Source organism: Thamnophis sirtalis, unplaced genomic scaffold (assembly GCF_051295495.1).
Source record: "Thamnophis sirtalis isolate CommonGarterSnake01/CBP01778 unplaced genomic scaffold, rThaSir2_p1.2 scaffold_4, whole genome shotgun sequence".
Taxonomy (NCBI): Eukaryota; Metazoa; Chordata; class Lepidosauria; order Squamata; family Natricidae; genus Thamnophis; species Thamnophis sirtalis.
The window spans coordinates 138,563,729-138,623,613 of record NW_028261384.1 but is presented as its reverse complement, the minus strand read 5'-3'; the positions used below and the strand labels follow the sequence as shown (position 1 = coordinate 138,623,613).

Genomic DNA, 59,885 nt, shown 5'->3' with positions numbered 1-59,885 from the left:
AAACTCTTAGGCACCTTGGACATCGATCACAACCAGTACAAATTTGGACACACCAAGGTGAGGCGAACAAATCCCTTTTCTGGCAAGGAGGCCGGGAAAGGGATTTTGGAATACAGATAGACCTCGAGTTACAACAGGAAGGGAGGGAGGAGAAGGAGGGGGAGAATGGGATGAAGCAGGAAAGAAGGAAGGATTGAAGGAAGGAAGGAAGGAAGGAAGGAAGGAAGGAAGGAAGGAAGGAAGGAAGGAAGAGAGAGAGGAAGGGAGAAGAAGGAGAGAATGTGAGGGAGGGAGGGGGAGAAAAAGGGGGAGAATGGGATGAAGCAGGAAGGAAGGAAGGAAGGAAGGAAGGATGGAAGGAAGGAAGGAAGGAAGGAAGGAAGGAAGGGAGAGGCAGGGAGAAGAGGAGAGAGAATGTGAGGGAGGGAGGGGGAGAAAAAGGGGAAGAATGGGATGAATAAGGAAGGAAGGAGAAGCAGGGAGAAGAGGGGAGAGAATGGGAGAGAGAGAGGAAGGAAGAGAAGGGAGGGAGTAGAAGGGGATGAAGGAAGGAAGACGAGGCAGGGAGAAAAGAGGAGAGAATGTGAGGGAGGGAGGGGGAGAAAAAGGGGGAGAATGGGAGAGGGAGAGAGGAGAAAGGAGGGGGAGGAGAAGGGGAAGAGTGGGATGAATAAGGAAGGAAGGAGAAGCAGGGAGAAGAGGGGAGAGAATGGGAGAGAGAGAGGAAGGAAGGAGAAGGGAGGGAGTAGAAGGGGATGAAGGAAGGAAGACGAGGCAGGGAGAAAAGAGGAGAGAATGTGAGGGAGGGAGGGGGAGAAAAAGGGGGAGAATGGGAGAGGGAGAGAGGAGAAAGGAGGGGGAGGAGAAGGGGAAGAGTGGGATGAAGAAGGAAAAAACGAGAGGCAGGGAGAAGAGGGGAGAGAATGGGAGAGAGAGAGGAAGGAAGGAGAAGGGAGGGAGTAGAAGGGGATGAAGGAAGGAAGACGAGGCAGGGAGAACAGAGGAGAGAATGGGAGGGAGAGAGGAGAAAGGAGGGGGAGGAGAAGGGGAAGAGTGGGATGAAGAAGGAAAAAATGAGAGGCAGGGAGAAGAGGGGAGAGAATGGGAGGAAGGGAGGGAGGAAGGGAAGGGAGGGAGGAGAAGGGGAAGAATGGGATGAAGAAGGGGAGAGGGAGGGAGGGGATCTGCAAGTGACTTTAAAGGAGACCTACCTTTTTAAAATCACCACCTGGATTTTAACCTAAAACAGTTTTCTCTCAGTCTAAAGCAGAGTTTCTCCACCTTGGCAACTTGAAGCCAGTGGTGGGGTTCAGCCGGTTCGCACCACTTCAGGAGAACTGGGTTGTTAAGCTTTTGAGCAGTTTGGTGAACTGGTTGTTGGAAGAAATCATTAGGGCCGAGAACCGGTTGTTCAACTATTGGAATCCCGCCACTGACGAGAAACTCTGTGGACTTCGATTCCCAGAATTCTCCGGCCCTCATGAGAATTCTGGGAGTTGAAGTCCACCCCTCTTCGAATTGGCCAAGCTGGAGAAAAAGCTTCAAGGTCTCTGTCGTGACAAACGACAACCGAAACAGAAACCCATTCAACGAGCGGACTTTACAACCACTTGTTTCTTTTCCGTTTCTTTTTTTTTTTTTTAAAGAAAAAATTCGCAGAAATCCAATGAAATCGAAACCATCTTCCCATCCCACAGGTGTTTTTCAAGGCAGGGCTCCTGGGTCATCTCGAAGAGTTGCGAGATGAACGGTTATCCCGGATCATTACCCGTATCCAAGCCAGGGCAAGGGGCCAACTCATGCGCATTGAGTTCCGGAAGATCATGGAGCGCAGGTGAGCCCTGGAGAAGAAGAACCAAAGTTATGGATGGCGACCTCAACAGGAGGGAGAAGGACGAGGGTCAGCAGAGGGGAAAGACCCTCTTCTTAGATGCGGTCGAAATACGGAGGTTGTTTCGTTACTCGGATCAGAGATCAGAGTCCTCCGGGAGTGGGCGGCATACAAGACAAATAAATAAATAAATAAATAAATAAATAAATAAATAAATAAATAAATAAATAAATAAATAAATAAATAAATAAATAAATAAGAAAAGAGATCGCAGAATTTCTAAATTAGTGTCTAGAGCTGGGGTGTCAAACTCAAGGCCCACAGGCCACATCCAGCTCACGGGGTGCTTAGATCTGGCCCATGGCGCCAGCCTGGAACTATCAAAGGACCAACCTGCGATGCCTCTGCGGTCCAAAATGGGACACGACCAGGGGTGGGTTTCTCGCCCCGTTCCAACCAGTTCGGTTGGAACGGGGCCAGCGGCGTCCTCGTGCACGCGCGCGGTGCACGCATGCGTACTAGCATCTGTGTGATGCTCCAGCTGCTCCTGGAGGATCGCGCAGGCGCTTTATGCGTCCTGCGCATGCGTGGAAGCGCAGAACTCGTCAAAACCGGGTAAGGAGCGCGGGCGGGCGGGTGGGCCCTTCGCCGTTCCCGGAAGTTACTTACTTCCCGGTTCACCGACCAACCGGTTCGCGGGGACCGCCGCGAACCAGTTGAAACCCACCCCTGGACACGACCCATTTTCAATCAGCAGAGTACTGCAGGAGGCCGTGGAGGCTGAAAACGGGCCCTAACCCTCGGCCAGCCCACCCACAGCATCTTCTCAGTCTGCAGGGTGCTGCAGGAGGCCGTGGAGTTTCCTCCCCAACCTCCTCATGGTCTGAGTCTGGTGGGCCACAACATCACTGTCGTAATCATGAATGGTCACTGAATGAGTCCGTTGCTTTTAAAAGGGGCAGATTTTTTTTGGCACATTCTTGCTTTGAATTGCAATGATAGCCAAAGGCTTTCGTGACCTGACAAATGCGCGCCCGACAACAGGGCGCCGTCAAAACCGCGGCGATAAAACCGCGACGTCGACAGCGCGCCCACAAAGGCTCGCCGACAAAAGAGCACCGACTGAAGCACGATTAGGGTTAAGGTAAGGGTTAGGGTAAGGGTAAGGGTTAGGGTTAGGGTTAGGGTTAGGGTTAGGGTTAGGGTTAGGGTTAGATTAAGGGTTAGGGTTAGGGTTAGGGTTAGGGTTAGGGTTAAGGTAAGGGTTAGGGTTAGGGTTAGGGTTAGGGTTAGGGTTAGGGTTAGGGTTAGGGTTAGGGTTAGGGTTAGGGTTAGGGTTAGGGTTAGGGTTAGGGTTAGGGTTAAGGTAAGGGTTAGAGTAAGGGTTAGGGTTAGGGTTAGGGTTAGGGTTAGGGTTAAGGTAAGGGTTAGGGTAAGGGTTAGGGTAAGGGTTAGGGTTAGGGTTAGGGTTAGGGTTAGGGTTAGGGTTAGGGTTAGGGTTAGGGTTAGGGTTAGGGTTAGGGTTAGGGTTAGGGTTAGGGTTAGGGTTAAGGTAAGGGTTAGAGTAAGGGTTAGGGTTAGGGTTAGGGTAAGGGTTAGGGTTAGGGTTAGGGTTAGGGTTAAGGTAAGGGTTAGGGTAAGGGTTAGGGTTAGGGTTAGGGTTAGGGTTAGGGTTAGGGTTAGGGTTAAGGTAAGGGTTAGGGTAAGGGTTAGGGTTAGGGTTAGGGTTAGGGTTAGGTTCAGGATTAGGTTCAGGGTTAGGGTTAGGGTTAGGGTTAGGGTTAGGATTAGGTTTAGAGCACGCTTCTGTCGGGGCGCTGTTGTCAGCATGCTTCTGCGCTCATTCATGGGTGCCATTTTGAACCCGCGGTTTTATCGCCGCGCTTTTGTCAGAGCGCTTTTGTCGAGCGTGCATTTGTCGGTGAACCGAATGCTTTGCAATTCCAAGGGATTTTGAGGAGTGAATTCCACGGGACAGAGGGTAGAGAAGGGAGAAAAGGCTTTTCTGAAAAGTTACGGTGCGGTTCTCCTTGATCTCTTTCACCAGGGACGCCTTGCTCATTATCCAGTACAACATCCGGGCTTTCATGGGGGTGAAAAATTGGCCTTGGATGAAGCTTTTCTTCAAGATCAAACCTTTGCTGAAGAGCGCGGAAACCGAGAAAGAAATGCAGGTGAGTGCCTTTATTCGTTCATTTGTTCGTTCATTCATTCATTCATTCATTCATTTATTGAGTGGCATGGTGGCCTAGAGGTAGAGCTCTCGCCTCACAATAAGGAGACCTAGAGTTCAATCCTAGGTAGATTTCTCTCTCTGGGCACATTGAGAATATATATCTGCTTGAATATAACTCCTCATTGGAAATAGGAAAGGCATCTGGCCAGTAAATACTCAGCTCCATTGAGTTGCCCAGATTCCACTCCACAAGAGATTATGGGGTCATTAAAAGAATATGATTCATTCATTCTGTCGGTCAGTCAGTCATTGAGTGGTGTGTTGGCCTAGAGGTGACGCTCTCGCCTCACAATGAGGAGGCTTAGAGTTCAATCCTAGGTAGAGGCAGATATTTATCTCTGGGCACATTGAGAGTATATATTTGCTTGAATATAACTCCTCATTGGCAACAGGAAAGGCATCTGGCCAGTACTCAGCTTCACTCAGCTCCATTCAGTTGCTCAGACTCCACCCCGCGAGGGATTATGAGGCCATTAAAAGAAGATGATGATTCATTCATTCAATTTTTTTAGCTATCTGTGTTAGACCCAACGCAATCAAAACTCTGAGACCCGGAGTTTCCTCAAAGGATGGATTTATTAGGCATGTTGTTTATTGGCACAGCCAGTGAAAAAGCCGACTCTGAGGTTTTCCCCAACCAAATCGAAACCCAAAGTTCTTGCCCTGATCACAGATCCGTAAGGTGATCCAATCAGGTCACAGTCCCAACTCAAGTTGCCTTTAGTCCGTGCCTCCCCAGTAGCTGGTGGGAATGTCCTTGGTTCCCAGGAGAAAGAATGTTATTTTGCGTACATATCCCCAGCTATCTCTATTTCCCCCTTCCCGTTCCTGTAGCTCCAACCAGCCTTGCTGTGGCAGCCCTGAAGATGCACCAATATGGCTTCTCAGTCGACAATTGACTCTGGGCAGCAAACAATGTTCCCATAATTAAAACCGTGAAAGCACAAAAGTGTTACGTCTTATATTTGCATTTACACCGGCAGTCCTCAACTTACAGCCGTAATTGAATCCGGAAAGGTTGTATTTCCATGTGACGACTACAGTAGTAGTATTCAGCCAGTAGACGGCAGGGTTTACAAGTTTGGATCTATGGTATATACCCTCTGCTCTTTCGTTCTAAGTAGAGTGTCCTGTTTCCTGTTACAGTTCAAAACAGTTGAGCAGTAAAGCACATGGTGACTGTGTTCCTTATTTGCTGTGTAGTGCTCTATATAGTAAACAGAATTTCTAACAGGAAATATGATCGTAACTCGTGCTGGTGGTTAAGCGGGTAACCGTGGGACCCTTTTTAATGACTTGGTTTGCAGGTCGCAAAAGGGGATCACATGACCCCAGGCCGCTGCAACCGTTGTAAATATGAACCAGTTGCCAAGCCTCTGAATTTTGATCATGTGGATGCTGCAAAGGTCGTAACTTTGAAAAATGGTCACCAGTCTCTTTTTTTTCAGTGATGTTGTAACTTTGAACAGTCACTAAACGAAGTGTTGTAAGTCGAGGACTGCCTGTAGAATAATAATTAAAGGCCTGCAGACTAAACCGTATGAAAAACGATTGCAGGAACTCGATAGGTCTATAATGAAAAGATAGGAGTACAATCAGTGGTGGGATTCAAAAAATTATACTACCGGTTCTGTGGGCGTGGCTTGATGGGCATGGCATGGCTTGGTGGGTGTGGCTTGTTGAAGGATACTGTAAAATCTGCATACCCACCTGTTGTGGCCCAGCAGGAGCCGTTGGAGCTGCCACCAGACTCTGACAGTGAGGGGCCCTATGAGTCGGCTCTGGAGGATGTGGAGGACCCTGGACAGGGTTCCGACTCCGAGCAGGGCGCAGAGAGGCTGGTTGGCCACCAGGAGGCACCTGAGCCTTGGACCAGTGGGGAGGAGACAAGGGAGAGTGAGCCGGAAGCCAGTAGTGAGTTGTTCCTGGATGCACGCCATCGAAGAGCTAATAGGCGTCAGGAACAATCACGCAATTACAGGAGGTGATTGCGCTCAGCTGGTGGTCATTAGGCTCCTCTCCAGACTATAAAAAGGACTGCTTGTGCCACGACCTTCTTGCAGAAGTCAACACAGAATCGAATGTCGGAGAACTTTGTATGAGCTTGGCAGGCTGGATTGCTGCCAAGCCTTATCTGTGTTTATTGCTGCCCAAGTTTGTCTGTGCCAGTTTGCTGCCAAGGACCTGTTTGTCTGTTAATTAAATGCCGTAATTTATCTCTGGCTCGGAGTGTGCTTTGGTGTGGAACGACGGGGGGTCAGAACAGCTGGGGTGACTTGATAGCAGCGCTCCAATATTTGAGGGGCTGCCCCACAGAAGAGGTGGCCCACCTGTTCTTCAAAGCACCTGAAGGCAGGACAAGGGTGGAAACCCATGGGACTAAGGAGAAACTTCCTAACAGTGAGAACAATTGACCAGTGGAACAGCTTGCCACTAGAAGTTCTGGGCGCTTCATCGCTGGAGTAAGAAGAGACTCAACAGCCATTTGTCTGAAATGGTCTAAGGTCTCCTGCTTGAGCAGGAGGTTGGACTAGAAGACCACCAAGGTCCCTTCCAGCTCTATTCCCATTGATTGATTGATTGATTGATTGATTGATTGATTGATTGATTGATTGAGGTGACTCTTTTGTATCCTTCGCAGACGATGAAAGAGGAATTTGGGAGGCTGAAGGAGGCTCTGGAGAAGTCAGAAACCCGGAGAAAGGAGCTGGAGGAGAAGATGGTCTCCTTACTCCAGGAGAAGAACGACCTCCAGTTGCAAGTCCAAGCTGTGAGTAGTTTAGACTTCCTTTATTCTCTTTTTTTCTTTTTAACTCAGAGGTTTACAGCCTTGCTCCTTGTTCTGAAGTTCTTCCTTTACACGGAGAACTTGGAGATCTCTGAGATGGGGTGCTTTCTCGCAGACCTTGCATGAGCCAACTAGGGAACATCATCAGTGCTAGAAGGGGGGGAGGTTTGAGCAAACGTCTGACATTGATGATGTTCCCTAGTTGGGCCATGAAACGTCCTCAAGAAAACTACACCAAGCTCAGAGAACACCAAGGACCTCACAGCTCTCCTCCCTCTTCTTCTCCTTCTCTTCCTCCTCCTCCCTCTCCCTCTCCTCCTCCTCCTCCTTCTTTTCCCTCTCCTTCTCCTACTCCTCCTCTCTCTCTCTCCTCCTCTCTCCCTCTCCCTCTCCTCCTCCTTCTCCTTCTCCCTCTACTCCCCCTCCTCCTTCTTTCCCTCTCCTTCTCTTCCTCCTCTCTCTCCTCCTCCTCCTCTCTCCCTCTTCTCCTCCTTCTCCTTCTCCTCCTTCTCCCTCCTCCCCTCCTCCTCCTCCTTTTCCCTCTCCTTCTCCTCCTCCTCTCTCTCTCTCTCCTCCTCCTCCTCCTCTCTCCCTCTCCTCCTCCTTCTCCTTTTCCCTCTCCTCCCTCTTCTCCTCCTTCTTTTCCCTCTCCTCCTCCTGCTCCTCTCTCTCCCTCTCCTCCTCCCCTCCTCCTCTCTCCCTCTCCCCCTGCTCCTCCTCTTCCTTCATGCACTGATGATGTTCCCAAGATGGGTCATGAAACATCTGCAAGAAAACCACCAAGCTCAGAGAGCACCAAGGACCCCACAGTCCTCCTCCTCCTCTCTCCGTCTCCTCCTCCTCCTCCTCCTCTCTCCCTTTCCTTCTCCTCCTCCTCCTCTTTCCCTCTCCTCCTCCTCTCTCCCTCTCCTCCTCCTCTCTCCTCTCTCCCCCTCCTCCACCTCTTCCTTCATACACTGATGATGTTCCCAAGATGGGTCATGAAACATCTGCAAGAAAAACACCAAGCTCAGAGAGCACCAAGGACCTCACAGCTCTCCTTCTCATCCTTTCCCCCCTCTTTGCTCCCTTCCTCTTTTTTCTCCCCCTTCTCCTCCTTCCCCTGCTTCTCTTCTCCTTCCTGATCCACTCTGCCAAACCAACTCCCTTCCAGCACTGATGATGTTCCCTAGTTGGGTCACGAAACGCCCGCAAGAAAACCATCAGGCTCAGAGAGCACCAAAGACCCTTCAGTCTTCCTTCTCCTGCTCTTTCTCTTTCTCCTTCTCTTCCTCCTCCTCCTCCTCCTCCTCCTCGCCCTGATGATGTACTCTAGTCGGGTCACGAAACGTTTGCAAGAAAACGAAGCAGCTCAGCGTCACCAACGACTCCACAGTTCAACCCTGAAATATTCTCCTCTCTCGCTTCTTCTTTTTCTCCTCTCCTTCCCTTCTTCCCCCACAACCCAGGAACAAGACAACCTGAATGACGCCGAGGAGCGCTGCGACCAGCTGATCAAGAACAAGATCCAGCTGGAGGCCAAGGTGAAGGAGATGACCGAGAGGATCGAAGATGAAGAGGAGATGAACGCCGAACTCACCGCCAAGAAGCGGAAGCTGGAAGATGAATGTTCGGAGCTGAAGAAAGATATAGATGACCTGGAGTTGACCTTGGCCAAGGTGGAGAAGGAGAAACACGCCACGGAGAACAAGGTACGTCGAAAGCACAGGTGGTCCTCGACTTACGACCCCAAGGGCGCCCCAAATTTTCCGTCGCTGAGCCAGAGAGCGGTTGAGTTTTGCCCCATTTTACGAGGTTTCCTGCCGCGATTTTTTTGAAGTAGGTCACAATCGGTCGTTAAATTGGTTACACGGTTATTAAGTGAATCTGGCTTCCTTGGTCGCAAAAAGGGAGATCCCTTGACCCCGGGACACCGCAAAATCATCGTAAATATGAGTCAAGTTGCCAAGCGTTCGGATTTTGATCACCTGACCGAGGGGCGCTATTACCGTCGTAACACGATCACAATTTCCCTTTTGTTGGTGCCGTCGTAACTTGGGACGGTCGCTAAATGAACTGTTGGGAGTCAAGGTCTACCTGTATGAACCAGTTGCCCCATGTCATAATTATAATCCTGTGACTGAGAGGATGATGCCACCGTCGTAAGTGTGAAACACGGTCACAATTTCACTTTTATCGGCACCGTCGTGGCTCTGAACCGTCATTAAACGAGCTGTTGGGATTTCAGGGTCTATCTACCCGAACCAGTTGCCAGATGCCATAAGTTAAATCACGTGATCGAGAGGATGCTGCTACCGTCGTAAGTGTGAAACACGGCCACAATTTTGCTTTTGTCGGCGCCGTCGGTCATTAAACAAACATTCAACAAACGTTGTAAATGATCCAACCTTGGACGTTCTTAAGAAGAGATGGGATAACCCTTTGTCTGAAATGATATAGGGTTTCCTGCCTGAGCAGGGGGTTGGACTAGAAGACCTCTAAGATCCCTTCCAACTCTGTGATTCTATGAATCATTCTATGAATCTAAAACTGCTCTAAGTCAAGGACCCCCCCTCTATTGAACCAGTTGCCAAATGGTCATAATTTTACTCACACAACCAAGAGAACGGTGCAACTGTGATACTGTAAGTGTGAAACACAATGTTGTGGTCCTCCAGCAGCGTGTGGAGCTGGCAGCAGAGTCAGATAGTGAGGAGGTTGGGGAAGAACATGGTCCTGTCCCAGACTCTGGGGAAGGATCAGGCGAAGGCTCTGCGTCGGAGGCAGAGAGGGGGCCAGAGGCCATCTGGCCCCCTCTGTGTTATGTGTTGCCTCCAGAGTCTCTGGAGTCTGACATAAGCGAGGCAGAAGAACAGTATGAGCCTGTTCCCAGTGTGTGCATGCGCAGAGCTGCAGAAAGACAAGAACAATTACCGTATTTTTCGGAGTATAAGACGCACCGGAGTATAAGACGCACCAAGGTTTTGAAGAAGCAATTTTTTTTAAAAAGTAGGTAGGTAGATAGAGGGAGAGAGGGGGGGAGAAAGAGAGAAATACAGTAGGTAGGTAGGGAGAGAGAGAGAGTAGGTAGGTAGGTAGGTAGGTAGAGGGAGAGAGGGGGGAGAAAGAGAGAAATACAGTAGGTAGGTAGAGAGAGAGAATAGGTAGGTAGGTAGGTAGGTAGGTAGATAGAGGGAGAGAGGGGGGAGAAAGAGAGAAATACAGTAGGTAGGTAGGGATAGAGAGTAGTTAGGTAGGTAGGTAGGTAGGTAGGTAGGTAGGTAGGTAGGTAGGTAGGTAAGTAGGTAGATAGAGGGAGAGGGGGGGAGAAAGAGAGAAATACAGTAGGTAGGAAGGGAAAGAGAGAGAGTAGGTAGGTAGGTAGGTAAGTAGGTAGATAGAGGGAGAGGGGGGGAGAAAGAGAGAAATACAGTAGGTAGGAAGGGAAAGAGAGAGAGTAGGTAGGTAGGTAGGTAGGTAGGTAGGTAGGTAGGTAAGTAGGTAGATAGAGGGAAAGAGGGGGAGAAAGAGAGAAATACAGTAGGTAGGTAGGGATAGAGAGTAGGTAGGTAGGTAGGTAGATAAAGGGCTAGAGAGAGAAATAGAGTGTGTGTGGGTAGGTAGGTATATAGAGGGATAGAGAGAGAAATAGAAAGAAATAGAGAGAAATACAGTAAATAGGTAGGAGAGAGTGGGTAGGTTGGTAGGTAGAGGGATAGAGAGAGAGAAATAGAGAAGAGAGAGAGAATATATATATATATAGCAGATAGGTAGTTATGTAGGTAGGTAGGTAAAGGGAGAAAGAGAGAGAGAAATACAGTAGGTAGGTAGGGAGAGAGAGAGAGAGAGTAGTTAGGTAGGTAGGTAGATAGGTAGGTAGGTAGATAAAGGGATAGAGAGAGAAAAAAATAGAGAGCGAGAGAAATACAGTAGATAGGTAGGAAGAGAGAGAGAGGGTAGGTAGGTAGGTAGGGAGAGGGATAGAGAGAGAGAAATAGAGAGAGAGAGAGAAAATACAGTAGATAGGTAGGGAGAGAGAGAGAGAGTAGGTAGGTAGGTAGATGTTTCCAGGTGTATTTATCCGTGTGTTGGAGAAGGAAATCACCTGACAATCTGCAGCACCTAAGACTTTGTTTCTGCTGCCACAGCACTTGATCAATCTAATTCTCATCAATCACTCTAATTAAACAGCTTTCCGAAAGGGGAAAAACAAAAAAGTTTTTGCACTCTGCAAACCTCCCAAAAACGGGCTATTTTTCACGAAAACGGGCCCGTTTCCCCTCCCCAAAAAAGGCATGAATAGCCTTGGGGGGGCTTGCAGTGCTCTTGGAGGAGGGCAAAAATGAGCAAAAAATGGCCCATTTTTCACGAAAATGGGCCTGTTTTTTGTCAAAAAAAATTGCATGCATAGCCTTATGGAGGCTTATAGAGTGCTGCTGGGGACTGCGGGGAGCAAAAAACGGCCCATTTTTCGCTCATTTCTGCCCTCCCCAGCCCCCAGGAGCTCTCTGAAAGCCTCCATAAGGGTATGCACAGCCATTTTGGTGAAGGGGCAGGGCTTCAGGAAGCAAAAAAGGCTGTATTCGGTGTATAAGACTCACCCAGATTTTCAGCCTCTTTTTTGAGGAAAAAAGATGCGTCTTATACTCTGAAAAATACGGTAAGGAAAAAGGGCAACTCAGGAGTAAGGCTTGGAGATGATTGGCCCCTCTCATAAGACATAAAAGAGGAGCAAACGGATTTGAGCCTTTGCAGGAAGCAATTTGTTCATTCTGGTCGGTTCAAACTCTGAGATCCTCCGTTTGACTCTGTGTTACGTTTGACCTTGCAAAACTAATTGGCAGTTGGGTCTCTGGCAGCGTTTCAAGGGAGATAAAAGACGAGTGCTTATTAACATTGCCTTGAAAGACTTTGGCAATTCGAGCAGACATCTGTCGGGCTCTTCACGGAGTGTTTATGAATCATTACGGGCTGTGAATAACCATAATTCACAGCCGTTTAAATAAAAGAAGGTTTGGGGGGCTAAGAGTGTGATGTATGCTTTCTCGGGAAGCCTAGGTCAGAATTCACGGCCACGATTTCACTTTTGGTCGGCCCCCATCGTCGCTCCGAACCGTCCCTAAAACGAACGGTTGAAAACCAAAGATTCATGGTCCCTTCGGATGTGTTCTCTTTTTAAAAAATTTTCAGGTGAAAAACCTGACGGAAGAAATGGCCGGTCTGGATGAGATCATCACCAAGCTGACCAAGGAGAAGAAATCCCTCCAGGAGGCTCACCAACAAGCCTTGGATGACTTCCAGGTTGAAGAAGACAAAGTCAACAGCCTGAGCAAAGCCAAGATGAAGCTGGAACAACAAGTGGACGATGTGAGTGGACCAAGGCCAGGGGGGGGGGGTGTCCGTCCATCCGTCGGGGGTTCTCGCTCCTCCCGGACTGAGTTTTGATAACCAAAGGTGGCAGCAGTGGTGGGATCCAGCCGGTTAAACAACCGGATCGGTGATCGCATGTTTCGCTGCAGTTTTACCCTTCGCATGTTACTTCTTGGGGAGTAACACAGCTGGGGCGTGGCCATCCACTCTGCTGCGCCAATCAGCTGAGACGATATAGGTAAGCAAAGCACAAGGGCGAGAGGGCGGGCCCAGCTGATCGTTGGAGGGAACTGGTTCGCTTCCCAGCTGATCATCGGAGCGAACTGGTTCGCACAAACCGATATGAACCGGCTGAATCCTACCCCTGGGAATCAGCCTTGTAGACAGATTAGGACTCTTGTGGTCCTCGGCTGGGGTGGGATGTCCATCCGTCCTTACTTGGCCTCATCTAGAGAACATCTTCTAGAGGTTTGGGGTAGGCGTGGCTTCTTCGTTTTAGGCGCCAGTGAGTTAGAGAGAGGAAGTAAAATCTACTGGATGTTTTGATTTTGGTTCGTGCTGGTTGATGATGGATGCTAGGGGTATTAAACGTGGAGTATCCAGAGAGAGTCGGAGGGTGAAGGTGGCATGGTTTGTGGTATAGCCCACCATCCATACTTATAATTTAAAGGGGCATTTGGTGGCATTCAGTTTTGTATTCAAAATCTTCCCTTTTTTCTTCCTTCCTCTCTTTCCCTTCTTTCCTTCCTTCCTCTTTCCTTTCTTTCCCTCCTTCATCTTTCCTTTCTTTTTTCCTTTCCCTTTTTCTATTCTTGTTCCAACTTCTGTTGTTCCTCCCTCCCTTTTTTCTTCCTTGCTTCTCTTCCTTCTCTTCTTCCTTCCCTCCCTTCTTTACTTTTCTTCCTTTCCTTCCTTGCTCTCTCACTTCTTTCCTTTTTTCCTTTATTCCTTCCCTCCTTCCTTTTTTATCTCCTGCCTCCTTCCCTCCTTCCCCCTCTTTCCTTCCCTCCTTCTTTATCTCCCTCATTTCTTCCTTCCTTTCTTCCTTCCCTTCTTTGCTTCTTTCTCCCTCCCTCCTTCCCTTCTTCCTTCCCTATTTCTTTCTTTCCTTCCTTCTTTACCACCCTCCTTTCTTCCTTCCCTTCTTTGCTTCTTTCCTCCTTTCCCCCTCCCTCCCTTCTTTCCCTCCTTCCTTCCCTCCCTCCTTCACTTCTTTCTTCCCTTCTTTGTTCCTTTCCCCCTCCCTTTTTCTTTCTTTCTTTCTTTCTTTCTTTCTTTCCTTCTTTGCTTTCCTTCCTTACCTCCCTCCCTCCTTTCTTCCTTCCCTTCTTTGCTTCTTTCTCCCTCCCTCCTTCCCTTCTTCCTTCCCTATTTCTTTCTTTCCTTCCTTCCCTCCCTCCTTTCTTCCTTCCCTTCTTTGCTTCTTTCCTCCTTTCCCCCTCCCTCCTTTCTTTCCCTCCTTCCTTCCCTCCCTCCTTCCTTTCTTTCTTCCCTTCTTTGCTCCTTTCCCCCTCCCTCCCTCTTTCTTTCTTTCTTTCTTTCTTTCTTTCTTTCTTTCTTTTTTCCTCCTTTGCTTTCCTTCCTTACCTCCCTCCCTCCTTTCTTCCTTCCTTTCTTTGCTTCTTCCCTCCCTCCCTCCTTCCTTCTCTTTCTTTCTTTCCTTCCCTCCTTTCTTCCCTCCTTTCTTCCTTCCCTTCTTTGCTTCTTCCTTCCTCTCTCTCCCCCTCCTCTCTTCTTCCCTTCAACAGTTGGAAGGTTCTCTGGAACAAGAGAGGAAGATCCGGATGGATCTGGAACGGTCGAAAAGGAAACTTGAGGGAGACCTCAAGTTGGCACAAGAGAACATCATGGACTTGGAGAACGACAAACAGCAGATGGAAGAGAAAATTAAAAAGTACGGGAAGTGCCAGCTCTCTGCCTTTGGCTTCTCCAGTCAGGGGTCTCCAGGGGTCTATGACACAAAATTTGCTAAGCGCAAGAGTTTTCATATTTGTCTCCAAAATAAGGACAAAAGCAGCGGTGGGATTCAAATAATTTAACAACCGGTTCTCTGTCCTAATGACCTGCTGGGTGGGCGTGGCCAGGTGGTGACAGGCAGCACTTGGGAGTAAAAAACGGACCACCACCACCCCGTTCCCCGTTTTGGGCCTAGTACACCTCCCTGCAGCCTCCTGGGAGCAAAAATGGGCCACGGGGGGAGTGCCACTCTGCCCCACTCCGCATATTTTGGGCCTAGTAGGCCTCCCTGCACTTACCTGGGAGCCAAAACAGAGTACATGGGGACTCCTGGAAGGAGCAGGAAGGGGCAGGGCCAGCCAGCAATTTAAGAACCGGTTCGTTCGCACCGGCCCAAACCGTCTGAATCCCACCACTGAACGAAAATAAAACGGGTCTCATCCCTCCACCAGCATTTTTGCATTCTGTCATTCGCAACTGGTTGGGAAGGAATTAGATTCCTTCTCCAACTTGGAGAGTGATTCATTGTTCCTGGAATCCAGAAATCCCAGTGTATAGGGCACTGTAAACCCGTTTTAAGGGGGGGGGGATACAGAATACAGGTAGTCCTTGACTTATGACCGTTATTAAGTGATGTGATCCTTAAGTGAGGCATCCCATGACGGTGCCTGATTTCACAACCTTTGCATTGTGGTTAGTACACACACACACACACATTTTATTAGTTTATCGAAATATAAAATAGAAAGAAATTTTAAAAAATAATACAAAACTGGGGGAAAGGAAGGAAGAAAGGAAGGAAGAAAAAGAAAGAGAGAGGAAGAAAGAAAGAGAGAGGGAGGAAGGAAGGTAGGAAGGAAGGAAAGAGAGAGAGACCTGTCATAAGTCACTTTTTCAGTGGCGTCGTAACTCAAAACTATCGCTAAACAAATGGCCGTAAGTCGAGGATTACCTCCATAGCGTTGCCGGGTGGGTTGAGAAGCTGGACGTGATGCTTGAGCTAAAGACCAGGGTTTAAGAAGTTGCAGAGAGATCAGATTGATACAGGACAGTCCTCAAATTATGATCACCATTGAGCCCAAAACGTCTCCCGCCATGCGGGACATTTCTTAAGCGGATTATTTGTCCCGTTTTACAACCTTTCTTGCCACATTGGTTACGGCAATCCCTGCCGCTGTTAAGTAAGTCACCCGGTTGTTAAGTGAACCTGGCTTTGTGCATCAGAAGGTCACAAAAAGGGGACCACCTGACACCTCCCCAGCATGCTATGACCGTCGTAAGTATGAGTCCGCGGCCACGGGACTGAATTTTGATCACAGGTGAGGCCACAGAGATGTTGCAGTGGTCGTAAGTTTGAGAAATGGTCTTAAGCTGTGGTGGGCTTCCAAATCTTTTCCTACCGGTTCTAGGAGACAGCGCTTCACACGCACGCTTGCACCTAACGTGGGCTTGTGCGCGTGCGCAGCACTCAAAGACAGTCCTTGGTGTCGACGCTGGTGCGCTGAACTGTTTTTTAGCTCAGTTGAGGCGCGGAAGAACTCTGCCGCACGAATCAGCTGAGCTAAAAAACAAGGGAATGTAGGACAGAGAACGACGACGGGAGCGGGAGGAAGGCCCCAACCTGAAGTGGTTTTTGCCGGTTGTCTGAACTACCGTATTTTTCGGACTATAAGACACACTGGTGTATAAGACGCACCAAGATTTTGAAGAGGTAACTAAGAAAAAAAAACTGTTGTCCTCCATGGGCCCCAGGAGCACTCTTCAGCAGTGGTGGGTTACGAGCAGTACGCCCCGGTGCGGGCGTACCGGTGCCTGCCGGGAGCACCAGGTAACATTCCGGTATGGTGCTCCGGAGGGCCCATCCACCCGCCTGTGCTCCTTAGTGGTATTTTAGGTTTTTGGGGCTTCCACGCGTGCTCACGGAGCGTACAGCGCCTGTGCGACACTCTGCCAAGCAGCTGGAGCCTTACGGAAGCATCGCGGGCGGTAAATATGCATGCCCGCACGCTGCACCGCGTTTATGTGGTGGACACACGGCCCTGTTGCACTGTAACTGTTGCAATGGGACCCGGAACCCCCACTGCTCTACAGGCTTCAGCAGGGGCGGGGGAAGGCAAAAACGTCTCCGTTTTTGCAAAAAACGGACATTTATGGTTCAGTTTTTTGCAGAAACGGGAGCATTTTTTCCTTCCCCCAGCCCTGCTGAAGCCTGCAGGGTGCTGCTGGGGGTTGGGGAAAGGCAAAAATGCCTCCGTTTTTGCAAAAATACCACCCGTTTTTTGCCAAAATGGGATGCAGGAGCGGGGTTTCGGGAGGCTAAAAATGGCTGTGTTTGATATATAAGGCGTACCAACATTTCCACGCTCTCTTGCGGGGGAAAGTTGCGTCTTATACTCCGAAAAATACGGTATTCAAAATTTCCGCTACTGGTTCGCCCAAACCAGTCCGAAATGGTTGAATACCACCTCTGGTCCTAAGTGTCCCTTTTTTCAATGTAACTTAGTAACTTTGAATGGTCATTAAGCGAACAGTGGCAAGTCGAGGACAATCTGTATTTTATGGACCAGGTTTTTAACTTCCCAGAATTCTCTTTGGCAGGAAAGAGTTTGATATCCACCAGCAGAACAGCAAGATTGAAGACGAGCAAGCCCTGGCTTCCCAGCTGCAGAAGAAACTCAAAGAACTCCAGGTAGAAAAACCTTCCTTGATGCTCAGGTCAGGGTAAGGGAGAAACCCCCAAAATTCTGCACCGTCCGCCTGTTTTGGGCCCTTTCTAATTCATAGGTAGTGAAGCTTATTTATTTATTTATTTAGAATTTTGTATTGCCGCCTATTCGCACGTGGCGACTCAAGGCGGCTTACAGGAATACAAAAACACCATATCATCCTCTTTTAATGAGGCCAGAATCCCTCGCGGGGTGGAATCTGGACAACTGAATGGAGCTGAGTGATTACTGGCCGGATGCCTTTCATGTTGCCAGTGCAGAGTTTTGTTTTCATCTCAATGTAGTCTCAATATAAAAATGTCATCTATCAAAAATAAAACTAATCAAAGAATAAATTAATATAATAACCCCTCCACCCCAGTGATAGTGCATCATAATGGGCTCCATCCTGCTCTGTGTTCCCCAGGCCTGCTACCAGAACCAGGTCTTCAGAACCTTCCGGAAGGGTGTCAGAGTGGGGGCCATTTTAATTTCTGGGGGAATGACTGTGAGTAGGGATTTTCGGTTCAGGAAAGACCAATAACTGGCACACAACCACAGGTTCAGCCCAGTTCGGCTGAGTAGGTAGTAACTCAGCCTGCCATGCCCCCAAACTGGTTCTATTGTTTGGCAGAAGCATTTTTTACTACTGCATATGCACACCAGGGGTGGGTCCCTGCCAGTTCTAACCTCTTCTATAGAAGAGGTTCCACAAATCTACAGTGCCGTTTAGAACCGGTTCCAACTCCCTCCTCCCGCCTGTCCGCACACTATCAAGATGAAGAGCAAGAGAAGGAAATCTGGGAGTTGAAGTCCACAAGTCTTAAAGCTGTCAAGTTTGAACACCCTTGTGGGTTTTTTTTTCCCTAAATGGTTAGGGTGCAAGGGTCTTGTAACTTGACAGCTTTAAGATTTGTGGACTTCAACTCCCAGAATTCCTCCTCCAGTTCATGTTGGCTCAAGAACTCTGGCATTGAAGCACACAAGTCTTAAAGCTGTCAAGTTACAAGACCCTCGCACCCCTAACCCTTTAGGAAAAGAACCCCCAGGGGTGTTCAAACTTGACAGCTTTAAGACTTGTGGACTTCAACTCCCAGAATGCCTCCTTCAGTTCATGTTGGCTCAGGAACTCTGGCATTGAAGCACACAAGTCTTAAAGCTGTCAGGTTACAAGACCCTTGCACCCCTAACCCTTTAGAAAAAAAAACCAGGGGTGTTCAAACTTGACAGCTTTAAGACTTGTGGACTTCAACTCCCAGAATTCCTCCTTCAGTCATATTGGCTTGGGAACCCTGGGATTGAAGCATGCAAGTCTTAAAGCTGTCAGGTTACAAGACACTTGCACCCCTAACCCTTTAGAAAAAAACCCCAGGGGTGTTCAAACTTGACAGCTTTAAGACTTGTGGACTTCAACTCCCAGAATTCATCCTCTCACTCTTCATCTTGATGATGTGCGGACGGGCGGGGAGAGGGAGCTGGAACTGGTTCTAAATGGCACAGTAAATTTGTGGAACCTCTTCTATAGAAGAGATTAGAACTGGCAGGAACCCACCCCTGTTTCACATGCAATCAGTGGTGGGTTGCAGGCGGTACTCCCTGGTACAGGCATACCGGAGCCAGCCCGGAGCACTGGATACCATTCCAGTACGGTGCTCTGGAGGGCTCACCCGCCTGCCCAAGCTCCTTACCAGTCTTTTAAGTCTTTGGCACTTCCACGCACACGCACTGTACGTACAGCGCCTGCGTGACGCTCCACTGAGCAGCTGGAGCAACGCGGAGGCACTAAGATGCATGAGCGCACTGCGCGGTCCATGTGAACGCCACCCAGCCTGTTTCAACCGTACCAGTTGGAACGGGATCAGGAACCCACCACTGCATGCAATGTATGTGCCTAACAGGCTGCGGACCGGTATTGGTCCACAGCTCGGGGGGGTGGGGTGTTGAAGATCCCTGCTCCAGAAGGTTGAAAGATTTAACTATTCGTCTTTTTCCCACTGATCAGGCACGAATTGAGGAGCTGGAAGAGGAGATGGAGGCGGAGCGCGCGGCCCGCGCCATGGTGGAGAAACAGCGCTCGGACCTTTCGCGAGAACTGGAGGAGATCAGCGAGCGTCTGGAGGAGGCCGGAGGAGCCAACTCGGTCCAGATCGAGCTGAACAAGAAGCGAGAGGCCGAGTTCCAGAAGATGCGGCGCGACCTGGAAGAGGCCACGCTGCAGCACGAGGCCACGGCGGCCACCCTGCGCAAGAAGCACGCCGATTCCGTGGCCGAGCTGGGCGAGCAGATCGACAACCTGCAGCGGGTGAAGCAGAAGCTGGAGAAAGAGAAGAGTGAGCTGAAGCTCGAGCTGGACGACGTGGCCTCCAACATGGAGCAGATTCTGAAGGCCAAGGTCAGTGGAGAGGAGAGTCCCAAAACCAGTCGAGCAGACCGTGGATAAAACAAACTCCTTTTTAGTAGATTGGTGCTACAGGGTCAACCAGTGATGACTAATCATTTTCCCATCATGTGCCAAAAGTGGGGGGAGCACAAGGAGATCGTGCATGGGCGAGCCCACACCCATAATTCTATGCATGCCACCACCACCCCTGCGCATGCGCACGTGATTCCCACCTTCCCCCCGATTTTGGCATGGAATGGACCCGCTTTTTGCCCTTCCCAGAGGCTTTCTAGGAGCCTGGGGAGGGTGAAAATGGCATCCCCGCCACCCTCCGGAGGGCAAAAAACGACCCTATGGGCAACCCCAAAGTTTGGGAACAGATCGCCAGGTTGCCCATAGGGTCGTTTTTTCACCCTACGGAGGGAGAAAAATGGCCCGACGCATACACCGGAAGTCTGTTCCCAAAAATGGCCAAAAATGAAGGCCAAAGTCAGCTTGCATGCCCTAATAAATGGCTCCACGTGCCACCATCACGGAGGTAGACACTTGGGGTCCCTGGTGCTCTCTGAGCTGGGTTGTTTTCCTGCAGATATTTCATGACCCAACTAGGGAATATTATCAGTGCGAGTGTTTACTGGCCGGATGCTCTACTTGTTGCCAATGCGGAGTTATATTCAAGCAGAAACTGTATATATATTCTCAATATGCCCAGAGAGAGAAGTATCTGCCTCTACCTAGGTTCGAACTCACAGCCTCCTGATCATGAGGCGAGAGCTCCACCTCTAGGCCACCACCCCACTCTAGTTGGGTCATGAAATGTCGGCAAACAAACAACACAGCTCAGAAAACCTCAAGAACTGTTGTCCTTCTCCTCCCCCTCTGCAAAACCCCCACTCTTATCTAGCACTAATGATGTTACCTAATTGGGTCACGAAATCACCATCATCCTCTTTTAACATAATCCTTTGTGGGATGGAGTCTGGACAACTGAATGGAGTGGAGCTTTTACTGGCCGGATGCTCTACTTGTTGCCAATGTGGAGTTATACTCAACAGATATATTCTCAACGTGCCCAGAGAGAGAGATTTCTGCCCCTACCTAGGATTGAACTCACAGCCTCCTGATTGTGAGGCGAGAGCTCCACCTCCCCACTCTAGTTGGGTCATGAAATGTTGGCAAGAAAACAACCAAGGACCCCACAATTATCCTCCTCTTCCTCCACCTCTTCCTCCGCTTCCGCCTCCTCTCCACAAACCCCACTCCTTTCTAGCACTCCTGATGTTACCTAGTTGGGTCGCGAAATCACCTTCATCCTCTTTTAACGACCCCAGAATCCTTTGTGGGGTGGAGGACCCCACAATTGTCCTCCTCCTCCTCCTCTTCCTCCTCCTCTCCACAAACCCCATTCCCTTCTAGCACTGATGATGTTACCTAGTTGGGTCATGAAATCACCGTCATCCTCTTTTAACGACTTCCCATGCCCAGGTCCTTTCAAGTGACGTTAACCCCAATGTGGTTTCACTGGAGAACATGCTCCAGCTTCCGCCAGGCTTACTTCAGGTTTAATTCTTCTATTTTCTTGGCAGGCAAATTTGGAGAAAATGTGCCGGACCATCGAGGACCAGTCGACGGATCACCGCGCCAAGTTTGAGGAGACACAGCGGACCCTCAACGACACAAACACCCAGCGAGCAAAACTGCTCACCGAAAATGGTACCGGCTACCATTTTTCTCCCTCTTGTTTTCTATGGCGATTCAGAAGGAACAACTTTCCTTGATTTCTCTTGAAGACATTTTGCTTCTCCTCCAGGAAGCTCCTTCAGTTCCGACTGAAAGGTGGAGGATAGAAGGATTTATACTCCTTTGCAGTCATCAGGTCATTAGTACTCTCTCTGAGAGTCGTTGGGGCCGCTTGGAGGTTTTGTCAGGGTTCTGACAGATGCCCTACTTAAATCATGAGCCTCGAGCCAAGTTTCAAAAGAAATCCAGTTATTTATTAAGCACTTCATGTCGGCACGTTCCAAGGGAAGCCAACTCTGACCTCACGTAATTTACAGCCCAGACTTGACCCTGTTTCCCCCCCCCCCTGCCCCCCAGGGTGTGTCATCGGTCACATTTGCCAACAATTTCACAGGTTGTAGAGATCACTCCACTACGGCCGCTGTGGGTAACCCTGGGAGACAGCCTTGAGAGAGAGAGATGTCTGGAATGTGCTTTTGTTTTTGGCTGCCGTGCTGCTTTGCCGTTTTCCCATCCCTCTTGCCTATGGCAACTCGAGAGCAGGCTAGGGATGCTTTGTGAGTTGACAGGTTTATCTGTGCCTCCCAAGTCCCCTGAGTAGTGTAAATGGGTGTGGAGCCCTTCTTGGAACTGCTGAAAGGGCTGTGTTGTCAAAATATACAATCCATTTGCACTACTCAGGAGACCCTGAGGGCACAGATAAAGCTCCAAGTGCCTTAATGACTCTCAGAGAGAGTACTAACGACCAGAGGAATATAAATCCTTCCCTTCTCCACTATTCCCGGATTCCACTAGTCAGCACTGAAGACACTTTCTGGAGGAGAAGCAAAAGCCTTCAAGGAAAGACAAAGCTTGTTTTTCTATACCTCTTGATGAGATCTACCCAGAAGTAGCTTCTATCCCATGTAGCTTCTGGAACTCTCCTTTCCTCCTTTCCCTCCCTCAGGGGAACTCGCCCGACAGCTTGAAGAGAAAGAGGCCCTCGTTTCCCAGCTGACTCGCGGGAAACAATCCTACACACAACAGATGGAGGACCTCAAAAGACAACTGGAAGAGGAGACCAAGGTGAAGAATGTTAAAAATATTCATGACCTGGAGAGACATGGGAAGAAGGTCAGCCAACGAATAGGCATAGCAACTAAGTCAGCCAAAACAGATCTGACTCTGTGCAGAGAATTGAAACAGAAACTGAAGCAGTCTGCTGCTCTGTGAAGTAAACTTAAGCTGTCTGTCTGGGCTTGTCTGCTGGAATGAAGCTAATGGCTTGTGTTTGCCTGTAACTCTCCTGGCTTGTGTTTTCTTGGAAGAACCATCTGTTGGTATTGTACATTTATTTGTCTATTCTTATGTAGATAAAGACGATAATGAATCCCGTTGCATCAGTTATTCTGGATTTCAGTTTAGGCAACAATCTCTGACAAAGAAACATCACTTGGTGGGTCTGGGTTTTTGAGATGAAGGTAGGCGGTGTGATGGACACCCTCCAAATTAACGTGTGTTCCTCATCAACGTAGGCCAAAAACGCTCTCGCGCACGCCCTTCAGTCCTCCCGCCATGACTGCGACCTTCTGAGGGAACAGTACGAAGAGGAGATGGAAGCCAAAGCTGAGCTCCAGCGTGTCCTCTCCAAGGCCAACTCGGAGGTGGCCCAGTGGAGAACCAAGTATGAAACGGACGCCATCCAGAGGACGGAGGAGCTGGAGGAGGCCAAGTAAGTGAGGGAGATGACTTCCAGAGGTCACATCCTGAAGTTCAGGATGGACCAGGTAGATGGCGACTGTGGCTCATCAGCAGGTAGGACTTTGGACGGGGGGGAGGGGGGTGTTCAACAATGGTTAAACCTACCGTATTTTTCGGAATATAAGAGGCACCTTTTTCCCCTCAAAAAAGAGGGTGAATGGATGCATCTTATACACTGAATGGATGCGTCTTATACACTGGATACAGCGTTTTTTGCCTCCTGAAACACCACCCCCTTCACCAAAATGGCCGCGCATAGCCTTTAGGAGGCTTCCAGAGTGCTCCTGGGGGCTGGGGAGGACAGAAATGAGCAAAAAACTGGCCTTTTTTAATCAATTCCCCCCCCCCAGCCCTCAGGAGCACTTCATAAGGCTCCCTACATGGCATCGGACCTGGGTACCTGAGAGACCGCCTCCTGCCAATTACCTCCCAAAGACCAATTCGATCGCACAGGCTTGGCCTTCTCCGGGTTCCATCTGCCAGCCAATGCTGGTTGGCGACCCCCCCCCCCCCGTGGGAGAGCCTTCTCTGTTGCTGCTCCGGCCCTCTGGAACGAGCTCCCCATGGGGGTCCGGACCCTTACTACCCTCCCGGCCTTCCGTAAAGCTACTAAGTCCTGGCTGTTCCGGCCGGCTGGGGGCTGTTAAAGCACCCAGCCCCGTCTTAATTGTGACTGTTGTGGATTTTTAATATTGTTTGTATTCTCTTATTTATTCCCTCCCCTGTTTATTGTGAGCCGCCCGGAGTCCTTCGGGAGTGGGCGGCATACAAAACCAATAAACCTAAACCTAACCTAAAGGCTGTGCATGCCTCTTTTTTTTTTTTTTTTTTGGGACAAAAACGGGTCCATTTTTGCGAAAAACAGGCTGCTTTTTCCTCGTTTTTGCCCCACCCCTCAGGAGCACTCTACCAGCCTCGTAAAGGCTATTCATGCCCTTTTGGGGGGGGTGGAAAACAGGCCAGTTTTCATGAAAAATGGACCGTTTTTGGAAGGTCTGCGGAGTGCAAAACCGTTTTTTTTTAAAAATTGCCTCTTCAAAATCTCGGTACATCTTATACTCTGAAAACTACGGTAATTTTTTGCCACCGGTTCTGTGGGCTTGGCTTGGTGGGAGGGGTCATGTGACTGGGTGGGCGTGGCCAAGCTGAGGTGGCCAAGCTCAGGTGGCGCAGTGGTTAGGGTGCAGTACTGCAGGCCACTTCAGCTGACTGTTATCTGCAGTTCAGCGGTTCTAATCTCACCGGCTCAAGGTTGACTCAGCCCTCCATCCTTCCGAGGAGGTGGGTGAAATGAGGACCCGGATTGTTGTTGGGGACGATATGCTGACTCTGTAAACCGCTTAGAGAGGGCTGAAAGCCCTATGAAGCGGTATATAAGTCTAACTGCTATTGCGATTGCTATTTTTTCACTTCTTAACGCATTTCTTTCCTGCCTTTTCGCCCGAGCCGGCAGGGGGGAAAAATGCTTTAAAAAGCAGGAAAAACTTCCGACGATCGCGCGACTCACAGCTAACCTGCGCGATTCTCGGAAGCTTTCTCTTTTTTTTAAACTCCTGGTTTGCAGAACCAATGACAATTGTCCCTATTGGTTCGGCCGAACAGGGAGGATTTCACCCCTGGGGGTTCATGCGTGAAGATACCATCCCTTTGAGTAGGTCAACCACAGCCCTCATCTTACGACGCGACTTGCTAATTGAGATGGTTGTTAAGTGAGGTGCTCAGTGTTGTGGCCCCTTTTTTGCTGTCGTTTGTGGGTCAATTATGTCGTTAAGCAAAGCCAGCTTCCCTCGTTGACTTTGCTTCTGTCCCGAAATCAGCTGGGAAGGTCACAAAGGATGATCACTTAACCTCAGGACAGTACGACAGTACAGTTGCCGAGCACCCAAATTTTGAACCCTGGACCTCGGGGAATCTGATTGTTGTAAGTGTGAGGACCAGTTGTCAGTCTTTTTTTTCAACCGAGTCATCATTTTGAATGGTCATTAACCGAACGGTTGTAAGTCAAGGACTCAGGTAAAGGAAAAGTTCCCTCGCACATATGTGCTAGTCGCTCCCGACTCTAGGGGGCGGTGCTCATCTCCGTTTCAAAGCCGAAGAGCCAGCGCTGTCCGAAGACGTCTCCGTGGTCATGCGGCCGGCATGACTCAACGCCGAAGGCGCACGGAACGTTGTTACCTTCCACCAAAGGTGGTTCCTGTTTTTCTACTCGCATTTTGTACGTGCTTTCGAACGGCTAGATTGGCAGAAGCTGGGACAAGTCACGGGAGCTCACTCTGTTATGCGACGCTAGGGATTCGAACCGCCGAACTGCCGACCTTTCTGATCGACACACTCAGCGTCTTAGCCACTGAGATACCGCGTCCCTACATCAAGGACTACCAATAGCCAAAATTGGTTTTGGAAGGACTTATAGATGGCAATATTTTCTACCTGGACGACGGTCTATTTTCATGACATCTCAAGGATGAGATCGAGCTTCTGAGGAAGGACATTTGAGCCCTGAAACCTTTGTTTGGGACCTCTTCGGAGCGTCTGACCTCCATATCTTTTGTCCCTCATAAACATGGACTCCATATTTACGTTTCTCCTCCCTCCTCCCTTCCTATGTCTTCTCCACCCCCTCCCCTCAAGACCCCGGGGCATCTCTTTTCACCGTTGCTTCCTCTAATGAAGAAGCTTTTGGCTCGGGTTATATTTGAACTCGGCAGTGTATAAGACGAGCAAAAAGCTTGTTGGTTGGAGGATATTTCCCACTTAAAAACGCCAAGGTATGTGGGTAGGGATGGTTTTGCTGGGGAACGTCCTAGTTTCGAGGGTCAGAAGCTGATCTGTGGCCTACAGAGTCAATACACGCAAAGGTTGACTATGTATCCTCCAGACGCCAAATTTGACCCCATCCTTGTGGTTGCCACCTTATTTACAAATCTATCGCAGAGCACGAGATGATGAGTTGGGAACTGGCTGGCCAATCATGGTGTTCTTCACATAGAGAAGGTCCGCTTTCCCCATCAGCCGTGGGAAGGAGAAGGCTCTTCCAGGGGTAACCTTCTCTCGGTTGTCCTCCTGCTCCAGGAAGAAGCTGGCCCAGCGGCTGCAGGAGGCTGAGGAAGCTGTGGAGGCGGTGAACGCCAAGTGTTCCTCGCTGGAGAAGACCAAGCACCGCCTGCAGAACGAGATTGAAGATCTGATGGTGGACGCGGAACGCTCGAACGCCGCCGCGGCTGCCCTGGACAAGAAGCAAAGGAACTTCGACAAGGTGAGGTTCATGGAGAGCATCCCTCTCGGGTCCCAGAGGAGATGCTGCTCCAGGTCAGCTGAGGTCATTCCCCTGCCTCCTGGCCTGGGACTCGTTACCGTGTTTTTCGGACTATAAGACGCACCGGAGTATAAGACGCACCAAGATTTTGAAGAGGCAAATTTTTTAAAATAGTTTTTGCACTCCGGAAACCTCCCAAGAACGGCCCATTTTTCGCAAAAACGGGCTCATTTTTTTGTCAAAAAAAGAGCATGCATAGCATTTAGGAGGCTTATACAGTGCTCCTGCGGGCTGGGGGGGGGGGCAAAACTGAGCAAAAGATGGCCCATTTTTCACTCATTTTTTGCCCTCCCCAGCCCCAGCAGCACTCTGGAAGCCTCCTAAAGGCTATGCATGGCCATTTTTGTGAAGCGGATGGGGTTTCGGGAGGCCAAAAATCCTGTATTCAGTGTATAAGATGCACTCAGATTTTCACCCTCTTTTTGGGGTGCGTCTTATACTCTGAAAAATACGGTAGTTCCTTCTGGCTTCCCCAGTGATTTTGGTTGTGGGAAGCCACCAGGAAATTGCCTTGTCTAGTGTCTGTGGGATTTAGTTAACAATGACAACCGGGGATTGCTGAGGCTAAGCAATGCAGTCACACTTTAGACTACATTGTTTAGCCACAGAAATTATTGTCGTACGTTGAGGACTACCTGTATTGGGGGGAGAGAGGGAAAAGAGAAAGTGGAAGAGGAAGAGAAACAAGGAAGAGAAGGAGAAGAGGAGAAAGAAAGGGAAGTGGAAGTGGAGGAGGATGGAAGGAGAAGGAGGAAGAGGCGGAAGACGATGAGGAGGGAGAGAGAAAGAGGAGGGGAAGGGGAGGGGGGAAAGAAAGGAGAAGGAGGATGAAAGGAGAGGGGAAGGAGAATAGGAGAAAGGAGGGGAAGTGGAAGGGGAGGAGGATGGAAGGAGAAGGGGAAGGGAAGGAGGAAGAGGAGGGAGGAGGGGGAGGGGGAAGAGAAGGAGGAGAGGAAGGGGAAAGGGAGGAGAGAAAGAAAGGGAGAAGGAGAAGGAGGATGAAAGGAGAGGGGAAGGAGAGGGGAAGGAGGAGGGGAGGAGAAAGAGGGAAGAAGGAGGGGAGGGAAAGAGGAGGGAAAGAGGAGGAGGATGGAAGGAGAAGGAAGAGAAGAAGGAAAAGAGGAGGGGAAGTGAAGGGGAGGATAATGGAAGGGGAGGAGAAGGGAGGGGAGGATAAAGGGAAAGAAGGAGGATGAAAGGAGAGGGGAAGGAGGAGAAGAGGAGAAAGGGGGAAGAAAGAGGGGAGGCAAAGAGGATGGAAAGAGGAGGATGATGGAAGGAGAAGGAAGAGAAGAAAGAAAAGAAGATGGGAAGTGGAAGGGGAGGATAATGGAGGGGAGGAGAAAGGGAAAGAAGAGAAGGAAAAGAGGTATCAGAGGAGGGGAAGTGGAAGGGGAGAAGGAAAAGAGGAGAAAAAGGAGAAGTGCAAGGGGAGGAGGGAAAGAAAAGGGGAAAGAAAGGGAAAAGGAGAAGGAAGATGAAAGGAGAGGGGAGGAGGAGGGGAGGGAAGAGGAGGAGGATGGAAGGAGAAGGGGAGGAAGAGGAGGAGGAAAAGAGAGGAGGGGAAGAAAGGGAAGAGGAGAAGGAGGATGAAAGGAGAGGGGATGGAGAAGGAGAGGAGGAGAAGGAGGAGAAAGGGGAAAGGAGAGAGAAAGAAGGAGGGGAAGAGGAGGATGAAAGGAGAAGGAAGAGGAAGGGAAGGAAAAGTGGAGGGGAAGTGACAGGGGAGAGGAGGGGAAAGGAGGAGAAGGAAAAGAGGGATGAGAGGAGGGGAAGTGGAAGGGGAGAAGGGAAAGAGAAGGGGGAAGAAGAGGAAGATGAAAGAGAGAAGGGGAGAATGAGGAAGAAGAGGAGACGGAGGAGGAGACGGAGAAAAAAAGGGGAGGAAACAAGACCAAAGGGAAAAAAGGGGGAGGAGCTAACTCTTTGTCCTCCCTCCCCTCCTGCCCCTTCAGATCCTCTCCGAATGGAAGCAGAAGAACGAAGAATCTCAGGCAGAGCTGGAGGCATCCCAGAAAGAGTCCCGTTCCCTCAGCACGGAGCTCTTCAAGCTGAAGAACGCCTACGAGGAGTCCCTGGAACTCCTGGAGACCTTAAGAAGAGAGAACAAGAACTTGCAAGGTGGGTTGAACTGAAGGGGAGGGGGAGAGGGCAAGAGGGGATTCCTCAAAGCCTCCTTGCTTGGCGGCGCCAGAGGTTGAGGGGCATCCTTTCCATGTCCTCCTCCTCCTCCTCCTCCTCCTCCTCCTCCTCCTCCTCTTCCTCCCCCCCCCAAGAGCGTGGCCCAAATCTCTTTCTATTCCTCCTCTATCCACAGAGGAGATTTCGGATCTCACCGAACAGCTGAGCCAAGGGGCCAAAAGCATGCACGAGCTTGAAAAAGTGAGGAAGCAGCTGGAATCTGAGAAAGTAGACTTACAGGCAGCTCTGGAAGAGGCAGAGGTAAGGAATCCTGCTTACCTTCCCTAAAACTCCCACGGTTTCCCCCCTATCTTATGTCTCTCCTCTTACAAAAGCCCATAAAAGCATCTGAAGCAGTCGTGGGAGTCCCCTCCCCAGCTGGGAAGAGAAATAGACAAGCAGATTTACTCACTGGTTTCATCTGTCCTCAACGGGAGGCCATATTCCGGAACAAGAAGCATTTAACGAAAGGCACAAAAGAGCTAGCTAGAACAGAACAGAATCTGGAAGAGGGGGTATTTCATGAAAGGCACAAAAGGGCTAAACAGAACAGAACCTGGAACAGGAGGCATTTAATTGAAAGACACAGAAGAACTAAGAACAGAATCTGGAACAGGAAGCATTTAATTAAAGGCACAAAAGAGCTATACAGAACAGATCAGAATCTGGAACGTGAGGCATTTAGTTAAAGGCACAAAAAAGCTAGAAGAACAGAACCTGGAACAGGAGGCATTTAATTGAAAGACACAGAAGAACTAAGAACAGAATCTGGAACAGGAAGCGCTTAATTAAAGGCACAAAACAGCTAGACAGAACAGATCAGAATCTGGAACATGAGGCATTTAGTTAAAGGCACAAAAGAGCTAGACAGAACAGAACCTGGAGCAGGAGGCATTTAATTAAAGACACAGAAGAACTAAGAACAGAATCTGGAACAGGAAGCACTTAATTAAAGGCACAAAACAGCTATACAGAACAGAACAGAATCTGGAACATGAGGCATTTAGTTAAAGGCACAAAAGAGCTAGACAGAACAGAACCTGGAACAGGAGGCATTTAATTAAAGACACAGAAGAACTAAGAACAGAATCTGGAAGAGGAAGCATTTAATTAAAGGCACAAAACAGCTAAACAGAACAAAATCTGGAACAGGAAGCACTTAATTAAAGGCACAAAACAGCTATACAGAACAGATCAGAATCTGGAGCATGAGGCATTTAGTTAAAGGGACAAAAGAGCTAGACGGAACAGAACCTGGAACAGGGGGCATTTAATTGAAAGACACAGAAGAACTAGGAACAGAATCTGGAACAGGAAGCATTTAGTTAAAGGCACAAAACAGCCAAACAGAACAAAATCTGGAACAGGGAGTATTTAATTAAAGGCACAAAACAGCTATACAGAACAGAATCTGGAACAGGGAGTAATTAATTAAAAGCACAAAACAGCCAAACAGAATAGAATCTGGAACAGGAGGCACTTAATTAAAGGCACAAAACAGCTATACAGAACACATCAGAATCTGGAACGTGAGGCATTTAGTTAAAGGCACAAAAGAGCTAGACCAAACAGAATCTGGAATAGGGAGTAATTAATTAAAGGCACAAAACAGCCAAACAGAACAAAATCTGGAACAGGAAGTAATTAAAGGCACAAAACAGCTATACAGAACAGATCAGAATCTGGAACGTGAGGCATTTAGTTAAAGGCACAAAAAAGCTAGACAGAACAGAATCTGGAACAGGAAGTAATTAATTAAAAGCACAAAACAGCCAAACAGAATAGAATCTGGAACAGGAGGGACTTAATTAAAGGCACAAAACAGCTATACAGAACAAATCAGAATCTGGAACATGAGGCATTTAGTTAAAGGCACAAAAGAGCTAGACAGAGCAGAATCTGGAACAGGAGGCACTTAATTAAAGGCACAACACAGCTATACAGAACAGATCAGAATCTGGAACGTGAGGCATTTAGTAAAGGCACAAAAGAGCTAAACAGAACAGAATCTGGAACAGGAGGCACTTAATTAAAGGCACAAAAGACCTAGACAGATCAGAATCTGGAACATGAGGCATTTAGTTAAAGGCACAAAAGAACTAAACAGAACAGAATCTGGAACAGGAGGCACTTAATTAAAGGCACAAAACAGCTATACAGAACAGATCAGAATCTGGAACGTGAGGCATTTAGTTAAAGGCACAAAAGAGCTAAACAGAACAGAACCTAATCTAGAACAGGAAGCACTTAATTAAAAGCACAGGAGAGCTAAGCATATCCACGGTGCTTTCCCTATGAGGTTTTCTACTTCTGTTGTCTTCTAAGAGGAAGCAGGACTGCAAATCAGGATTGTCTTCAAAAAATAAAAATAAAAACACTGCAAGGAAGCTACTAACTCATAAAGTCTTGCTCCATTAGAAAGTAAGCAACTTTCTTTATAATTATATAAAATTATTTGAGATCATTTTAACAGAGTTGGAAGGGGTCTTGGAGGTCTTCTAGTCCAACCCCCTGCTCAGGCAAGAAACCCTATACCATTTCAAACAAATGATTGTCCAACCCCTTCTTAAAAACCTCCAGTGTTGGAGCACCTACAACTTCTGGAGGGAAGTCCTTCCACTGATTAATTGTTCTCATTGTCAGGAAATGCCTCCTTAGTCCTAACTAAGGAGACTCTTAGTTCTGTCTTTGAGAACCAATCTAGAACTAAGAACGCTTCCAGGATTCAATACTATTCTTCTTCTACTTCCTTCTTCGCCATTTTACCCATAATTCTTTGCTGGTCTGTTGATCATAATAAAGATTGATTGCTTGATTGATTCCCATCATCCTTTGACTCCTCAGGCCTCTCTGGAACATGAGGAAGGCAAGATCCTCCGAGCTCAGCTGGAGTTCAGCCAGATCAAGGCTGAAATTGAACGCAAGTTGACCGAGAAGGATGAGGAGATGGAGCAGGCCAAGCGGAATCATCTGAGGACAGTGGACTCGCTCCAAGCTTCCCTGGATGCCGAGACCCGCAGCCGCAATGAGGCCTTGAGGATCAAGAAGAAGATGGAGGGCGACCTCAACGACATGGAGATCCAGCTCAGCCAAGCGAATCGGGTGGCCGCTGAAGTTCAGAAGCACCTCAAGATCGCTCATGCCCACCTCAAGGTAAGGAGATATGGAGACCTTCCGATCTTCCTCGCCCATCCCTAGTTTTCAGGGCCAATAGGTTTACTCCAAGCTGTGTGTTTTTGATGGCCCAGGACAATCAGATTCAACTGGACGATGCCCTTCGAGCCAACGAGGACCTGAAGGAGAACATCGCCATCGTGGAAAGACGGAATATGCTGCTGCAGGCTGAGCTGGAAGAGCTACGCAGCGTACTGGAGCAGACAGAGCGTGGACGGAAACTGGCAGAACAGGAGCTGACGGAGGCCAGTGAGAGGGTCCAGCTCCTCCATTCTCAGGTGAGGAGAAGCCGGCTGATCCTTCTCCATTTTTCTTTGAATCTGCTTCACTAAGAACCACCGAGAGGAACTTGAAGATGCTATCCAGAGTTACAGAGGCTGAAGGGTGCAGGTTTTAGGAAAGGGCTCAGGTTGGCTGTGTTTCTCAACCTTCCCAATTTTAAGATGAATGGACTTCAACTTCCAGAATTTCCAAAATAGGTTCTGGATGAAGCTTGAGAGAATAAAGTACATTCTGGACATAGGTTCTGAGGGAATAAAGTAGATTCTGGGTGTAGGTTAGGGAATAAAATAGGTTCCGGATGTAGGTCGAGAGAATAAACTAGGTTCTGGATGTAGGTTCTGACTGGGTAAAATAGGTTCTGGATAAAATTGAGAGAATAAAGTAGGTTCTGGATGTAGGTTCCGAGGAGGTAAAATAGGTTCTGGATGAAGATTGAGAGAATAAAGTACGTTCTGGACATAGGTTCTGAGGGAATAAAGTAGATTCTGGGTGTAGGTTAGGGAATAAAATAGGTTCTGGATGTAGGTTCTGAGGCGATAAAGTAGGTTCTGGATGTAGGTTCTAACTGGGTAAAATAGGTTCTGGATGAAATTGAGAGAATAAAGTAGATTCTGAGGGAATAAAGTCAGTTCTGGATGTAGGTTCTGAAGGGATAAAATAGGTTCTGGATGAAATTGAGAGAATAAAGTAGATTCTGAGGGAATAAAGTCAGTTCTGGATGTAGGTTCTGAGGGGATAAAATAGGTTCTGGATGAAATTGAGAGAATAAAGTAGATTCTGAGGGAATAAAGTCAGTTCTGAATGTAGGTTCTGAGGGGATAAAATAGGTTCTGGATGAAATTGAGAGAATAAAGTAGATTCTGAAGGAATAAAGTCAGTTCTGGATGTAGGCTCTGAGGGGATAAAATAGGTCCTGGATGAAGATTGAGAAGTAGGTTCTGAGGGAATAAAGTAGGTTCTAGATGTAGTTTCTGAGGGGGGGGAAATAGGTTCTGGATGAAGATTGAGAGAATAAAGTATATTCTGGACATAGGTTCTGAGAGAATAAAGTAGGTTCTCAATGTAGGTTAGGGGATAAAATAGGTTTTGGATGTAGGTTCAGGGGGGTAAAATAGGTTCTGGAAGTAGGTTGAGAGAATAAAGTGGGTTCTCAGGGAATAAAGTAGGTTCTGAGGAAATAAAATAGGTTCTGGATGAAGATTGAGAGAATAAACTAGGTTCTGAGGGAATAAAGTAGGTTCTAGATGTAGTTTCTGAGGGGGAAAATAGGTTCTGGATGAAGATTGAGAGAACATTCTGGACATAGGTTCTGAGAGAATAAAGTAGGTTCTCGATGTAGGTTAGGGGATAAAATAGGTTCTGGGTGTAGGCTGAGAGAATAAAATAGGTTCTGAGGGGATAAAACAGTTCTGGATGAAGATTGAGAGAATAAAGTAGGTTCTGACGGATTACAGTAGGTTCTGGATGTGGATTGAGGGAATAAAGTAGGTTCTGGAAGTAGGTTCTTGGGGGATAAAATAGTTTCTAGATGTAGATTCTGAAGGAATATAAAAGGTTCTGGATGGTTTCAAGCCAACTTTGACTTTCAAAGGTCCCAGGCTACATGACGACACCAACCGTTTGGACCTATCAGTTGATCTTCTTTCATTTCTCCTGTTGTGGCTTGACTCGCTGATTTGATTGTCCCTTCTCTCCAGAACACCAGCCTCATCAATCAGAAGAAGAAGATGGAGGTTGACCTCACGCAGCTTCAATCAGAAGTGGAAGAAGCTGTGCAGGAGTGCAGAAACGCAGAGGAGAAGGCCAAGAAAGCCATCACAGATGTGCGTGAGAGTGAGATCACAGACGGAAGTTGACCACGAATGGTCCATAATGATAATTTGGTTCTTTCTCCCTAAGTCAGAGGGGGCTCCAAACTTGACAACTTTTAAGACTTGTGGACTTCAGCTTCCAGAATTTCCATGCCCGGCTGGGGAATTCTGGGAGTTGAAATCCATAAATTTGGAGACCCCTGATCTAAAAGGAGACACATCTCCTGGTCCTCTTTTGCTTTGGTCCACCAGGAGCATCCAAAGAGGACCCGTAATGTTGACATGAGTCATTAGCCTTTGAGTTGAGGACTAATTTCTGTGAGGCCTGGTGGACATCTTTCTCTCTCGTCCTCTTGAACGGGGCAGGCGGCCATGATGGCGGAGGAGCTGAAGAAGGAGCAGGACACCAGCGCCCACCTGGAGAGGATGAAGAAGAACATGGAGCAGACCATCAAGGACCTCCAGATGCGCCTGGACGAGGCGGAGCAGCTGGCCCTCAAGGGCGGCAAGAAGCAGCTTCAGAAACTGGAGGCCCGAGTGCGGGAGCTGGAGAACGAGCTGGAAGGGGAGCAGAAACGCAACGTGGAGAACGTCAAAGGGATGCGGAAGTTTGAGAGACGCACCAAGGAGCTCACCTACCAGGTGAGGAGGAGTCACCAAGCACCCTATAGTCCACCTCTTCCGCTTCCTGCCCCTCCCTTCCTCCTCCTTCTCCTCTACTTCACAAAGCCCGCTTCCTTCTAGCGCTGATGATGTTACCTAGATGGGTCATGAAACGTTTGCAAGAAAACAAGCAAGCTCAGAGACCACCAAGGATCCCATAGTCCTCTTTCCTCCCCCTCCTCTCTTCCTCCTTCCCACCTCCTCCTCCACCTTTTGCTCTTCCTCCTCTTCCCCTTCTCTACTCCACAAACCCTACTCCCTTCTAGTACTGATGATGTTCCCTAGTTGGGCCATTAAATGTCTTCAAGAAAACCACCAAGCTCAGAGAGCACCAAGGATCCCACAACCCTCCTCCTCCTCCTCTCCCCACCTCCTTGCTCTCTTCCCACTTCCTTCCCCTCCACCATCTTTTGCTCTTTCTCTTCCTCCCCCTTCTCCCCTTCTCTTCTACTCCACAAACCCTCCTTCCTTCTAGCGCTGATGATATTACCTAGTTGGGCCATTAAACGTCTCCAAGAAAACCACCAAGCTCAGAAAATGTCAAGGACCCCACAGTTCTCTCCTCCTCCTCCTCCTCCTCCTCCTCCTCCTCCTCCTCCTCCTCCTCCTCCTCCTCCTTCCGACTTCCTTCTCCCCATCCTTTTCTCCACTCCACCCACCCCACTCCCTTCGAGCACTGGTGATGTTACTTAGCTGGGTCATGAAACCAATAGCAATAGGAATAGCAGTTAGACTTATATACCTGGGGCATCGTGGGAAATTAGAAGTTGGCTGTTGTTCACAGATGTTTTATTACTCGTTGAAATCTAATTAACACTGATGGTGTTACCTAGCTGGGTCACGAAACTTCTGCAAGAAAATAGCAATAGCAATAGCAATAGCAATAGCAATAGCAATAGCAATAGCAATAGCAATAGCAATAGCAATAGCAATAGCAATAGCAGTTAGACTTATATACCGCTTCATAGGGCTTTCAGCCCTCTCTAAGCGGTTTACAGAGTCAGCATATTGCCCCCAACAACAATCCGGGTCCTCATTTTACCCACCTCGGAAGGATGGAAGGCTGAGTCAACCCTGAGCCGGTGAGATTTGAACCGCCGAACTGCAGAACTGCAGTCAGCTGAAGTAGCCTGCAGTGCTGCATTTAACCACTGCCCCACCTCGGCTTCTCAGAGAGCAAGCTCAGAGAGCACCCAGGAACATACATTCATCCTCTCCCTCCTCTCTCCTCCTCCTCCATTCCATAAGCACGACTCCCTCCTAGCACGGATGTTGATATCTAGCTGGGTCACGAGATGTCTGCAAGAAAGGAAAAACCCACAAACCCATCTTTATTTCTTTCTTTGCAAGCCAGCTCCAGCTAGATGGCCTTTTGATGGCCCCTTTGGAACTACACGATTCATTATTTTTCCCCTTCTACAACACCTTACAGTCATTACATCAACATTGTTATGTCATCCTACCTGTACATGTATATAATATTTCGCTTCTATATTTACACACCTTTATACGCCGTTCTATATATATTTATATATATTGTTTTTTTGGCTTAATTAATTTTATTCCTGTTTTGCAGCCATTTGTACCAATTGTTCCAAATTTCACAATATTCCGACTCTTCTTTATCTTTTAATTTCAGTGTTAATTTGTCCATCTCTGCACAATCGAAAGTTTTTCTTTATCACTAATTCAACCGAGGGGGTATTATTTTGTTTCCAGCATTGGGCAAATGCTATACTAGCTGTAGTTAGCAGATGTGTTAATATGTACTTAATTTTCTTTGTATATTTCCCTTTGATTATTCCCAGTAGAAAGATTTTGGGTTTGTATTTTATCTCTTCTCCTGTAATTTCTTGCATCCATTTCCAAATTTTTGTCCAATATTTTTGTGTTTCCGGGCAGGTCCACCATATGTGATAATAGGTCCCTTGTACTTTTTTACACTTCCAGCAGGTCGGCTTCATGTTTGGGTACATTTTAGCCAATCAAGAGGGAGTCCTCTTGGACCCACAGCTGACTTTTGAACACCATTTGTCGGCTGTGACCAGGGGGGCATTTGCCCAGGTTCGCCTGGTACACCAATTGCGTCCCTACCTGAACCGGGAGGCACTCGCAACAGTCACTCATGCCCTCGTGACCTCAAGACTGGACTACTGCAATGCGCTCTACATGGGGCAGCCCTTGAAGAGCATTCGGAGACTTCAGCTTGTCCAGAATGCAGCCGCGCGAGCGATTGTGGGTGCACCTTGGTATACCCACGTTACACCTATCTTTTTTTTCTTCGATCTGCAGACCGAAGAGGACAAGAAAAATTTGCTGAGGCTTCAGGATCTGGTGGACAAATTGCAAATGAAGGTTAAAGCCTACAAAAGACAAGCCGAAGAAGCGGTGAGTTTCCCAGGCCTGGGTCCCGGCAGCTAGCCCTTGACTTACGACGATTCGTTTAGCGACCGTCCGAAGTTACAAAGGCACACCGACAACCGTTGCCATGTCCCCATGGTCCTGGGGGGGGGGGGGGTCAGACTTCATGATGCTTGGCAACTGAGTCGTTTTTACGACGGTCCTGGCGTCCCGTGGGCTGCGCAATCCCCTTTTGCGCCCTTCTGACAAGCAAAATCCACGGGGAAGCCGGCTGTGCTTAACAACCGTGTTGCTCACTTAACCACGGCAGAGACTCACTTAGCAACGGTGGGAAGAAAGGTGGTGAAATGGGACAACGCTTGCTTAGCAACTGCCTCGCTTAGCAACATAAATCTCGGGGTCCCTTGGGGTCGTAAGTCAAGGGTAAGAGGAGGAAAGGCAGAATTAGCAAATGATTGGTAACAGCCTCATACCTGGACTTATTTTATCCTGACATTCCCTGCTTGTTCCTATCAGGTAGATAGAGATGGGGGTGCGGATGGGGGGGGGGGAGAGAGAGAAATATAGAGAAAGGGAGAGAAATACAGAGAAAAGGAGAGAAAGAGAGAGAGAGAAAGGGAGAGAAATATAGAGAAAGGAAGAGAGACAGAAAAAGGGAGAGAGAGGGAGAGAAAGGGAGAGAGAAAGGGAGAGAAATATAGAGAAAGGAAGAGAGAGAGAAAAAAGGAGAGAGAGGGGGAGAGAAAGGGAGAGAGAGGGGGAGAGAAATATAAAGAAAGGAAGAGAAATAGAGAGAGAGAGAGAGAAAGGGAGAGAGAGGGGGGAAAGGGGGAGAAATATAAAGAAAGGGAGAGAGAGAGAGAGAAAGGGAGAGAAATATAAAGAAAGGGAGAGAAATAGAGAGAGAGAAAAAAGGGAGAGAGAGAGAGAAAAAGGGAGAGAAATATAGAGAAAGGGGGAGAGATAGAAAAAGGGAGTGAAATATAAAGAAAGGGAGAGAAATATATAGAGAGAGAGAAAAAGGAGAGAGAGAGAAAGGGAGAGAAATATAGAAAAAGGAAGAGAGATAGAAAAAGGGAGAGAGAGAGGGAGAGAAAGGGAGAGAGAGAGAGAAAGGAAGAGAAATATAGAGAAAGGAAAAGAGGTAGAGAAAGAGAGAGAAATGGAATGGACGAATGGATGATAGATGGGGAAAGAGAGATAAAGAAAGGGAGGGAGAGAGAGAAAGGGGGAGAGAGAGAGAAAGAGAGAGAAAGGGAGTGATAAAGAAAGGAAGAGAGGTAGAGAAAGGGAGAGAGAGAAAGAGAGAGAGAGAGAAACAGAATGGACAAATGGATGATAGATGGGGAGAGAGAGAGATATATAAAGAACGTGACCCGTCAAAAGCGCGGACGACAAAAGCACGATCGACAAAATCGCGCCTTTGACGTCATCATAGCGCGACGAAAAAGTTCGAAAAATTCAAATAAAAATTAATAAAAATTAAATTAAAGCAAGCCGATTCACATAAAGGTAAGGGTTAGGGTTAGGGTTAGGGTTAGGGTTAGGTTAAGGGTTAGGGTTAGCTTTAGAGCGTTAGCGTTAGCGTTAGGGTTAGGTTAAGGGTTAGCGTTAGGTTTTTCGTTACTTTAACGGTTAGGTTTAGGGTTAGGTTTAGGGTTAGGTTAAGAGTTAGGTTTAGGGTTAGGTTTAGGGTTAGGTTTAGGGTTAGGTTTGGGGGGCTTAGGGTAAGGTTTTCGCTTTATTTTTACATTTTTCGAACTTTTTCGTCGCGCTGTGATGACGTCACAGCGCGCTTTTGTCGAGCGCGATTTTGTCCTACGCGCTTTTGTGGTGGAACCATAAAGAAAAGGAGAGAGGTAGAGAAAGGGAGAGAGAGAAAGAGAGAGATAGAGGCAGAGTAGAGAAAGGGAGAGAGAAAGAGAAATAGAATGGACAAATGAATGATGGATAGGACCAAGTCAGTCAGACAGACAGACACAGATGATAGATGATAGATTTTGCTATTTGCAAAAGAGTTTCTCCACTTAGTAAAACTGCTTTGCTTAAGCTCACCTGACGCTTTGATTTGATTTGATATTTTTTTTCCGATCCGCCAAACCGGCGTTTTTCGAAGTCAGCAGGTAGCCGAGAGATTTTGTCAATCTTAAAGCTTTCACAAAGACTTTAAACGGCTTGGCCTGATCTCTTTAAGCCCCCCGGCTCACCTTGGATTGAAAGCGTGGAGGACTGGGCAAAATCAATGAGGAAAGCAGTGTTCTTTTTAACAGGCAGTCCTCGACGTACGACCGTTTGTTTAAGGTCCGTTCGAAGTTGCAGCGTCCTGGCGTCTGGGGAAGGCTCGGACGAGGGCTCTGTGTCGGAGGCAGAGAGGGGGCCAGAGCCGTATGCCAGTTATCAGCTGCCTTCAGAGTCGGACATCAGTGGGGCGGAAGAACAGCTGGAGCCTGTTCCCTGTGTGCGCATGCGCAGAGCTGCCAGACGAAGGGAAGAGCTAAAGAACAGGGGTCGACTTGGGAGTAAGGCCACAGGTGGACGGTGAATGACCCCTCCCAGAGGAAATAAAAGAGGAGCGAAAGGGGAGTGGAGTTTGCAGGAGACAATTAGTTCGCTTCATTGGTTCCGGAGTCTTTGCCAAGTTTTGCAGATCTCGGCCTGGCAGCTCTCCAAGCCAGATAAGGTCGGTGACCGTAAATCCTCCCTTGAAAGATTTTGCTGGATGGGAATGAGCAGAATTCACAGGAAATTAATAAAACGGATTTTTTTTGTCAGGACGAGGAGTTTGCTTCAGGCTCTCGGGAAGCCTCAGTCAGAACAGTTACTAACTTAACAACTTCAGCGATTCCTTTAACAATTGTGGCAAGGGAGGTCGTAAAAATGGGGCAGGGGATTCACTTAACAACTGCCCTGCTTAGCAGTAAAAAAAGAAATCTGGCTCAATTGTGGTTCTAATTTGAACATGACCTGTATTATGATTCCACCTCATTTGTGGGAGGTATTATCTCAAATTGGAAGGAAAAAAAGGGGGGGGGCATTAAGAAAAGAAGGGCTGTCAAATGAGGTTGGAGGTGGAACCATTAATCCGTGGAACGACTTGCCACCAGAAGTTGTGGGTGCTCCATCACTGGAGGTTTTCGAGAAGAGACTGGAGAATTGTTTATCAGAAATAGTATAGGTCTCCGAGAGCGAGGGGTTGGACTAGATGACCTCGAAGGTGCCTTCCAACTTTCTTACTGTTATTTGACAACTGCTCTTTTGTCTCTTCTCGTCATATCGAGATCAGGGGTGGGTTTCTCCCGGTTCGCACCGGTACGCCAGAACCGGTTCGTGAAATTTAGTGCACCTTTTGGAACCTGTTCCGGAAGGAAGGAAGGAAGGAAGGAAGGAAGGAAGGAAGGAAGGAAGGAAGGAAGGAAGGAAGGAAGGAAGAGGGAGAGATACACACAGGAAAGGAAGAGATATACATACAAGGAAGGAAGGAAGGAATGGAGGGAGAGGGAGAGAAAAAAGCAAGAGACAAAGATAGAAAGAGAAAGAAAAAAGAAAGAAAAAGAAAGTGGGAGAGAGAGAAGAAAGAAAGAAAGAAAGAAAGAAAGAAAGAAAGAAAGAAAGAAAGGGAGAGAGACAAAAGGAAGGAAGGAAAGAAAGAAAGAGTGAGGAAGGAAGGAAGGAAGGAATGGAGGAAGAGTGAGAGAAAAAAGAGAGAGACAAAGATAGAAAGAGAAAGAAAAAAGAAAGAAAAAGAAAGTGGGAGAGAGAGAAGAAAGAAAGAAGGAAAGAAAGAAAGAGTGAGAGTGAGACAGAGAGAGAAAGAGAGAGAGAACTTATGACTTCAATTGAACCCAAAATTTTGGTTGCTAAGCAAGAGCATTGTTAAGTGAGTTTCACCACATTTTCCAAGTTGGCCATGCTCACCCAGCCACACACCCACCAAGCCATGCCCACCCAGTCACATGACCACCGAGCCACTCCCACAAAAGAGGCCACACCTACAGAATAGGCTCTAAAAATTTTGAAACCCACCACTGATTGAGATCCTTCAACCGATCCTTCACAGGACTTCGATTTCCACCTCCTTCACCTCCTTGGAACTTGACCTCCTGTTGTTTTGACCCAGCCTTAGCAGCAACAAGAAACAAACTCCTTGTCCCGGGGGGGGGGGAACCCCTCTTTATTTATCTCCTGTGAATTAATGGCCTTCACACACCGAAAAGTCCAGGCGATAATTCTTCAAAGGGTTAACGGAAGTAACAGATCTCAGGCCGGGAGCTCCCAGCCGCAAAGCTGCAAATTAAGTTCGGGCAAAGCAGTCTTTGTGGCACGAAACACAATGAGCAAAATATTCAGAAATACGAACTGTTGTCTCCTACGACCACCACACCACTTTCTTTTGCTTTACAGACCTGCGAAGGGCATAAAGGGGAGGGTTGGGCAGAAATGTTTTTTTTTTCGTCACCTGTTCTCACCCAGCCTTAGCCGAAACGAGAAACAGACTTCTTGTCACGAAAAACCTCTCTTTATTTACCTCTTGCGAATGAATGGTATTCACCCACTTAACAGTCCAAGCAACCCTCCTGTAAGGAGTTAACTACAGCAACAGGCCTTATCAGTTCCTTGCAAGGTCATGAGCTCCTAGCCGGAAGGCTGCAAATTAAGTTCGGGCAAAGCAGTCTTTTGTGGCACGAAACACAATGAGCAAAATCTTCAGAAATACGAACTGTTGTCTCCTACGACCACCACTCCCCTTTCCTTCTATTTATTCCCCAGCCAGAAAGGGGCCATTCAGTGTCCACGTGTGCTTTGCTTCCCGAGTCGACTCCTTGTCCTCCGCTGTTCTCCTCTCCTAACTGCTCTGCGCATATGCGCATCTGGAACAGGCCCCACTGTTCTTCCGCCTCAGATCAGCCTCTCCGGCGGCTGGGAAATGTCAGACGGCCTTGGCTCTATCTCTGCGTCCGACGCAGAGCTTTCCCCAGACTCCAGAACTGGCCCACGTTCCTCCCCAACCTCCTCATCGTCCGAGTCTGCCGCCAGCTCTGCTGGCAGCTGGCGGGCCACAACACCTGTCCCTTCTGGAGGGTCGTGTCCACAACTGGACAGTGGACTCCAAAACGAAGAGAGGGAGAGTAGCAGTAAAACGAGAGCAACGAGGGAGGGTTTTGCGCTCCACAAACGCCCCTCGCTCCTTTTTCTATGCCCTTCTCAGGAGGAGCAGGCTAACACCAACCTGGCTAAATTCCGGAAGGCCCAGCATGAGTTGGACGAAGCCGAGGAACGGGCGGACATCGCCGAGTCCCAGATCAACAAGCTGAAGGCCAAGAGTCGTGACGTGGGAGGAAAGGTGAGCTCTTATTTGGGGGCTACAGAAGGGGAAAGGCAGAAGTGGCCAATGCTTGGAAAGGGCCTTTTCTTGGCCTTCTTTTTGTCTTTTGGATCACTCACTGCTTTCTCCCATCAGGGAGATAGAGATTGGAAGTGGGGAGAGAGAGAGACAAAGAGAGAAACAGACAGACAGACACACACACACACACACACACACAGATGGAATGGACAAATGGATGATAAATATGACAGAAAGACAGAGATGGTAGATAGATAGATAGATAGATAGATAGATAGATAGATAGATAGATAGATAGATAGATAGATAGATAGATAGATAGATAGATAGATGATAGATAGATGATAGATAGATAGATGATAGATAGATAGATAGATAGATAGATAGATAGATAGATAGATAGATAGATAGATAGATAGATAGATAGATAGCTGAGATAGATAGATAAATAATAGATAAATAGATGATAGATAGACAGACAGACAGACAGACATAGTGACAAAGTGGGAGGCAGAGATATAGAGACAGAGACAGAGACAGAGACAGAGAGGCAGAGAAACAGAGAGATAGTGACGCAGAGAGAGACAGAGAGACAAAGGGAGAACAGAGACACAGAGAGAAGAGAGAGACAGAGAGAGAGAGAAAGAGACAGACAGAGAGAGAGAGACAGAGAGAGAGACAGAAACAGAGACACAAAGAAAGAAAGAGAGGCAGAGAGACAGAGAAAGAGAGACAGACAGACAGACAGACAGGCAGAGACAAAGAGACAGAAAGAGAAAGAGAGAGAGACAGACAGACAGAGAGAGAGGCAGAGACACAGAGACAAAAAGAGAGAGACAGAGAGAGAGGCAGAGAGAGACAGAGAAAGAGAGAGAGAGGCAGAGAGAGACAGACAGAGAGAGAGGCAGAGACACAGAGACAGAAAGAGAAAGACAGAGAGAGAGACAGAGACAGACAGAGAGAGAGACAGAGAGGCAGAGACACAGAGACAAAAAGAGAGAGACAGAGAGAGAGAGAGGCAGAGAGAGACAGACAGACAGAGAGGCAGAAAGACAGAGAGAGACAGAGACAGACAGAGAGAGAGACAGACAGAGAGGCAGAGACACAGAGACAGAAAGAGAAAGACAGAGAGAGACAGAGACAGAAAGAGAGACACAGACAGAGAGAGAGGCAGAGACACAGAGACAGAAAGAGAAAGAGAGAGACAGAGAGACAGAGAAATAGACACAAAGAAAGAGAGAGGCAGAGAGAGACAGAGAAAGAGAGAGAGACAGACAGACAGAGACAGACAGAGAGAGAGGTAGAGAGGCAGAGAAAGAGAGAGACAGAGAGAGACAGACAGAGAGAGAGGCAGAGACACAGAGACAGAAAGAGAAAGAGAGAGACAGAGAAATAGACACAAAGAAAGAGAGAGGCAGAGAGAGACAGAGAAAGAGAGACAGACAGACAGACAGAGACAGACAGAGAGAGAGGTAGAGAGGCAGAAAAAGAGAGAGACAGAGAGAGACAGACAGAGAGAGGCAGAGACACAGAGACAGAAAGAGAAAGAGAGAGAGACAGACAGACAGACAGAGAAACAGAGACACAAAGAAAGAGAGAGAAAGACAGAGAGAGACAGAGACAGACAGAGGCAGAGACAGACAGAGAGAGGCAGAGACACATAGACAGAAAGAGAGAGGCAGAGATACATAGAGAGAGAGACAGAGAAAGAGAGAGAGGGAGACAGAGAGAGACAGATAGAGAGACAGAGAGAGGAGAGAAAGAGACAGAGGGAGCGAGAGAGCTTTTAGCTTTTTTGTGAAATTAATTTCCTGGTTTGCTCCACATTGTGGGGACAGGCAGCTTACCCAGGGCTCTATTAACTATGGAATAAGCAAGACACCCTTCTCACCCAAATTAATTGTTCTTTAACGTACTGGAACTGGATCAAAGGGAAGGGAAGAAAAAAAGAAGAGAAGGCAGAACAGAAAAGAGAACGGAATATAATGGCCCAAGAAAGAGAATAGAATAAAATATGGAATGCAATGGACCAGGATATAATATTCTTTATTGCCCAGGTGTGATTAGAGACTCCCAAGGAATTTGTCTCCGATGCAGAAGCTTTCAGCCTGCCTGCAAAACAAGAAAGTAATCATCATCATCATCATCATAACCAAGTTTCTTTCCCTCTCCGGGGCGTGACCCGACAAAAGCGCGAACGTCATAAGCGCGCCGACAAAACCGCGGCGCTAAAACCGCGATTTCAAAAGCGCACCGACAACAGCGCGCCGACAACAGTGCGCCGACAGAAGTGCGATTTGGGTTAGGGTTAGGGTTAGGGTTAGGGTTAGGGTTAGGGTTAGGGTTAGGGTTAGGGTTAGGGTTAGGGTTAGGGTTAGGGTTAGGGTTAGGGTTAGGGTTAGGGTTAGGGTTAGGGTTAGGGTTAGGGTTAGGGTTAGGTTTAGGGGTTAGGTTTAGGGTTAGGTTTAGGTTTAGGGTTAGGTTAAGGGTTAGGTTTAGGGTTAGGTTTAGGGTTAGGTTTAGGGTTAGGTTTAGGGAGGTTTAGGGTTAGGTTTAGGGTTAGGTTTAGGGTTAGGGTTAGGGTTAGGGTTAGGGTTAGGGTTAGGGTTAGGGTTAGGGTTAGGGTTAGGGTTAGGGTTAGGGTTAGGGTTAGGGTTAGGGTTAGGGTTAGGGTTAGGGTTAGGGTTAGGGTTAGGGTTAGGTTAAGGGTTAGGTTTAGGGTTAGGTTTAGGGTTAGGTTTAGGTTTAGGGTTAGGTTAAGGGTTAGGTTTAGGGTTAGGTTTAGGGTTAGGTTTAGGGTTAGGTTTAGGGAGGTTTAGGGTTAGGTTTAGGGTTAGGTTTAGGGTTAGGGTTAGGGTTAGGGTTAGGGTTAGGGTTAGGGTTAGGGTTAGGGTTAGGTTAAGGGTTAGGTTTAGGGTTAGGTTTAGGGTTAGGTTAAGGGTTAGGTTTAGGGTTAGGTTTAGGGTTAGGTTTAGGGTTAGGTTTAGGGAGGTTTAGGGTTAGGTTTAGGGTTAGGTTTAGGTTTAGGGTTAGGGTTAGGGTTAGGGTTAGGGTTAGGGTTAGGGTTAGGTTAAGGGTTAGGTTTAGGGTTAGGTTTAGGGTTAGGTTTAGGGTTAGGTTTAGGGAGGTTTAGGTTAGGTTTAGGGTTAGGTTTAGGGTTAGGTTTAGGGTTAGGTTTAGGGTTAGGTTTAGGGTTAGGTTTAGGGTTAGGGTTAGGGTTAGGGTTAGGGTTAGGGTTAGGATTACGTTACAGCGCGCTTCTGTCGGAGCGCTTTTGTCGGCGTGCTTTAGGGCTAATTCGTCGCTCATTCGTCGCGCGGTTTTGTCGGCGCGCTTTTGTCACCGCGGTTTAGTCAGGCGCGCTTTTGTTGTTCGCGCATTTGTGGTGGAACCTTCCGGGGGAGGATCCCACAAGAGAGAAAAATGTATTGGCGCATTTCAGAGTCGCCAAGAATTGTGACCGATTTCTGCTTTCCCGGTTTCCTTCTTCATGCTTTTCCTTTCTCTTCTCCCTTTCCAGAAACTTCTGGATGAAGAGTGAGGAAGCCAGGAAAAACTCCTCTTTGCCCACAGTAGCCGCTTAGTGACGATCTTTTTGCCTCCGGAGGCCCTAACGTGAATCTAGTGCAGTGAAATAAAATCTGAATCAGCAACGCAAAAACCTCGTTTCCCACGCATTTCGTTTTTGTTCCCCCAAAGAATTTTTATTTCGTTTATTCTCTTACATATCATTTTACGTATATCTTCACCTGATTGGTATTCTTCTTTACATTTATCGTTCTTATACATTGATTATTTCGTTTAATGGGATAATGTACAATTTGGGTTGCTTTATTTACCATCCCTTCCGTCTGTTGTAACACCACCTTATTTTCTCTTTCTTTTCTCCCTCCCTCGCTTCTCTACTTCCTTCCTCCTCTCCTTCCCCTTCCTTCTTCCTTTATCTTTCTCCTACTCCTGCTCTTCCTCTTCCCTTCCTACCCTCTCTCCTTCTCTTTCTCTCCCTTCCTTCCTCCTCTCCTTCCCCTTCCTTCTTCCCTTCTGTTCTTCTCTTCCTCTTCCCCTTCCTACCCTCTCTCCTTCTCTTCCTCTCCTTCCTTCCTCCTCCTTCCTCTTCCTTCTTCCTTCCCTTTCTCCTACTCCTACTCTTCCTCCTCCCTACCCTCTCTCCTTCTCTTCTCTCCCTTCCACCCTTCTTCTCCTTCCCCTTCCTTCTTCCCTTCCCTTTCCTCCTACTCCTACTCTTCCTCTTCCCCTTCCTACCCTCTCTCCTTCTCTTTCTCTCCCTTCCTTCCTCCTCTCCTTCCTCTTCCTTCTTCCCTTCCCTTTCTCTTACTCCTACTCTTCCTCTTCCCCTTCCTACCCTCTCTCCTTCTCTTCTCTCCCTTCCTTCCTCCTCTCCTTCTCCTTCCTTCTTCCCTTACCTTTCTCCTACTCCTACTCTTCCCTTCCTACCCTCTCTCCTTCTCTTCCTCTCCCTTCCACCCTCTTCCCTTCCCCTTCCTTCTTCCCTTCCCTTTCTCCTACTCCTACTCTTCCTCTTCCCCTTCCTACCCTCTCTCCTTCTCTTCCTCTCCCTTCCTTCCTCCTCTCCTTCCTCTTCCTTCTTCCCTTCCCTTTCTCCTACTCCTACTCTTCCTCTTCCCCTTCCTCCCTCTCTCCTTCTCTTCCTCTCCCTTCCTTCCTCCTCTCCTTCCCTTCCTTCTTCCCTTCCCTTTCTCCCTACTCCTACTCTTCCTCTTCCCCTTCCTACCCTCTCCCTTCTCTTTTCTCTCCCTTCCTTCCGCCTCTCCTTCTCTTCCTTCTTCCCTTCCCTTCTCTTTATTCCTATTCTTCCTCTTCCCCTTCCTACCCTCTCTCCTTCTCTTTCTCTCCCTTCCTTCTCCTCTCCTTCCTCTTTCTTCTCCCTTCCCTTTCTCCTACTCCTGCTCTTCCTCTTCCCCTTCCTACCCTCTCTCCTTCTTTTCTCTCCTTCCTTCCTCCTCTCCTTCCTCTTCCTTCTTCCCTTTTCTCCTACTCCTCCTCTTCCTCTTCCCCTTCCTGCCATCTCTCTCCTTCTTTCTCCCCCTCCATCCCCCTCTCCTTACCTCTTTCTTCTTCCCCCCCCTCTTCCTTTCTTTCTCCCTCCTCCCTCCCTTTCTCTTTCTATTATTGTTGGTATATATTTCAAAACTCAGTTTATGTTTCCTTGGGATGGTATTTCCATCAGCCCAGATATAATTAACTATCATTTCGTATTCCCTTACCTTCACTAGTTCTGCCCTACCCACTTCTTCAATGCAATACAATAGCCGAGTTGGAAGGGACCTTGGAGGTCTTCTAGTCCAACCCCCTGCCTAGGCAGGAAACCCTATACCGTTCCAGACAAATGGCTCTCCAACATCTTCTTTAAGACTTCCAGTGTTGGAACATTCACAACTTCTGGAGGCAACTTCTGTTCCACTGATGAATTGTCCTCACTGTCAGGAAATTCCTCCTCAGTTCTAAGTTGCTTCTCTCCTTGATTAGTTTCCACCCATTGCTTCTTGTTCTACCCTCAGGTGCCTTGGAGAATAGTTTGACTCCCTCTTCTTTGTGGCAACCCCTGAGATATTGGAAGACTTCTATCATGACTCCCCTAGTCCTTCTTTTCATTAAACTAGACATACCCAGATCCTGCAACCGTTCTTCATATGTTTTAGCCTCCAGTCCCCTAATCCTCTTGGTTGCTCTTCTCTGCACTCTTTCTAGAGTCTCCACATCTTTTCTACATCGTGGAGACAACGAGCGCCATCGAATCATTTCCCCACACCCTGTTGAAATAAAATCATTTCCGGATCATGTTCACGGGAAAAACAATTTCCAAAACTCCTACAGGTGGTCCTCGACTTACGACACTTCGCTTAGAGACCGTTCAAAGAGCCGAGGTGGTGCAGTGTTAAATGCAGCACTGCAGGCTACTTCAGCTGACTGCAGTTCTGCAGTTCAGCTGTTCAAATCTCACCGGCTCAAGGTTGACTCAGCCTTCCATCCTTCCGAGGTGGGTAAAATGAGGACCCGGATTGTTGTTGGGGGCAATATGCTGACTCTGTAAACCGCTTAGAGAGGGCTGAAAGCCCTATGAAGCGGTATATAAGTCTAACTGCTATTGCTATTGCTATTGCAAAGTTACAACGGTCTGGAAAAAGTGACTTACGACCATTTTTCACACTTATGACCGTTGCAGCATTCCCCTGCTTTACATTCAAATGCTTGATGGCTGGCTCACATTTATGGTGGTCTTGGTGTCCCCCGTCATAAAGGTGAACCTCTTTTACGACTTCCCGATGAGCAAAATCAACGGGGAGGCCCGGATTCACTTAACAACTAATTTGCTAATTAGTTACTAATTTAATAACTGCAGTGTTGTTGACAATTTGTCAGTAATTTAACAACAGCAGTGACTCACTGAACAAATTTGGCAAGAAACGTCGAAAATGGGGCAAAACTCACTTTACCAATCCAGAAATTTGGGGCACAAAATTTGTGGTCGTAAGTGGTCATAAGTTGAGGACTACCCCTATAGGTCATGCGTGTATTGCGGCTTTTGTAAACAAGCGTGCCTTTGAGTTACGTTATCCGGTACAATATTAGGGAGAGGAGAGAATATTTTCCTAATATCTTATTAGTTACTTAAAAATTGGTTTTCCAGCTCTTAATTCTAAAGTTGTACGGGTCAATGGTGCCCCCTGGTGTTACAAATTGGCATCTGCAGGCGAAATTAGAGGCCACACTTAGGGGTTATTCCTTATGGGATGGCTCCCTCTGGTGGCGATGTGAAGTATTGCGGTTAGTTCTTATATAAATGGGAAGGAATTGAACCAGAATAAAATTAGCATCAAAAGTGGAATTATTCCCTTCCGATCAAGCAGAAGAGGACACACCATCATTTAACAGTGAAAACAAGCTGCCATCTAATTTGGTCATAATTATCAATTTAGATGAGACATTCACAGTGGATTTAGCAGCCATAGTTATTTTCCGAGTCAGATGGGCAGTTCAAAAAAAATGTGAAAAAATAAATAAATAAACCACAGCGAGTCCTCGACTTACAACGGTTCACTCAGTGACCGTTCAAAGTGACGTCACTTAAAAAGCCCTGACGTATGGCCATTTGTCACACTTACGACTAACCCCCATGGTCAGGTGATCTGAATTCAAACGTTCGGCAACTGACTCGTATTTATGACGTGTTCCAGGGTCACGTCCTCCGTTTTGGCAATCTGACAAGCCAAGTCAATGGGGAAGCCAGATTCACTTAACGGCCGTGTTACTCACTTAACAACTGCACTGATTCCCTTAACCAAGGGGGCGAGAATAGTCATAAAACGCGGCGAACTCACTTAGCAAGAGTAACCCATTTTTACGACTTTCACAATTTTATGAGACCGTAATTGCCAGGTTCAATTCAGGGCGTAACTCGAGGACTAGATGTATAGTTTCCCTTTTTACAGCTAGTCCTCGGCTCAACGACCGCAATTGAGCCCGAGATCAGCCGTTGCTAAGCAAGACAGTTGTTAAAGGAGCTTTGCCCCTTTTGTGACCTTTCTGGCCACCGTTGTTAAGTGAATCAGTGCACCTGTTAAGTTAGTCATTTACTAAGTGAATCTGGTTTCTCCCTTGACTTCGCTTGTTAGAAGGTCGCAAAAGGGGATCGTGTGACACACACACACACCCCAGGACACTGCAACCTTCATGAATGTGAGACGGTTGCCAAGCATCTGAATTTTTGATCACATGACCATGGACATGTAGTGAGCGGTGCAGTGGCCTAGAGGTAGAGCTCTCGCCTCAGAATCAGAAAAGGCAGATATTTCTCTCTCTTAGCACAATGAAAATATATCTGCTATGAACTCCACAGTGGCAACAGGGACGGCATCCGGCCAGTAAATACTCAGCTCTATTCAGTTGCCCCTACTCCGCTCCGCAAGAGATTATGGGGTCATTAAACAACCATGCACATGTAAGTGTGAGAAATAAGTCACTTCTTTCACTGTTGTTGCAACTTCGAACTGTCACTAAACAAGAGGTTGTTAAGTCAAGGACCATCTGTACTTTTTCTGCCCGGCCCCACGCTGGGCAGCTCATCAAATCTAGTTCTCTGGATTAGCTTTTCACAACTTGGGCAATTGTGTGAATTGGATTCTTTTAGATTTGAGGAGATTTCTTGGAAAAAAGCCAACGAGAAATTCAAAACTTCGCCATTCAATTTCGTCTCTTCATCGGTGGAAATTTCTTCGGACTCTTTTTAAAGAGATTCCACAGCTCGCAAAAGTTTTTGGGGGAAAAAACCCTTTTTCGCACACACAAACACAAGCACACACGGTCAATTCATGCTCATTTTGTAGGCGGATATTGTGCACGAGCCTCACGCCCACGGCTTCACACAGAGGCCATTCACTCTGCGTCACGCGCCTTTCGATCTGAATCTCATACAAATTCACACCCGTGCTCTGTTGCTCAAACGATCTCCAGCGCTTGAATTTCTTAACATGAATGCAAAACACACGGTTTCCCTGGAAATTTGATTTGATTTGATTTAGTTTATTTGTATGCCGCCCTTCTCCGGGAGGGACTCAGGGCGGCGAACAACTCAGGGGGGGGGAAAGGGGACATAAACACAATACTCGTAATTAAAATACACGAGAATCACACAGGCATACAAGTCGAGAGGGGAGGGGAACTCATCGACCCCAGGCCTGCCGGCACAGCCAGGGTTTTGATGGCTTTCCGGAAGGCCTGGAGAGAGGTGAGGGTCCGAATCTCCGCGGGGAGTTCATTCCAAAGCTGCTACAGAGAAGGCCCTCCCCCGGGTGGTAGCCAGGTGGCATTGGCTGGTGGACGGAACCCGGAAGAGGCCGACCCTGTGTGATCTAACGGGTCTGTGGGAGGTAATTGGCAGCAGGCGGTCTCTCAAGTACCCAGGTCCAATACCATGAAGGGCTTTATAAGTTACGACTAGCACTTTGAAGCGTATCCGGAGACCGATCGGTAGCCAGTGCAGCTCGCGGAGGATAGGTGTAACGTGGGTGTACCGAGGTGCACCCACAATCGCTCGCGCGGCTGCATTCTGGACAAGTTGAAGTCTCCGAATACTCTTCAAAGGCTGCCCCATGTAGAGCGCATTGCAGTAGTCCAGTCTTGAGGTCACGAGGGCGTGAGTGACTGTTGCGAGTGCCTCCTGGTTCAGGTAAATAAGACCTCCCAATTGGGCTTTTGAGCGCATGCGCTAAAATAAGCCCTCCCTTGAAAATAAGCCCTCCCCGAAAATATTGCAACACAGCAGCAGCCATGAGGTGACCACGCTCGCCGCTTCCTGCACCTCAAAAAATAATAAGACCTCCCCAAAAATAAGGCCTTATTTGGGGGGTCAAAAAAATAAGACCCTGCCTTATTCTTTTCTGTGGTTCATCTGTGGTTGTATAATACCGTGTTTCCCCAAAAATAAGACCTGTCTTATTTTTGGGGAAACACGGTATTATGCAACCACACAGGTGAATTTGCTCAGCACTTCTGTTTTCACTGATTTGCACAAGGGTTAAGAGTCCCTCGCACCTTCAATTTGGCCTACTTGCACACCCGGTTTTGAAAGGTGCATACTCCTGGTTCCCATACACGAGGAGAGAGAGCAATGTTTCTCATCTTAGCCCCTTTTAAGATGTGTGGACTTCAAAGGGAGTCAAACTATTCTCCAAAGCACCTGAGGGCAGGACAAGAAGCAATGGGTGGAAACTAATCAAGGGGAGAAGCAACTTAGAACTGAGGAGAAATTTCCTGACAGTTAGAACAATGAATCAGTGGAACAGAATTTGCCTCCGGAAGTTGTGAATGTTCCAACACTGGAAGTCTTAAGAAGATGTTGGAGAGCCATTTGTCTGGAACGGTATAGGGTTTCCTGCCTAGGCAGGGGGTTGGACTAGAAGATCTCCAAGGTCCCTTCCAACAATTGTATTAATTCCCAGAATTTTGGCTGGTTGGTGGAATTCTGGGAGTTGATGTCCGGCTAGCTTAAAGTTGCTACACTGAGGTAGACACTAAAAATCAATGTTTGTGGCCCGCCAGCGGAACTGACAGCAGAGTTGGTACACTGAGGAGGTTGAGGAGAACGGTTCCACCACAAAACCGCGCTCGACTAAACCGCGCCTGACTAAACCGCGTCGCTGACGTCATCAACAGGGCGACAACAGCGTGGAGACAGAAGCACGCTGTAAACCCTAAACCTAAAATTAACCCCTAAACCTAAACCTAACCCCCCTAAACCTAACCCTAAACCTAACCCTTAACCTAATCCTAACCCTTAACCTAACTCTAAAGCTAACCCTAACCCTTAACCTAACCCTAACCCTAAACCTAACCCTAAACCTAACCCTAAAGCTAACCCTAAACCTAAACCTAACCCTTACCCTTAACCTAACCCTAAACCTAACCCTAAAGCTAACCTAATCCTAACCCTTAACCTAACCCTAAAGCTAACCCTAACCCTTAACCTAACCCTAAACCTAACCCTAAAACCTAACCCTAACCCTTAACCTAACCCTAAACCTAACCCTAAACCTAACCCTAAACCTAACCCTAACCCTTAACCTAACCCTAAACCTAACCCTAAACCTAACCCTTACCTTAAGTGAATCGGCTTGCTTTCACAGCGCTATTTAAAGCGCCCTTCTTTCTCCGCGCTGGCTGTTGTCGCTCTGTTGATGACGTCAGCGACGCAGTTTAATCAGGCGCGGCTTAGTCGAGCGCGGTTTTGATGGGTCACGGGGAGGAACATGGGCCAGTCCTGGAGTCTGGAGAAGGCTCAGACGAGGGCTCTGCGTCAGAGGCAGAGATGGGGCCAAGGCCATCCAGCAGTTCTCAGCTGCCTTTGGAGCTAGACAGCAGTGAGGCAGAGGAACAGTGGTTACTTGTGCACCCCCTCCTGCATCACTGCCAAGGTTTGCCGGACTTGCTGCCAAAGTGCTTATCTGTTGGTTTATCTGGCTTTCCGCCACCGAGGGTCTGGTCTTGTTATTAAAAGACATTCCATTTTACGCTTGTCTCGGCTTTCGTTACTGGACGGCGGAGGGGGTCAGAACAGGGAGTTATAGTGACTCGTTTTCCTGCAGGCTTCCCCAATGACTGTTTTGGTGGGAAATTGGGAGGCCTGTTGGAAATCATGTGACCATAGCGGACTGCCACAAGCATGGCAGCACGGCGGCCCCGAAACAGCCACAGCTTTGCCAAAATTCAGCCCCACGAGAGTCCTGGGTCCAGATTTTGGAGGCAATCTTTTTAAGTCGAGGTGGCACAGTGGTTAGGGTGCAGTACTGCAGGCCACTTCAGCTGATTGTTATCTGCAGTTCAGCGGTTCGAATCTCACCGGCTCAAGGTTGACTCAGCCTTCCATCCTTCCGAGGTGGGTGAAATGAGGACCCAGACTGTGGGGCGATATGCTGACTCTGTAAACCGCTTAGAGAGGGCTGAAAGCCTATGAAGCGGTATATAAGTCTAACTGCTAACTGCTATTGCTAAGTCAGCCCTTTGAAGCACACCCAATTCAAAAATTGTTGCCCCACCATGCGCCGTTTCGCCCAATTGAAGTTTACAAACCACCAGACGCGAGAGTTTTAGTAGTATAGAAATGTTTAGTAGTAAAAGACATCTATTTTTCACTTCTTCCGTCACGTTGTATTCCAGTCGCTGGGAACGCGAGGCCTATTGTATCGCATCCGAAACCATGTTTATCTCATCTTTACGGCAAGTTACATCTGGAAATAATCCTAAAAATCACGGATCTGGATTCTCCGGGAAAGATGGGAGTCAGCTCCGGAAACACACATAGATAGAGAAGCTGGAGTCCTGAGGTGGGCTTTTCACCGCAGGAGGCAGGGACACGCGAGCGTGCAAATTCACCGACGCTCTGGGTCTGAAAGAGAAGAGGAAAAGCAACTCGGTGGGAAAGGAAGTTGGCGGGTTTTGCCTTCGGAGCGACCACAGGAGGGTCAAAAAAGTCAAAATCCAAACTCTGCAGGTGAACAAGGGGCGTGGCTTCTGATGTAGGGGTGGGGCCAGAACTTTGATTATTTCGCACCCCTTTCTGGCATATGTCCCTCGATAGTTTGTTAGAACAGTATTTCTCATCCTCAGCCATTTTATGGACTTCCATTCCCAGTGGTGCGGTGACTGAGCTCTCGCCTCACAATCAGTAAAATGTGAGTTCCATCCTGGGTAGAGGCAGATATTTCTCTCTCTGGGCACAATGAGAATATATCTGCCGAACAAAACTCCGCCTTGGCGACAAGTCAGGCATCCGGCCATTCAACACTCTGCTATCTCCATTCAGTGGCCTAGACTCCACCCCCGCAAGGGATTATGGGGGGCATTAAAAAGATAATGATGGACTTCAACTCCCAGAATCCCCCAGCCAGCACAGCTGGGTGAATTCACAGCTGGGGAATTCTGGGAATTGAAGTCCGCACAACTTAAAAGTTGCAGAGATCGAGTAACGGCAGTGGAGATGACAGAATGTATCATTTTTTATTGATAATTAAGCCTACTAAATATCGATCAAGACATCGGCATAGTCTCCAAACAGTTCCCTCTCATTCTTTCCCCCATTTGAAGCCAGGATTAAATCATTGTTCCAGCTTTCGTCAGATTTCATAAACGGTTCTTCCAGCTTTCAAGAAAATCTGGCATCAGATTTCATTCCAAATTTAGGGATTACAAGGATATATATTCTCATGTCCCTTGTGGCTTTCCTCACCCCTAACGCACTCCGGACATCGCTTGGTGGTCTCCCCTCCAGGCGTTCAATCTAGTTTTGGTGTTTTTTTTTCATGCCTGCTCTGTCCCACCTGCTCAAAACAAGCACAAACGCGACAAATTCATTTGATCTGCTCACCTTCTTCCGATCCCGTCTCCGCTTGGTAGGTTTTGTAGGCGTCCAAGCAGAAAATTCCAATGAGAATAAGACTGAAAACCTGCCATGAAACAAAGAAGTAAAGCCTGAGATTTGGGGGGGGGGGGACCATATTTTTTTCCCTCTGAGTTACGGCCCAAATTAGCATTTCACAGGCACTTAATTTGCATTGCATGGGAATTTTCTCAGATTTGGCTCAGGAAAAAAAAATTACAAGGGATTTGCAGCCTGGAATGGAAGGGGTTAAAAAACCAAGATGGCGGCCATTTGACCCAAGCTCAACTCCTTTAGGTCCTGTGTATGTATAATCAACTAGCTGAATACCCCCTGCTCTACTAAGAAACTATGTGATCGGACTTGATAAACCGACACTTACAGCTTGAAAATTAATGTTACGTCGGTGTCTCCTCTACCCTTCTCTCCTCAGGCTTCCCCACAGAAACCTCTTCTCTCCTATCCCCTTCTCTCCCTCAGGGTGGCCCTCATTGGTCCTCTCCAAATTCCCAGCCAGCTGAGTCACGCCAAAGTGGCAGTTGGAACAGAGATCTTTTCAGGTGGGGAGGGAGGAGTAGAATGCCTAACTCCTTAGCATCAGAGCGTGTTAATAATAATATAAGAAATACTAATGATCTGATGGTCATTTCGGAAAATCCTTTCTTAGCGAGCACCTAAAAGCAAAGAGGAATATACGTGCCAAATTTCAGGTTTGTAGGCTTTACGGTTCTGGAGATTTCGTGATGTCGCGTGAGTGGCATTTCACTTTTATATAGAGAGATACATATTCATAAATGTGCTTATTCATGTTTAGGCTGTCCAGATTTGCTTGAGAATGAGATGGGTGACATATAAATACTCTTTCTCAGGCCAGCCTACCTCACAGGGCTGTTGTTGTGGGTAAAATATGAGGGGTGTTGGATATCGGCTTGTCTTGAGTTATTTGTAAAAATAATGAAGAATAAAATAATAAATAAAATGATAAAATGACATTAAAATGAAATGAAATAAAATAATAATAATAAAATAAAATAATAAAATATAAAATAAAGTAAAAACCACATAACATAAATTAAACTAACAAAATAAACTGAAATAAAATAACAATATAACATATAAAATAAAGACCACATAATTAAGCAAAATTGAAATAAAATATAATAAACTAATAAAATAAATTGAAATAAAATAATAATATAAAGTGAAAACTACATCATAAAATTAAACGAATAAATACATTGAATAAAGTAATAATATAAAATAAAGTAAAAAATCACATAATTAAACTAAATTGAAATAAAATATAATAAAATAATAAAATAAAAATGTAACATCAACTAATAAAATGGCATTGAAATAAAATAATAATATAAAATAAAGTAAACACCACATAATTAAACTAAATTAAAGTAAAATATAATAAAATAATAAAATAAAAATGTAACATCAACTAATAAAATGCATTGAAATAAAATAATAATATAAAATAAAGTAAACACCACACAATTAAACTAAATTAAAGTAAAATATAATAAAATAATAAAATAAAAATGTAACACCAAGTAATAAAATGCATTGAAATAAAAATAATAATATAAAATAAAGTAAACACCACACAATTAAACTAAATTAAAGTAAAATATAATAAAATAATAAAAATAAAATGTAACATCAACTAATAAAATGCATTGAAATAAAATAATAATATAAAATAAAGTAAACACCACACAATTAAACTAAATTAAAGTAAAATATAATAAAATAATAAAAATAAAAATGTAACATCAACTAATAAAATGCATTGAAATAAAATAATAATATAAAATAAAGTAAACACCACATAATTAAGCTAAATTAAAATAAAATATAATAAAATAATAAAATAAAAACATAACAACTAATAAAACGCATTGAAATAAAATATAATAAAATAAGATAAACTAATAAAATGAAAACAACACACATCAAATAAGCTAATAAACTAAATAAAACTAAACATAATAAAATGAAACGACCTAATAAAAACATACTATAAATGAAATAAAACAAACTCATCAACTAAACTGAAATAAAATAATGAAACGTGTAATGAGAACTAAAATTAAAGTGCATTTTAAAAAAATTAAAACCTAAGATAACATAAATAAAATGAACTCCAATAAACTAAACGAACAAACGAAACTAAAATATAATAACATTAAATTAAAAATTGAATAATAAAAGACATGTGTAAAAAAGGTTTGGTTGTTTAAAAAAAAACTTTGGTTCAACAGGTACAGCCCCAAAATGGACATTTCCCACCCTCCCTGCGGGCCAATCAGAGATCTTCAATATGATCTCCCATAATTCCCCAGAGGTTGGCTGGGGAATTCTGGGAATCCAACTCCCGATGTAAAGAGCCGATTGGGAGGAACGGGGGTCACTCACAAAGGCTGACACGGCCGATCCCTCGTGGTTGGTGGCAATGACGGCGAAGCCCACCACGATGAAGATGATGGCTGCACTGACGCACCGAAGTAAATCCTGCAGATGGAAAAAGCCAACAAATAGGTCCAAAAGTCCATTCCCAAGACCACCCCAAACCGTGACCCGTCAAAACCGCACTCGACTAAGCCGCGCCCGATTAAACCGCGTCACTGACGTCATCAACAGGGCGACAACAGCCAGTGCGGAGAAAGAAGGGCGCTTTAAATAGCACTTTGAAAGCAAGCCGATTCAACTTAAGGTAAGGGTTAGCTTTAGGGTTAGCTTTAGGGTTAGCTTTAGGGTTAGGTTAAGGGTTAGGGTTAGGTTAGGTTAAGGGTTAGGGTTAGGTTTAGGGTTAGGGTTAGGTTAAGGGTTAGGGTTAGGTTTACGGTTAGGTTAAGGGCTAGGGTTAGGGTTAGGGTTAGGTTAAGGGTTAGGGATTAGGTTTAGGGTTAGGTTAAGGGTTAGGTTTAGGGTTAGGTTTAGGATTAGGTTTAGGGGGGTTAGGTTTAGGTTTAGGGGTTAATTTTAGGTTTAGGGTTTACAGCGTGCTTCTGTCTCTGTGTTGTTGTCACCATGTTGATGACGTCAGCGACGCGGTTTAGTCGGGCTCGGTTTAGTTGAGCGCGGTTTTGTGGTGGAACCACCGAAACCCCTTAAATGCTAAAAAAAAAAAAAGGCAGGAAATTAGGGATCACACTCAGGGGTGGAATTGAAAAATTTTAGCAACCGGTTCTTTGCCCAGTTGCTGGGTGGGCGTGGCCATGTGGCATGGCCTAGTCGGCTTCCTGCACCAAGTGGGGGGGGGGGGCGTTTTTGCCCTTTCGGAGCCTCCGCGCGGGCCTTGAACTTGCCTGGCATGATGAACGGGCCGCGTGGAGACTCCTGGGAAGGGAGGGGCAGGTTGGGCGGGGTCAGCCGGTCCTTGTAACTACCAGTTCGGCGAACGAGATTAAAATTACCATCCGGTTCGTCCAAACCGGGCTAAACCGGCTGAATCCCGCCCTTCAATGCTCTTCAATTAACCCCAATGCAACTCGCCAGGGAAAGAGGCGCAGTGGGGACTTCGCTAACCCTAACCCACAGGCTTACCCACCAGGCAGGGCCAGTTGACGCGGGTCAGGCGTTCGTGGTAGTACGTGGCTCGCAAACCCAGGAAAGTCAGGGTCACCAAGATCTCCAGCAGGGCAGCGCCCATGTAGGCCGAAACGGAAGCCGTGAGCAGTAAGAAAACCAGGAAACAGAGACCCTGAAAGAAAGGAGGTAGAACGTCATGTGTGAATGGTGAGGCGTTTCTCCCCAAGTCTGGATTTGCAGATTTTTGATTCAATGGGAACCCGCTATAAACACCACAAGACTTATAGCACTACTAGCCAATTACTCGGCGTTGCCCGGGGATTTATTTATAGGGGGAGGGGGGAATGTCCAGACCAAACGTAATTTCTAATGTTGAATTTTCCCCCTTACCAGAGGGAGCCCTCTTGTGGAGTACTGTGAAACCGTTACCATAGTAACTCCACCGCTGTACAGTAGAATCCATTTTACAGCAGTACAGTAGAAGCCATTTAAGGCACAACAGGCTGTATCTTAACAGAACACACACCCTGAGGGGTTCTAGGGATGTCTTACTCCCCCATAGTATTTGTTTCCAGAGAGTAAGTCACCTGTGTAGTAAGTTTGGTTGAAATTGCTCAAGGTGTTCAAGAAAGGAGAGGAAGGAAGAAAATGGAAAGAGAGTAAAGAAGGAGGGAAGGATAAGAAGAAAGTAAAATTGAAGGAGAAGGAAGAAAGGGAAAGGAAAGAAGGAAAAAAATGGAAGGAAAATACATATACCCACACAGCTATCTATCTATCTATCTATCTATCTATCTATCTATCTATCTATCTATCTATCTATCTATCTATCTATCTATCTGGAGGAGGAGGAGGAGGAGGAGGAGGAGGAGGGGAGGAGGAGGAGGAGGGAGGAGGAGAAGCAGAAGGAGAAGGAGAAAAGGAGGAGAAAGAAAAGAAGAAAAGGAGGAGGAGGAGGAGGAGGAGGAGGAGGAGGAGGAGGAGGAGAAGAAGGTAAGGTGTTGTAGAAGGGAAAAAATAATAATAATAATAAAAATCTGCTAACAAATGAAATATTGGTTTATAACTTGCAAATATTTCACCTGAATCAAGAGATTTTTCTACCTTGCCCTCCCAAGCCCACAAATTGCTGCTTTCTGCTGCAAACTGCCCCCAGCATGATATCAATACTTTGCATGATGGGAATTGTAGTACGGCGCTGTGGAAAACCATTCACTTGATCTCTGGATGGTTTTTCCCCCCCAATATTCCCTTCCAACATAGTCATTTTTCTGTGCATGGCCACACCCAATCTGGGCTATAATTTTGGAAGAAAAGAGTTCTACCCATTTCCCAGCTATCCGGGAGCTCCTCCACTTGGTCCTCAAGGGAGGGAACGATGGAAGCGGAGTTAGAAAACCGCCAAATTGTGGGAGGGCAAAGGGAAGAAGGGAGACAATAAGCAATAGCAATAGCAGTTAGCAATAGCAGTTAGACTTATATACCGCTTCATAGGGCTTTCAGCCGTCTCTAAGCGGTTTACAGAGTCAGCATATTGCCCCCAACAATCTGGGTCCTCATTTTACCCACCTCGGAAGG

General features: G+C 47.1%; 2 protein-coding genes across 2 annotated transcripts; one reads left to right on the top strand and one right to left on the bottom strand.

The window, feature by feature from the left end:
- Positions 1 to 8,303: 8,303 nt before the first annotated feature.
- On the top strand, positions 8,304 to 45,486 carry LOC106545107 (myosin-6-like). The gene is made up of 18 exons (XM_087714231.1): positions 8,304 to 8,546; positions 12,025 to 12,201; positions 13,953 to 14,098; positions 16,759 to 16,849; positions 18,868 to 19,257; positions 20,832 to 20,958; positions 21,932 to 22,050; positions 22,500 to 22,696; positions 25,798 to 25,981; positions 27,997 to 28,162; positions 28,359 to 28,483; positions 31,067 to 31,375; positions 31,471 to 31,674; positions 33,376 to 33,501; positions 33,856 to 34,131; positions 36,445 to 36,540; positions 41,720 to 41,854; positions 45,375 to 45,486. The coding sequence occupies exons 1-18, from the start codon at positions 8,388 to 8,390 to the stop codon at positions 45,393 to 45,395; spliced, it is 3,048 nt and encodes a 1,015-aa protein (XP_087570357.1). The 5' UTR covers positions 8,304 to 8,387; the 3' UTR covers positions 45,396 to 45,486.
- Positions 45,487 to 53,492: 8,006 nt separating this feature from the next.
- CMTM5 (CKLF like MARVEL transmembrane domain containing 5) lies at positions 53,493 to 58,477 on the bottom strand. The gene is made up of 4 exons (XM_087712111.1): positions 58,330 to 58,477; positions 57,195 to 57,290; positions 54,756 to 54,834; positions 53,493 to 53,777 (listed from the first exon to the last, which is right to left on the bottom strand). The coding sequence occupies exons 1-4, from the start codon at positions 58,429 to 58,431 to the stop codon at positions 53,761 to 53,763; spliced, it is 294 nt and encodes a 97-aa protein (XP_087568237.1). The 5' UTR covers positions 58,432 to 58,477; the 3' UTR covers positions 53,493 to 53,760.
- Positions 58,478 to 59,885: the final 1,408 nt, after the last annotated feature.

Coding starts and splice junctions, on each gene's coding strand:
- CMTM5 (XM_087712111.1), bottom strand. CDS start 58,431: ATGGGCGCTGCCCTGCTGGAGATCTTGGTGACCCTGACTTTCCTGGGT. Junction 57,291..58,329: donor GCGTCAACTGGCCCTGCCTG/GTGGGTAAGCCT, acceptor TTCCATCTGCAG/GATTTACTTCGGTGCGTCAG. Junction 54,835..57,194: donor GATCGGCCGTGTCAGCCTTT/GTGAGTGACCCC, acceptor GTTTCATGGCAG/GTTTTCAGTCTTATTCTCAT.
- LOC106545107 (XM_087714231.1), top strand. CDS start 8,388: ATGACCGAGAGGATCGAAGATGAAGAGGAGATGAACGCCGAACTCACC. Junction 20,959..21,931: donor AAAACTGCTCACCGAAAATG/GTACCGGCTACC, acceptor TCCCTCCCTCAG/GGGAACTCGCCCGACAGCTT. Junction 31,675..33,375: donor TCCAGCTCCTCCATTCTCAG/GTGAGGAGAAGC, acceptor CCTTCTCTCCAG/AACACCAGCCTCATCAATCA.